Source organism: Budorcas taxicolor, chromosome 3 (genome assembly GCF_023091745.1).
Source record: "Budorcas taxicolor isolate Tak-1 chromosome 3, Takin1.1, whole genome shotgun sequence".
Lineage (NCBI taxonomy): Eukaryota > Metazoa > Chordata > Mammalia > Artiodactyla > Bovidae > Budorcas > Budorcas taxicolor.
This window is the reverse complement of record NC_068912.1, coordinates 773,004-833,951: the sequence shown is the minus strand read 5'-3', so window position 1 is coordinate 833,951 and position 60,948 is coordinate 773,004. Positions and strand designations below refer to the sequence as shown.

At 41.1% G+C, this 60,948-nt stretch overlaps 1 protein-coding gene and 1 non-coding gene across 2 annotated transcripts; one reads left to right on the top strand and one right to left on the bottom strand.

Annotated features, from left to right (window-relative positions):
* The first annotated feature begins 6,745 nt into the window (after positions 1–6,745).
* SFT2D2 (SFT2 domain containing 2) lies at positions 6,746–22,665 on the top strand. Its single transcript, XM_052637116.1, has 8 exons — positions 6,746–6,844; positions 12,805–12,891; positions 13,142–13,227; positions 15,922–16,003; positions 18,169–18,204; positions 18,292–18,350; positions 20,251–20,280; positions 22,086–22,665. Exons 1-8 carry the CDS (start codon positions 6,782–6,784, stop codon positions 22,123–22,125), a joined length of 483 nt encoding a protein of 160 aa, XP_052493076.1. The 5' UTR covers positions 6,746–6,781; the 3' UTR covers positions 22,126–22,665.
* Positions 17,913–17,984, bottom strand: TRNAW-CCA (transfer RNA tryptophan (anticodon CCA)). The gene has a single exon. It is a non-coding gene; the product is annotated as a tRNA-Trp (tRNA).
* Positions 22,666–60,948: the final 38,283 nt, after the last annotated feature.

The following is a 60,948-nucleotide window of genomic DNA, read 5'->3' as shown; positions in this document are numbered from 1 at the left end:
CTCTTCTCTTCTTTTCTCAGTTGTTTGTAAGGCCTCCTCAGACAAGCGTTTTGGCTTTTTGCATTTCTTTTTCTTGGGGATGGTCTTGATCATTGCCTCCTGTACAATGTCATTAACTGCCATCCATAGTTCTTCAGACACTCTGTCTATCAGATCTAATCCTTTGAATCTATTTGTCACTGTCACTGTGTAATCATAAGGGGTTCAGTTTAGGTCATACCTGAATGTTCTAATGGTTTTCCCTACTTTCTTCAATTTAAGTTGATTTTGGCAATAAAGAGTTCATGATCAGAGCCACAGTCAGCTCCCAGTCTTGTTTTTGCAGACTATATTGAGGTTCTCCATCTTTGGCTGCAAAACATATAATCAATCTGATTTCAGTACTGACCATATGGTGATGTCCACGTGTAGAGTCATCTCTTGTGTTGTTGGAAGAAGGTGTTTGCTACGACCAATGGGTTCTGTTTGTAAAGCTCTGTTAGCCTTTGCCTTGCTTCATTTTGTACTCCAAGGCCAAACTTGCCTTTTACTCCAGATATCTCTTGACTTCCTACTTTTTCATTACAGTCCCCCATGATATAAAGGACCTCTTTTTGGTGTTAGTTCTAGAAGGTCTTGTGGGTCATCAAAGAAACGTTCAACCTCAGCTTCTTCAGCATTAGTGGTTGGGGCATAGACTTGGATTGCTATAACATTGAATGGTTTACCTTGGAAATGAACAGAGTTAATTCTGTCTGTCTTGATATTGCACTGAAGTACTACATTTCAGACTCTTTTGTTGACTATGAGGGTTACTCCATTTCTTGTTAAGGGATTCTTGTCCACAGTATTTAGATACAATGGTCATTTGAATTAAATTTGCCCATTCTGGTCCATTTTAGTTCACTGATTCATAACATGTTGATGTTCACTTTTGCCGTCTCCTGTTTGACCACTTCCAATTTAGCTTGATTCATGGACCTAACACTCCAGGTTCCTATATATTGCCCTTTACACATCAGACTTTACTTCCATCGCCAGTCACATCCCCAGTTGGGTGTTGTTTTTGCTTTAGTTCTGTCTTTTCATTATTTTTGGAGTTATTTCTCCACTATTCTTCAGTAGCATATTGGGCACCTACTGATGTGGGGAGTTAATCTTTCAGTGTCCTATCTTTTTGCGTTTTCATACTGCTCATATGGTTCTCAAGGCAAGAGTACTGACGTGATTGGCACACTAGGTTAGTAGCTTCAAATTCCTCAAGCAGTTACGAAATGGTCAGAGAGACCAGGAAAAGCTGATTGGGCAAAAGAACTTCGGTCCATATGCTTTCGAGTTAGCAAAATAGAGCCTTTACAGTAAAAGAGTAAAAGAGTTCCAGCTCTGAGTATTCTTACCTTGCTTTGAAGATCCTGGTTGAGCCCCCAAGGTGATAGCCTAGTGGTGAATGGTGAACAGTGCCATCGGATTTGTGGTCTCCAAAGGAGAAGCTTTAACTCTGGAACCAAAAACAGTCTCGGTCACTCAGAGTTTTGTGTAGATTTTCCTTTAAAGTAAAAGTGAGAGAAAAAGCTTCTGACATAGACATCAGAAGTGGGTAGCAGAGAACCCACCTCATTTTAAGCATGGCCTTATTTACTTCTCAGCTAGCTGCTGAGAACAGATAAAAAGAATACCTTAAGGTATAAGACTTTCACCAGACCATTACCCAAAGCATTCTGAGAAAACTTTGGCACAAGAGTAGCCAGGGAGGAAGGGTTCTTGGAAAGGTCTCTGGGAAAGATATACTGTTGCTCTGTAATCAGGGGTACAAGTCTTGAGAAACACGTTCCCAGGCAAGATTTTTTACAGTTGTAATCATTAACATAGAGCCTAAGAAAAGTATTTCCATGAACAAGACCTTGTGTGTGTGATCATTAGTTCTTTAGTTCCCAATCTAAAGAAAGGCCAGTTCTCAGGCTTAAGGAAATCATGAACCAGAATGTTCACCTCCTCCTTAAAGGGCCCTAAGCTTTAACTCTCTCAGCACAGGGAACTCTACTCAATATTCTGTCACAACCTATACAGGAAAAGAATTTGAAAAAGAATATTATGTATATATATAACTGAACCACTTTGCTGTATACATGAAAGTAATACAGCATTGTAAATAGATTATAATATAAAATAAAATAAAAATGAAACAGAAAGTCTTTGTACTTTTATATCTGAACCCATCTAGCATTTCTCCTCAGACAACTCAAAAGTCCTTTGACTGGACCACTTCCAGGTAGATTTGCAGGGCCTGAGAAACTGTTCAAATGGAAGTACATATGTCTAAATACTATTTTAAAAGCCATTGGAATATATTATCATAACAACATAAATTCAATTTTCAAATAAAATTGTTACTTTTTTATGTTTTCAAGAGTAATTTTTCTAAAATGTTCAAAATCAAAAGTTAAAGGGAAGAAATATAATTTATGATTAATAAACATTAAGAATTGAATATCAAATGTCTAAATAAAGTTGAAACTTTTTACTTGACATTTTGAAAATGTAATGAAATCTTGTTAAATAAAGTTATTTATGATTCTAGTGTTCAATATCAAGTGAGAGTCATGTTTCATGTACATTATGTGTATTCATATTAAAGAGTAATATGAATTGTTTAATTTTGCAAAATACTTGCCAGCCTCCATGTGAACTGCTGCAAATACTGAATTAATTATGGGTACCTCTGGGATCTTAAATTAGAGCATGCAGAAAAACAAGTAAATGGTTATTTGGTAGTGCTGGGAGATGGTATGTTCTTATAGAAGAATCTATTGCATTCAAGGAATCTTAGTGGAGGGATCTGACAAGACGACTTATCTTTCTTCTGTTACATAAGCTCTTCCATTTTTGTATTCACTGGAGAAGCAGTCTTTGTCTGTACAGGTAGTGGCACAACCTAGGAACTTCACAGCATTCAGATGTTGCCTTTTGTTTCAAGGACACTGGCCAGAAAACATGGATAAGCAGCTCCCTGGGACCTGAGCAGTGTTAACCAGGAGAATGGGGTGTCACAGTGTTGAGTGTGAGATCCCAAATAATCAGAGTGTCCTGTGTTCACCTCTAATGTATATGTGCATGTGTTTGTGGTTTTCAGGCTCCCTTGCCAGCCTGGGCTAAGAGCAGTCTATCCCTACCCAGTTGAAAGAGAAATACTAATGTTAGGCATGAGGTGAGATTACAAGTATGGTCTTTCTTATCAAAATCTCTCTGACTCTGATGAATGCAGAGTGGAGGTGGAGGTGGAGGGCAGACAAGTGGGTCTCACTTTGCTAACAAAAATAGGCTTTCTCTGCTGAGTTACATAGCATGGCCATTTACGTGTCACCATATCTGCCAATCTGGCTGTTAAATTCACTGAATTGCAAAAGACAGAGGCAAAGTTTCTCATTCATTCATTCACTCACTCAATGTGAATTTACTGAGCACCTGTTTTGTGGGTCTTCTCTGGATTCAAGGAATAAAGAAATGAATGGCGTTGTGAGAGTCTCACAATGTAGAGGAGACAGGCATGTAATAAAGGTAATACTGTGAGGTAAGTATTTACAGGTGTGCTTAAGGGGCTCCGGGAACACAGAGGAAAGAGCAACTGCCGTGTCAGTATGGCCTAGAGAAGGCTTCGGAGGATGAGGCAGAGTAATACTGGCTCCCATTAGTTGCTGACTGAATGCCCACCATGTTCCAGGCCTTCTACATATACTGTCATGTTTACTGCCCACAGTAACTTGCAGAGGTGGTCATGTGTGTCCATTTTATGCGTGAGAAAGGTTAAGTAAATTGCTCAACGTTACACAGCTAGTAAGTGACGGTAAGATGTTTAACACCCATATCTTCCTAATTCCACTATGGATGGACTTTTCACTCTGTCCTTGTATTTGAAGAGTCTTGAAAGACGTGTGGGAATTTACTTGAGTGAAACAAGAGGATAAAGAGCATCCAGGCAAGAGCAATAGCATTTGTTATTCAAGATCTCAGGTGTAAACTAAAATTATAAAGCATAGCCTATTTATAAAGATGAAATCACATAAATGTGTAATTACAGCCATTTGACTGATTTGCATATGGTCCTGTGCAAATAAATCCCTTTGCTTGGTTGATTTACAATACTTTCTAAAGGTCAAGTTCTTGGTAACATCTAAATTCTCCCCGTTTAGACACAGCATTCCTACTCTTTCATGAATGTTCTCCTGTGTGTGTGTGTTTATGGTGGGGAAACAGGGTATAGGAAGATTCTCTAGTGGGTGCTCCTGGTACTTTCCCGTGGATTTCTTTTTTCCAAGCTTTTTTAAACTTGAAATTAGTTTTCCAGACATTTCCCAGCAAGCAGTTTGAGATGTGAGACCATGTTCTCTCTATGGCACCATCTGAAGGTAACATGGATTCTCCAACATAGAATCATTAGCACTGGAGTCTGGTTTCAGTACAACAAACCAAGGTGAAATGAAATATTTTCTGCCATATGGTGAGCAAGAAATGTCACAGCCATCAGTGATTTCAGGTCTCCAAATGTGAATGAAGGCTTCCAAAATGGAACACAATGCCTGCAATCCAGCAGATGCCATCAACCCCCCACACCCTCTCCCCCACCCCATACAGACTGCTGAGGAGCTGGGGGTGGGGGAATGCAAGAAGAAGCCATCTGCCACATCTGCCACCCCTTATGGTGAACAAGAAATTAAGAAGGTAAACAATCTAGAAACAGGATTTGGCCCCATATAGTTGGCAGCGGCGGCTGAGTGGATTTAGTCATGTCTGACTCTTTGTGACCCTATGGACTGTAGCCTGCCAGGCTCCTCTGTCCATGGGATTCTCCAGGCAAGAATACTGGAGTGGGTTGCCATGCCCACTCCAGGGGATCTTCCCAACCCAGGGATCAAACCGCATCTCTTCTGTCACCAGCATCCGTAGGCAATTTCTTTACCACTAGCGCCACCTGGGAAGCCCCCCAGATAGCTGCTGCTGCTGCTGCTAAGTCGCTTCAGTCGTGTCCGACTCTGTGCGACCCCATAGATGGCAGCCCACCAGGCTCCCCCATCCCTGGGATTCTCCAGGCAAGAACACTGGAGTGGGTTGCCATTTCCTTCTCCAACGCATGAAAGTGAAAATGAAAGTGAAGTTGCTCAGTTGTGTCTGACTCTTAGCGACCCCATGGACTGCGGCCTATCATGCTCCTCCATCCATGGGAGTTTTCAGGCAAGAGTACTGGAGTGGGATGCCATTGCCTTAGGTACATGTAAAAGGAATGAATTCTGTGAGCTCAGAGGCTTGCATCTTCCCATACATAGAAGAACACTAAATTTCTCAGCTTGACATCTGGCTTTCCTTACTACTTAAAAATAATCTTTGATGTTCAGACTGCCTGACCCCTTTGTTATAAACGTGTATTAGCCAGACTCCCTTTCCTGCCTCCTCAGAACAGTTTTCTCAGGGTTACTGAGACACTATTTTCCAGGCTCAGTCTTCCAGGCTCAGAGTTGTTAATATTCCCACGGAATAAAATAACTCTCTACTTTCACGTTGAGACTAATTTTTTCAGTTCAGTTCAGTTCAGTTCAGTCGCTCAGTCGTGTCCGACTCTTTGCAACCCCATGAATCGCAGCACGCTAGGCCTCCCTGTCCATCACCAACTCACGGAGTCCACCCAAACCCATGGCCATTGGGTCAGTGATGCCATCCAGCCATCTCATCCTCTGTTGTCCCCTTCTCCTCCTGCCAAGCCCTCCCAGCATCAGTCTTTTCCAATGAGTCAACTCTTCGCATGAGGTGGCCAAAGTACTGGAGTTTCAGCTTTAGCATCAGTTCTTCCAATGAACACCCAGGACTGATCTTTAGAATGGACTGGTTGGATCTCCTTGCAGTCCAAGGGACTCTCAAGAGTCTTCTCCAACACCACACTTCAAAAGCATCAATTCTTCGGTTTGGCGCTCAGCTTTCTTCACAGACCTACTTTCACATCCATACATGACCACTGGAAAAACCATAGCCTTGACTAGATGGACCTTTGTTGGCAAAGTAACGTCTCTGCTTTTGAATATGCTGTCTAGGTTGGTCACAACTTTCTTTCCAAGGAGTAAGCGTCTTTTAATTTCATGGCTGCAGTCACCATCTAATATAGATTGCACTCCCTCAAGCAAATTCTACTCTTTTCTGCCAAAAGCAGTCTTCTGGATGCATTTCCAGTTGGAATTACAGTAGTGTTTTTGTTAACTTTTCCATAAAGCTTATTAAATTTACTCCAGTTGGCCTCAAGTGATTTTTAAACGTTTGTTTACACTGTAACTAGGACAAGAATGCAGATTCCTCACAGCATTTGTTTAAAAGTTTGCACCCACACCAGAGGAAGTGTGGGACACAGGAAGATGGGTTCCAGGCGTCAGTCTTGTTTCTGCAGTGCCTTTCATGTGCTAGGGACTCCGCGTTTGTCAACTGAACCTATGGAGGGCCCCCGGAACGGAGGGCTGCCTCTTGGAGTGTGTAATGCAGCGCTGGACGCAGAACCGCAACTTCTCCTAGCTCGGCAGAACTTAAATCCAGCTCTTCCTTCCCACCTCTCCTTCCCTGATCAAAATCAGCCGGAGAAAGAGGGCGGGGCGTAGGCGGGCTGTGGGCGGTGGCCTCGCTGGGCGCATGCGTGGGCCGGAGCCAGGTGGGCAGGTACCTGGGCGGGGCGCGCTGTGGTTGGCGGCGGTAGGGGCAGCACCCGGAAGAACCTGAGACTTAGGCAGCGCAACAGGCGGCTGGAGGGGCAGCCGGGTGGACCCGTCTCGCCATGGACAAGCTGAAGAAGGTGCTGAGCGGGCAGGACACTGAGGATCGGGGCGGCCTGTCCGAGGTGAGTGCATCTCACCTTCCTGGTAGCACTCTCCTCCGCCCCGCGGCTGCTGCGCCCCTGCAGCGGTGGAAGTTCCGTCGGGGGCCTCGGAGAGCACCAAGCCCGCCCCCCAGCTCCGCCGGCTCTTGTTGCTGGCTGGCGAGAAAAGCATGCTGGACTTCTAGGGTTTCTTGGAAAGCAACTCTGGCTCTGCCCTTTTCTCCTCCCCCGCAGGCTCAAGACCTTCGCGTTCCCTTCACTTCCCACCCCAAGTGCCAGGGCCCAGGCACTCTGCATAGGGCAGTTGGCACCTGTTTACTTTTTTGTCCTTCACCCTTTCAACCTTCCGCACGCCCTCCCCCGACAGAAGGAGGGCCACGCTGGAGCAAAACTTAGAAACATCTGCGAAAGGAAGGGTGGCCGTCGGCGGCCGCGTTCCTGCTGGCCAGGGAAGAGACTTTAGCGCCGAACTAGGCAGAGGCCTCTGAGAACCTGGCGGAGGGAGTCCTTGTATAGACTGCCTGGGCCAGGCCGTGGTGAGGGTCCCTGCTCGATGCCCACTGCGCGACGGGGCTTGTGGCCGCGCCCTGGTGCCCTCGGCTGCGTTATTGCTCGGTTTAAGTTGTGGGGTGTGACATGCCCACCCGACGTTTGTGTACACGGTTGCTTGTAAATTGTCTCCAGGAAAACCGTGAATTCCTGAAGCTTTGGGACCACATCTTGTTTCTCTGCTTGCACGTAGACGTCTTAGACTTCATAGACGCCCAAAACCTCTTGAGGCCGCCTGCTTGTATGTTTAGTTTGTTAGAAAGGTTTGGTCGAGCTGAAACGTGGATATTACCCGCTATGTTCTAGAGCTACACAGTATGTTTATTGCCTATTTCTAATGCTTTGAGTTTTTGTTATTTTTTTTCCCTTTGTAGATGACAAAATAACATTTCTCTTTATTCTTTTTTGTTTTCCATGGGCCTTGGTTTCCTCATTTGTAAAAAGAAGTACCTAAGTTTTTCCTCTGATTTTCATCAGTGTCTTTAGTTGTTATCTCAGCATGCTGCTTTCACTTGGTTTTGCAGTTGCTGATTTTATGTTGAGTGACCCTGATACCTCCACCCCTCCTTGAAATCTCAGAACCCTGAAATTTGTTGTCTGAATCTTCACCTTGAAGAAGTAACACTATAGATGTTGAGTGTTATAGGAATTGGGGTTTAAGATTTTTTGGACAGTTCAAAGCAGCCTCTGGCTTCTTTTAAATCTATTGCCTTTATTAATTGGTCAGGGCTCAGAAGTAATTTCGTTGGTTCCTGTTCTTGATTTCTGTCTTCTAAAATGAACCCTTACACCCAACCTCAGACTAGGCCTAAGAAAATTTAGATGGTTGACAGTCATGCTTATCTTAAGTTTTATGCTGCACAGACTGTCAATAAGGTTTTAAAGCAGCTGGAGTTCAAAAGGGAGATGTTTTCTTTTCCTGAGAATTCTTGGGGGGAGAGTGGGAATTATGAAGTTATTTTGATTTAGAAAACCATCATGAAGTGGTAGACAGACCCTCAAGAGTGAATGATGGTAGTACAGATTGAAAATATAAATGCTGAGTTTGTTTTTACCTAAAATAGTGAATGCCTATGTTGGATACAATGAAGGGCTTTAAAGAGTTCTAAGCTCAGGCATGTAAAGTCTGTTTTAGGAAGATGAGGTGCTTCTCTCTTGTTCTAAAACACTGCTGTCAGTTTCCTCTCTCTTGAATGTGAGATTTCTTATTACGTGCATCACTGTGTGGCACTTCCTGTGTCCCGAAGAGTCCCGACTCCCAGGAAGCATTTTGCATCTAGCTGAATCACTCTCAGGGTTGTTTTTGGCTTGGTTTTTACTTATTAGGTCCAGACCACCTTGAAAATGTTGGTCCTGACTTGTCTCACATTTCCTATGCTTTTAAGGTTTGAAGATGCTGGTGAAATTTCTGTGTTTGTGTGTGTGTGTGTGTGTGTTTGTGTGTGTGTGTGTGAAGTTAGACTCTGTGACCTTAAAGTCTCTTTCAGTTCAGTTCAGTCACTCGGTCGTGTCCGACTCTTTGCAACCCCATGAATCGCAGCACTCCAGGCCTCCCTGTCCATCACCAACTCACGGAGTCCACCCAAACCCATGGCCATCGAGTCAGTGATGCCATCCAGCCATCTCATCCTCTGTTGTCCCCTTCTCCTCCTGCCCCCAATCCCTCCCAGCATCAGAGTCTTTTCCAATGAGTCAGCTCTTTGCATCAGGTGGCCAAAGTATTGGAGTTTCAGTTTCAGCATCAGTCCTTCCAATGAACACCCAGGACTGATCTCCTTTAGAATGGACTGGTTGGATCTCCTTGCACTCCAAGGGACTCTCAAGAGTCTTCTCCAACACCACAGTTCAAACGCATCAGTTCTTCGGCGCTCAGCTTTCTTTATAGTCCAGCTCTCCCATCCATACATGACTACTGGAAAAACCATAGCCTTGACTAGATGGACCTTTGTTGGCAAAGTAATGTCTCTGCTTTTGAATATGCTATCTAGTTTGGTCATAACTTTCTTTCCAAGGAGCAAGCGTCTTTTAATTTCATGGCTGCAGTCACCATCTGCAGTGATTTTGGAGCCCAGAATAATAAAGTCAGCCACTGTGTCCACTGTCTCCCCATCTATTTCCCATGAAGTGATGGGACCAGATGCCATGATCTTCGTTTTTTGAGTGTTGAGCTTTAAGCCAACTTTTTCACTCTCCTCTTTCACTTTCATCAAGAGGCTCTTCATTTCTTCACTTTCTGCCATAAGGGTGATGTCATCTATGTATCTGAGGTTATTGATATTTCTCCCGGCAATCTTGATTCCATCTTGTGCTTCCTCTAGCCCAGCATTTCTCATGATGTACTCTGCATATAAGTTAAGTAAGCAGGGTGACAATATAAAGCCTTGACGTACTCCTTTTCCTCTTTGGAACTACTCTGTTGTTCAATGTCCAGTTCTAACTGTTGCTTCCTGACCTGCATACAGGTTTCTCAAGAGTTTACATTCAATCATAAAAGCTGTCAGATGTCACCAGAAATGAGTGCTTTAAAAAAATGTCATTCTTTTAGTGCAAACAATAGAAGTATGATTAGTTCTGTTTCTCCTACGCATGAAACTGCAGAATTATAAAACTTGCCTGGTAATGTCTAGTCACAGATTGCTTCTTGATGAGTTTTCTAACTGATAACCTGGTCTTCATAAATCCAACTTCAACCTTTATTTTCTGTGGGCTTTCTGAAAATAGAGGTTTTGTGTTTTCTTTACAGGATTGTAGGGACAAGGAAGGTCTGAATGGTACCTGGTTTGAAAGCACAGGAATGAAGCAGTGTTCCTTTCTCACTTTCTTCTGGTTACCAATCCTGTTTTCCTGAATGATTCTCAGTTTTTCTTATTTTGGCAAGAGCTCCTCTTCTCTCCACATCCTAGAGTCAAAGGGACCTTTGTGCATAACTACGTCAGAAGCCTGGGAGCTGTTGGCCTACAGCTTCTATCCAGGTGCTATTCCAACTACTCTAATTTCCAAAAAGTGCACTAGCAGTTTCTAGAAACCGTGAATTGAGGGAGTTATTTTGTATCCACACGGTTGATCTTCACAAACTGACAAAAAGAAGTGTTTCATTTTCGCTGGGTCTAGTTGGAAGTGGAGCAACAGCAACAGCTTCCTCTGGCCTGTGACCAAGCATGGGTGTGAAAGAACTTGTCATTACATGGATGAAAAATTATGGCCCTCTCCCCTGTTTTGGCAAATAGGGTGACGTTTGAATGGTAGTTAGCTTGAGAGACGTGTAGAACAAACGTATTGCTTTCCTTTCCGAAGGCAGAAACCAGAACTACTTCCTATAACAAATGATTTTAATTTTTACAAGAGCTGGCATCTCATCATCCTTTTGAGACTATTTTGTACTTAAAATGCCAAGGCCATATTAGATTGATATTTTGTGGCTTATCTTCTTTAAAAAACAGATGACTCTTAAAATGTCTCTGTAGATGCCAAGCAATCCTATCCAGTCTCGCTGCTGCTGCTGCTAAGTCGCTTCAGTCGTGTCCGACTCTGTGTGACCCCAGAGACAGCAGCCCACCAGGCTCCCCCGTCCCTGGGATTCTCCAGGCAAGAACACTGGAGTGGGTTGCCATTTCCTTCAATGCATGAAAGTGAAAAGTGAAAGTGAAGTTGCTCAGTCGTGTCCGACTCTTCGTGGCCCTGTGGACTGCAGCCCACCAGGTGCCTCCACCCATGGGATTTTCCAGGCAAGGGTTCTGGAGTGGGGTGCCATCGCCTTCTCCTCCAATCTCGCTACCACACTTTTTTTTTTTTCTCATGTAGCTCTGTTCCTTTTTCCACCTTGACAAGCACCTTCGTTGGTGCTTGCATGAGTAGCAAGAGTGGTAGCTTTTGATTTTCTCCCTCTGTCCTTGGTAGGAGGTTGACAAAGGGTCTAACCCGATTTTCTGGGATGCCAGTAAAGCCTGGTAACAGACCATCACAAGGCTCATTTCGGGGGAGAGTGTGGAATCAGGTGGCTCCGCTGTCAGCTCTGGACTCCCTGCTCCCCTTGCACGTCACCATCTCTGATGGTGCCATTTGTACATTCTGTGGCCATGTGTGTCTGCAGGTGCTCTTTATGTGTTTGTATACACGTGTGTGTGTGTGTGAGGGGTTTTCAGTGTCATGAGCCCACTTTCAATATGTGTGGATAGATGGGACAGGAGAGCCTCTTTTGATAAGCTGCCCTAAATACTTTTCATGTGAGTGGAGAGGAAGCCGTGCTGTAGCAAAGCTAGCCATGCCTGGTGGAGCCTCTGGTCCTGTTCTTCTGGCTTCTGGTTTGACAGGAAGTTTGGAGACAGAGTTGAGAACAGGCTCCTAAGCTGGGAGCAGTCAAGGCGGTGCCCATCTAGTGACTTTCGCAGCCTCTATCACACTACCTTCTTCCATTAGCTGAGGGGATGTGGAGTCTGTAAGCTCTTACCACATGGCCTGTTGGAGACTGTGCTGTCCACTTGAGGTGAGGCCTGAGTGAATGAATATACGTGGGGCCTGGCTGCCCTGCCTCAGCTGGGCTGGAGGAAAGGCCTTTGGTCTCCCTGGCAGCTATCTGTGTAGCTTGGAACAGCTGTGGCCAGTGCATGAGGTGAACAGGCCTCATGTCTCTGGTGCAGACACCTGACTGTCATCTTTGACATGGGGAAAAATAGCCTCAAGAGCTACTCATAGGCTCCCTTGTTTTAGCAGAGTTTTTCTGTAAATCTTGGCCCCTTCTGAACTTTGCTGTTGGGAAGGATCAATCGTGGTGGCAGAGAGGGATGAGTAAGACAGTCATTAATTAACTAGGATTCATCTCACATGAGGGTGGCTTGGCTGATGCCAGCACCTTGAAGAACATTTTTTACTAAGAGTGAATAGACTTGGATAAGAATCCTGATTAGGATGAGAGTCAGACTCCTCCTGGGTCCTGGAAGGGCCAGGAAAGCAGTGAGTGGCAAAACTTGACTGGTTGAATTAGGAGATGGTGCCCCATGGACCCCACTGCCTGAGTGCCCCCCAGTCTCTTCCCCTTTTCTGGGCCTCTGCAGGCAGAGCTCATGCCTTTCCGGGTGTCCTCATCTTGCTTGGGCTGCCGTAAGGGCTCAGGCTACTCTAGGATCTTCTGCAGCCTTGCCTTTCTGTTTGTGAAGGGCACTGTGCTTAAGGCAGAGAGTTTTCACCTCTGCAGATATTCAGCCAGAAGTTGGTAGCCTCTAATTAGCTACAGGAGACGAGTTTCATGGGACGGATAAGGAGCTGGATTCAGTGACTCATGAGGGCTGTTGTAGACATGACCAATTAGGAGTCCGTGTTCCTGCCTTCCTCAGTACAAAGTGTAAATTTAATTATGTGTATCCTTTGTTTTGGTGATTAAATATGCATACACATGTATGTAATTAGTTTTTAAATTTTTTTTTAAACTATTTTAGGTTGTTGAGGCAACTTCATTAAGCTCGGGCACCAGAATAAAAGGCTTCATTGCCTGTTTTGCTGCAGGAATTCTCTGCTCACTTCTGGTAAGACCTCTCTCCCCTCCTCCAGTCTTTCCCCCTGCCTTTCTTCTCTCTTCTTCCTACTTTCATCAACCTCCTTTTCTCTTTTGTTTTTCACTGAAATGCATGGATAAGAGGAGGGGGAGGTAGGTAACAGAGGTGGAGAGGGAGCTGAGGGGTGCGGGGAGGGAACAGGTTCCTCTGTGAACTCCTGGTTCTGTGGCTGTGGAGAAGGGGTTCCTCCTGTGCAAATGCTCTGTGCCTTGTCTTACAGGGAACTCTCTTGCTCTGGGTGCCCAGGAAGGGACTATATCTCTTCGCAGTGTTTTATACCTTTGGTAACATCGCATCTCTTGGGAGGTAACAGTTTTGTTTTTTTTTAAATCTAACCTTAGCCAATTATTAGATGGGGAAATGGATGTCGATTGTGTTTAGAGGGAGGTGAAGGAGGATGCTTCAGTAATTATAAGGATTTGGAGAGTAACGAAGTTGTTAAAACACATCACTTTTATATCCTACCACTTCTATAGATACACACGTGTATTTGTAACTTCAGCGTGTATTTACATCTTAGTTCATCTTTGAAGTACCCCGGGGAGGAGGCAAGAACCACTTGTAAAAATTGCCACTGTAATGTTACATGGCGCGGAGCAGTTGAATGACTTCTTCGAGATTCACACCTCCACCGTCTCCAGCACCACCGTCTCCATTGCTTTAGTCTTACTGCTCTGCCCCTCGCTGAGTGACTTACGTGCTCCCACCTTGCGCTGGGCTCAGAGGATTCACAGACAAACAGGGTTTGGATCCTCACTGGCTGGCCAGGCAGACAGACATACAGGATATGGAGAGAGTGATGCCTGGGAGAGGGGCAGGCGGGCTGAGCTGATCTGACTCGATTTTGGGAGCCAAGAGGACTTTCTGTGGAAAAGGTGCTCTTTGAGCTGCTCGGAGCGCTGGCATCTATCACTGCTCCTCTGAAGACTGTGTGAGTTTCCTGTTGGGCTCCCCTGCCTCTTTTATGGACGCCTCGCCAGGCCATTTTCCACAGAACTGTGGAGTCACTCATTTTGTAGCCCCTTAGTGGGCCCCCATTCCCTTTCAACAGATAAAGTCCAAACCCCTCAGCATGCATGTGGGACAGACCCAGCCCTCCTCCTCAACCAGGCTCAACTTGCATTTCCCCCAAATGTTTTTGTTCTTTGCTGGAACTGTTTCTCTGCCTGGGGTCCTGGCCCATGTGCGCCCCCTATTTGATGGGTACATGCTTATTTGTCAATACCCGACTCAAAAGTCACCTCTTCTATGAAACTTCTCTTAATTCCATTTTCCCCTTCAGAATCACTGACCTCCTCCTTTAAAATGGGCTCTGTCTATCCCATATATATTTATGTGACAATACAGATAGCATTTTATTACGCTGACTTGTTGCAGGTGTGTAAACCACTTGACAAGGGCTGCACTTCTGTCTTATTTGTCTCTGCATGTCCCCCAATTTAGGTCTTTTTCTGGCTGGAAGTGTTAACCAAATGATTAAGTATAATGCACTGGAGACCTTCGTGAAGCTTCATTTATTAATTCTTATGAAAGTATAATGCTGGACCTTGGACATGTCTAATCTTGCTCTAAAGCTCTCTCAAAGACTAGCTTTTGGGAAGTTTTGCTTTGGGTAGGCACTGTAGGTTATAATGTAGAGTCTAGATTGAACAGAAGTATATAGATGTGTTAGTCAAAGAACTGTTTAACAGATCCTAATGGAACTGAGCCTTCATGGCATTGCTTGGGGAGATAATAAAGGGAGTGAATTATTTCAGCGTGTGTCTAGGAGTTTGTGACTTTACCTGTAATCTTTTATATTTTTGTATATGTACTGCATTCAATTTTGAAAGCTACCTTTGGCTCTTGCTTCTTGTTCAGTGTAGGCTAAGAGTGCACTCAGCTCAAACACTCAATCTGGCAGCCTTGAATTCAAGTGGAAGCTTAATGGCACTTCAAAGAGAAGTAGATTTATTTAGCTTTTTTTTTTTTTTTCAATAGAACACTTAGTAGCTCATGTTATCTGCTGGTTGGCTTGTGTTAAACACTGACTATAACCAGCTACTCCTAGAGTGATGCTTCTTGTGGCATTTCTGTCAGAGGAGTCGGGAAGCATGACTTACAGCTGGCCCTGGCTCTTGCTTTGTTAGGCATCTCTGATTCATTTGTGTTTACTCTTTCTTATTAGCCACCTCTCAAATTTCATCCCTGCAGAAGACACGCTGAACCTATCCTTTGGAGCTTGGTAATCCAATAGATCGGAGAAGGCCATGGCACCCCACTCCATGTGGGCTGGGATGCCAGCTTGTTTAAGTGCCTAGCTGTGTGATCTTGGATAAGTAAATTAACCTTTCTGAACTTGATTTTCTCAACTCCAAAATAAGTGTAATAATACCTAACTGCCAGAGTAGTTGAGAGGATGAAATGGAATCATGTATGTGATATCTAGCGTTTAGCAAATAGTCCACACATCATGGATGCTACTACTATCATCATTAGAATTACTCTCTGGAGATTATGAAAGAAAATGGAATTCTCTACTTATAAACTACCTAAGCCTGTAAGATATGTTTTTTCTTTTTTCAGTTACCTGAGTCTTTTTGTCTCCATGGGTAGGTTGTTAAGCAGACCAAGGTAGCACCTGTAGGAGAGGGGTCCTCTAGCCTAGTGGTTTTGGGGGTAGTTCTGGAGTCAGGCCTACTTGCATCTGCAGCCTCCCTCTACCATTTTCCAGTTGGATGGCCTTGGATAAGTAACAAGTACTTCTGGATTTAAGTTTCTTCATCTGCAAAATAAGTATGGTAACTGTTCTGTGATCATTTCATAAATTGTTAATGGACTGAGTAAGAATAAGGCACAAAGGCCCTGAGCACAGTGCCTGGCACAGAGCTTTCCAAGTGTTGGTCACTGTTCCTGCTCGCATTGCCACAGGTGAGCTGGAGCAGGCGATGAGGAGGCACCTTGGTGTCCCCAGTGTGGCTTTGTTCTGGTCTGAATGGCTTGTCTGTGTTTGCTTCTTAGCACTGTCTTCCTCATGGGACCGATGACACAGCTGAAGCGAATGTTTGAGCCTACGCGTTTGATTGCAACTATCATGGTGCTGGTAAGGTCTGCCTGTCAGGTAACGGAAGTTACCTGTTTAAAATAGGAGTTTTTGTTTCTGCTGTTTGGAGGTTTTTTCCTCTTAAATCTATAGACTTCTACCCTTTTCTCTTTCATCTTCACTTACAACTCACTGTCTGCACCCACTGTGGCAGAAGAGGGGATCCCTTTTTTAAAATTTATTTTTATTTATTTATTTGGCTGTGCTGGGTCTTAGTTGTGGCATGCAGGATCTAGTTCCCCCATCAGGGATCGAACCTGGGCCCCTTGCAATGAGGGTGAGGAGTCTTAACCACAGGACTACCAGGGAAGTCCCAGGAGCATTCTTAATCTAATAATTTTTCTCTTCCCTCTGACTTGTGTTTTAGTTGGTATTAAGGTATTGCCAGTTCTATAAAGACCTCCCAGAAGGTGTTGCTTGTCAGTTTAGCCAAACTCATGTGGTAATGGGCTTCCCAGGTGGTGCTTGGAGTAAAGAACCTGCCTGCCAATGCAGGAGACATGAGATGTGAGTTTGATCCCTGGGTTGGGAAAATCCCCTGGAGTAGGGCATGGCAACCCACTCCAGTATTCTTACCTGGAGAATCCCATGGACAGAGGAGCCTGGCAGGCAACAGCCCATAGAGTCACAAAGAGTTGGACGTGACTGAAGCAACATAGCATGCATGCAGGCATGTGGTAATGAGAGTGACATCCTTCTGGTAACAGGTGATGCCACATACAAGCAGAGCTTGGAGGGCATTCTTCAGGCACACAGGGTTCATTCTCTAGAGTGGGTATCCAGTTTAACATGGTCTCTTTTTCTCCTTGTCATTATCTGACTTTGGAATCCTGTTTGTTTTTGTCAGTTTTCCTGCGGTGGGTCTGGTCTCCCTCTGGCTCAGCACCCCTGTTCCCTACTGGTCACCACAGTGCCTTAAGTCTTGTCCTGTCTTTCTGTCCCTAATGGGGAATGCCTCTCTCTTCCTTGGCCATTTCATTCCCTTGGGCCATCCCATCATTCCAGACCATATTCTCTGGACTTCTGTTATAATTATCATATTACAGTATTGTAACTTGGATCCATATACTTCTGTTTTTAGTTTTGTGTACATCTCATTTGTTCAGATAGGTAAAAGTCCATTGCAACTATCTTGTGTTCTTTCAGGGCATCGGGTACAATGCTGGACACCAGTTTATTTCCATCATATTTATTGAGCAATTACTGATACAGCAGGATAGAGAGGACAAGCGTGACTGACAGCTGGATTAATTGTTCTTGGCCAGCCCTGGAAGTAGATGAGCTGAAGAAGTCTCTTGCAGAAAGAACTTTCTAAGAAAGGATGCAGGGGTGTCCAGGGGTTAGGACTTTGTGCTTTCACTCTCATGGCTTGAGTGCAGTCCCTGGTCAGGGAACTAAGATCCCACAAGCTGTGTGGCGCAGCCAGGAAAAAAGAATAGAAAGGACTTGGGGAAAGTGTTCAGTGTAAATAGATACAAACAGATAACTGACTCATGGGCTCTGAGAGTGACATCTCATGTTAACCTTTTCCTTGCATGCCCTTTCTACTCCAGAGACTATAAAGAAGTGTGTGTTAAACCTACTTTGGCACATTTGAATGGAAAGATGGATGGATGGGTAGACCAGAAATGTGCTTGTATTTGCTGGGCAGAGATTTTGAGAAAGTTTGAAAGTAGAAGAGGATCCTCCTTTTCTTTTTAATCTACATGAATCGTTATTGACAGTTTCATTTGAACTCTTCTGCCAAAACATGGGTTCTGAGGTAGCTTGAAGTGAAGTGAAGTGAAGTCGCTTAGTCGTGTCCAGCTCTTTGTGATCCCATGGACTGTAGCCTACCGGGCTTCTCCATCCATGGGATTCTCCAGGCAAGAATACTGGAGTGGGTTACCATTTCCTTCTCCAAGGGATCTTCCCAACCCAGGGATCGAACCTGGGTCTCCCGCATTGGAGGCAGACGCTTTAACCTCTGAGCCACCAGGGAAGTCCTATGAGGTAGCTTAGATGCTTTGAAATAATGGATGCATTTGGTTGCTGTGATAATCACAGAATCTGATTACTGCAGTTTGATGTGCTGTTGTAAGTTTGTCAAGAATGATGTCTTTCCAGCTCTTCCCCCGCTGCTGTCATTGTCACTATATTAATTAACGTTTCCATTCTCTCTTTAGTTATGTTTTGCACTTACCCTGTGTTCTGCCTTTTGGGTAAGTGTTGCTTTTAATTTTCCTTAACCTTTTTGGTGTGTGCCTCTTGTCATGCACATTCTTGTAACCGTATCATTTTTCTTCTAGTGGCACAACAAAGGGCTTGCTCTCATCTTCTGCATTTTGCAGTCTCTGGCCCTGACGTGGTAAGTAACCTTTTCAGCCGTCCCCTCCCACATCAGTCTCTGACTAATGCAGCTGAAGGAGATAAAATCCCACATGATTTGGGTAGGAGGATTAGGAAAACAGAAGCTTTTCAATTTAAAAATCCTTAATGATGCAAGTCAAGTACACTGTAGAGCCAAAACCTGTCAACTCAGCCCACTGCCAATAGGTGGCATTAGTGGTTTTGGGTGGTCATGGAAGGCTATTTGCCCACTGCGGCATTTTTGCTGGGCTCAGGGTTGGTTTTGAGATGTTGCTAACATTATTCAACCATTCATGTCCAGTAAGGACAAGGACAATGAAGTATTGTAGGGGCTGGTCAAAAGAGGCTGTGAGTCAAATAGACATTAAAGAGAAGGGAAACTGGCAAAAAAAATCATGAGTGGTATATTTATGGTTGGATGAATCATTTAACAGAAGGACAGAAAGTGTCACTGTCCAGGAACAGTGACTGATGAAATGGAAAACCTTGTGGCTGTGGGCTGTAGCACGACCAGAGAATGGTGGCCCAGAGCCCAAGCATAGAGAAAGGACCACGGGAGACACTATCACTCAAAACCAAGGATGGTTCTGTAGGTTCATGGCCATTTCACACCTGCCCAGGGACGAATGGAGACAACAGCTCCTGAGACATTTCCGTAATATGTCCACAGTTTATCAAAGGAGGATAGCGGCGAGGACAGTTTCATAAAAACATGACTAGATCTACTGTGGGAAAAAAATGTTGGCTCTAATGCAAAGAATGGAGGACTGAAAGTTTTAAAACTTCCAGGGATCAAGTGTCATCTTATTTGATAGAACTCAGTCTTGAGACTGCATGCTTAACATCCATTCTTCCTTTTAGTAATTTGGACTTTTGAATAAATGTACTTTCAAAAGTCCCTTTGGAATTTATTCTTTTCCAAGTAAGTGAGCTTCTGTACATAGTGAGTGTCAGAATCAGAGAAGGATGGCCTGATTTTAATATGACACTTACAGTGTGTTATGTATTGAAAGGGCCTGGTATAATGGCTTATGTTTATATTTTGGTTTTCTTCTGGAGGCAGAAATCAGTCCTCACATGCACATGCCTTTCTTTGCTTATCGACTGATTATGAAGCCAGTTTTGAAAAGTTTGGCATTCATATGGGCAGAAGCAAATGGCCCTGTTACAACGCTGATGTATTCCAACTATATATGCCTTCTTAGGGCTGATTGACTTCCAGCCTGCCTGACACCTAGGCCTGGTCTTTTAGGGTGTGGCCAGCTTCTTCCCTGTGTGGTTCCCTCCTGAGGAAGGGGCTGAGTTAACTGAGACCACCAGGAAATCTGTGGGCTTGGGTTCTTAAGGAATCATAGTTTAAAAAAAAAAAAAGAATCATAGCTGCTTATACTTTCATCCATAGGGCAGTTGGTAGTGTGTTTCCCCACCTTTACCTCTTCTCTTTTCACTTCTTTTGCAATTAATAGGCACAGAGCAGAAAATTTATCCCAGTTGGGTAGAAGGTACATTCTGTTGAGGATTTATAAAATATTAGGGGACAGCTGATCTGGATCTTATTTAGTGTTCTTTAAGAATAGGGCTTCTAGGATATCTGGAATCTGTGTGTTGTAGGAGATGTTGCTGGCTCATTTGGTTAAAGATTAACCCTGTGAGGCTGAGGTGACAGTTATCACCACATGGGCCTTTTGCCCTCCAACTTTGATTACAGATGATACTTGCTTCTCTGTTATACACATGACACAGTGTGTGTGTGTGTGCTTGTGTGTGTGTATGTGTGTATATAGGTGTGTGTGTGTTCATGTACCCTTCACATAATGCAGATGCTCAGAAGCCCAGTTCACTGTGTAACCTTCCACTCACTTCATCTGACCAGATCTTTTGTTTGTTTTTCATTGTAGGTACAGTCTTTCCTACATACCATTTGCAAGGTAAGACTGACTCTCCTTAGGACTGTAACATCAATTATTTGGGGATGAGGATATGTTTGCATAGGTCCTTTTAGTTTAGGGTGGTTTTATAGAGCTCATGCTATTATATGTTTACCAAAAATCCTTGAGGCAAATAGGCAGATGTTATACATCTGTTTTATGATTTTATACATTTGTAAGCTCATCCCCAGCCCCACCTATAATACAGCCAGTGATGGTCATTGACCCAGGTCTACCAATTCCTGATGCTGGGAACATTCTGCTGAGATAGATAGAGAGATAGATTCCTTATCACTTTTTTAACCTGTAGCTTTGTGGATATTTTCTTAAAGGTGATTATCACCTTAATGATCACTGAGCAAAGCATGGAAGGTTCATGCTTGTTTTCTTGCTCTATCCCACTGATGGAACATTTCAGAAAAGAATTCATAAAGGGAAGTAAGCAGGGCCAGAACTTTGGAGGACTGCAGTTTCCTAATTGGCAGTGTGACCTTGGGCAACTCACTTGACCCCACCTTGGCCTGAAAGGACTCATGATAACTAAGAATAGTTTCACCCCTTCTCACTCTGAGCTTCTGACCTCGAGACCTCCTTAAATTAGCACTTTCAGTGATCTCTATCTCTGACCCTGTTCTCATGTCACTCTTTAATGTCCATTCTTTTATAACCTGTTAACTAAAAAGGGGCTTTTCCTTAACTGTGTTATGAGATGAGAAGTGTGGGAGAGCTGGGAATGAGGAAGAACAGGCTGAAGCTTCATCGCCTTCCAAGCCTCTGTCTGACAGTGACCAGAAGATGCTGGGGAGTGACTGATTAGACAGGAAGGTAACCAGCTCACTGTGTTAAAGGCTGTGTGAATAGACTTCCCAGGGCCTTTAATATGTTGTGTATATTGTGAGCTGCCATGAGGGATCTTACTTGGTCATAAAACAGTTTTTCGTGCATCTGCTGGGACTTCAGTGTGGAGCATATCTTAAGAAATGCAGTCCTAGAATTATCTTGATGGTAAAGTACAGTGTCTGTCCATGTGAATGCATTCTCTCATGCTCCCTCCCTCAGGTGACTCTAGCGTCCTTAGCACAAGTGCAGCTGAGAACCCAGAGAACAGAGCTTGGGTCGGAAGTTTTAGATGTGGAGGTGGGGTGGACACGCCTGCTTGGAGATCATAGTGATTTGCTGAGCCCCCACTCTTTTCTGGCATGCTCTGCACTGAATTCCAAGGAGTCAGTGCCCGAGTTAGGGCTCATACAGCGGGGTCACAAGCGCTCAGTCCTCATGGAGAGCTCCATGTGCTAGGGAACTGCACGCTGTCTCTTAACAAGTTTCTGCCATCTACTTAGAAGGAAGAAAGGCCCTAGTGCCTATTTCATTTAATGGTTTTAGTGCATTCTGTGCTTCTGGTTGATATTAAAGTACACAGTCCTGACTAATTTTTTGGTTTCAGAAAATTTCTGCTTTCTTCCTATTTTTTCCTCCGATTGTCAAGATAGCTATTGTTTATTAAATACCTCCTCTGTTCAGTGCATTAATCCCCAAACTGGTCAGTAGGATTGGTGGGAACATGCCCTATTACACATGAGGAATTTGAAATTCAAATAAGGCAAGTAACTTGCCCAGTAACATTGCTAATAGATGTTGAAGCTGAAGTTGATGCCAGGTAGGTCTGACCTCATAGTCTAGCTGCTTCCTGCTCCGCAGCATGCTACTCTGAGTGTCCAGGAAATCTCAAGGAGGGCCTTTACCATTTCCAGGAAGCTTTGGGGTGATGATCTCCTGTTTTTCTTTGTGTTTTTTTTTTCTCCCAGGGACGCTGTAAAGAAGTGTTTTACTGTGTGTCTTGCATAACACACAGCCACGTTTGCAAAGCTCTGGAAAGCACCATGGATGGATATGGGTGGACCGTGTTGTAAATATCTTCTAAACCTCTATCTCACAGACATGTGCCTTTGATCTTGCAAGCAACACGTCGCTTGCATTTTGAACCTTTGAGGATTGCTTTTGGAGGCAACTGTGTGTTCCCAAACCCAAATGTCTGCCACATGATACAAGAAATGGGTTCTATATATGACAGAGTGGAATCTTCCTCATATATCTTTGGATGGTGTTCCACTAAGTTTTTATGGGTAAAAACCTTGTTAACAGCAGCAGATAAGCCTTGGGAGCCAGTGATTCCCAGTTGGTGACAGATGGCATTATTGGATACTCAGGTGCAACAGGAAGGGATAGAGTTTGGGAATCAACGGGACTTTGTAGATTTGTCCCTCAGCGTGTCACGCCTGCCCCATACAACATGGATATATTTCTGCTCTGGTGTCCAGGAACAAGCTGCCATCCTGACATTTGAACATGAGCCTGTGAAGAACCTGGCTGTGGAATGAAGTAGAAAAGCACTTTCTGATGATGTGTGTTGTTTTTAAACCTGAACAGCTCTCTTCTGATTCCACACCTGACTATGGAATGTATTTTCTTTCCTTTTTTTTTAAAATTGGAGTATAGTTGCTTTACAGTGTTGGGTGGGAATGTATTTTCTAATGCTCATAACTCTTCTTGGGTTTTCATTTCTTTCTTTCTCCCACCCCAATGTATCTTTACTCTTGACCTCCTGGAACCAGATTGAAAGAGAACAAAGCTGCAGCAGTAAATACTAGTGTTTCCTTTTGGACAGGAGCCAGCAGGAGGTGGAAAACCATGCTGCTCTCTGCTGTGTTCCGCCCCCACCACCATTATTTGTAAATGTTTGCTTTTAAACCGATTTTATTTTCCATTCTGCCCTGGAATGGGGCCAGGGGAGAGTAGGTGGGAAGAAAAGCCCAACCATGGAGCCAGCAGAAAGTAGGCATGCCTACCCAGTGACCTTTAAACAGTCCCAGTGTTTTGCACTGGAGCCTGTGCTGGAAACAGTGGGAGAAGACACCGGGGGCTGCAAAATGGCCACATCACAGCCTGAAGCCTGATCACAGACAGACTGCTTTCGTGTCCCTGATCTTGTCTAGTCCTGGTAAGAGCCTTGTGATGAAGCAGAGATTGTTAACCTACTTGGCAGTCTGAACAAATCAAGGCTCAGAGAAGTTACTAGATCTACCCAAAATCAGAGTTGATGGCAGAACTGAGCCCTGAGCCTGGGTGCCCCCGCTTCAGTCCCCTTGGTAACCCGCATTTCTGGATGTGGCTCTGGTGATATCTCCTGTAACTATTTTTCCCGTTGTCATCAGCAAGCTTGTTCTTTTTCCGGCCCCAGTCCTCTACATCACTGTATCTTCTCCTGCTTCGTCTCCCTGTGGGAAGCTTCCTCCTGGATCTGTGGCCTCTTCATCAGTTCTTTTGTGTCTGTTTGCCCCTCCTTGCTGCATGACCATCAGAATGTCCTGTATTGATCATCAGAGCTCTTGGCATTGCAGGGCCTCCAAAGTCTCCTTCAAAGCCAGTCAATTTGGGTTTGCCTTTCTTTTCTTCTTTCAGGTCTGGCCTGTCCACTCAGGCTCTTGCTCTGGGAGCCTCCAAACCAAACGCAGTGTTCCACCTTTTGTCTCCTTGCTTGCTAATTGCTGAATTCTTTTTTTCTGAAGTAGCTGAGACCTCAGACTGGCAAGGCTTTTCTTCTGATCTGGGGAAGGTATGAACAGGCCTGATGGTGCCAGAGTGAGGAACCAATGTTACTGGGTCCTTTCTAGGCTGTTAAGGGCATCCTGTCTTTTGCTGAGACCCCTAATACACCTTCAGTTAGAAGTGGAAAGTATATACTACCATCTGGTTACCTTCACATGCCAGGTGCTTCCAGGAGACTGCTCAGGTCTCAGAAGGGCCCTGAATGGGGCCAGAAGGAAGTCAGGAGTCTTCATTGTTTCTTCTCTTTAAAGCTAATGTGAAGCTAACCTGGTCTCACTGTAAGCTTCAACTAGCCTGAAGGCCACAAACAGCCACAGGATCTCTGTGGCTGACCCCTCTGTACCTTTTTCAGAGGCTAGACTTGGACTTTGTGAGACATGAGGTTACGAGGTCACCTGGCCTGTATGATGTAGTGGTGGTTAATGTGGGTTATGAAGTTACACAGGTCTGGGTGTGTTGTGGCTCAATCACATGCTAGTGTCAAGTTGAACAAGCTCCTTAACCTCTGGTCCTCACGTTGCTCATCTGTTTAAAAATAATGGGGATAGTTGCTGCTGGATCATTGCAGGATGTCAATGAGAAATATGTCAAGTGCTTAGCAGGGCGCCCAGCATAGGTAAACATCTCAGTAAAAGGTGGGTATTATTATTTAAGCCTGACAATAATGGATGACCATTGAAGGTGACAGGGTGAATGTCTCTGGTCATTAACTTATCTAAAAAAATTTATTTTGTAGATTGTGTCTGGCACTATAGACATCGCCATGCAACATCTCACTGAATATTCACAGTAACTTTGCTAGACTAGCAGTGTATGCTAGTCGCTGGGTCGTGTCTGGCTCTTTGCGACCCTACGTACTGTAGCTCACCAGGCTTCTCTGTCCATAGGATATTCCAGGCAAGGATACTAGAGTGAGTTACCGTAGACTAGTAGTCTTGTCTCTATTGTTAGACAAGAAACAGCCTCAGAAAGGATAAAGGGTCTGTACCAGATCTCACCGGCAGAGGACGCCAGTTCTTAGCTACAAGCTCCTACTTTGTCTACTCTTGAGTCCTGTGGCCAGTTTGCTCAGACAGGTCCATTCCAACACCTTATCAGCTCATGGGTGATCTTGCCTTCCAGGATCTTCCCAGACTCCTACATTTTTCTTTCTGCTGCCTTACCTTTTGGTTGCTTCCCTACTTGTCTTTGTCTGCCAGATTGTAGGTGCCCATTTCAAATGTACTGAGATCTGTTACCAAGCCACAGTGCCGGTTAAAAGCAACCCATGGATGAGACAAGGAGTGGAGAGTTAGGGTTTTAGATCCTGTGGCTGTTCATGGTCTGTTTCCCTGCCCCTCTGCCTTCCACCTTACCTGTTCATTGCTGGGTTAGATCTTTGCATTTTGGAATGAAGGGAGCCATTGAGGTGGCTCTTTTGTAGACAAGAAATGTGTTTGTTCAAGGTGGTGCTTCCAGCAGCTGGGTGGGAGGCTGGCCTGAACCCTCTTCCTTGGCTGTGTTGGCATGTGACCCCTGTGCTGGGAGCAGCACTGCTCTCCAGTCCTGGAGGCCTGGCTTCTTAGGTTTCCCTGCCCCTTAGAAACTGCTTGTCTGATGCTGGGCTAGCTTGTTTACTAACTCATTGCCCCCCATCTCCTGTCTCAGAGTTCTTTACTTTTGCCTGATGTGTTCAGGGTGGCCTCTGGCTCTCCAACTTCTCTGCGTGCCTGTGCCCATGGCTATAGGCTGCTGAGACCTGGCCTAAGGTTTCCTCTTTCCCTTTCACAGACTGTCTTGTCTCTGGGAAGGAGCAAAACACTCTGTCTGGCTGAGCATTCTCATTGGCCTCATTATCAGTGCTTGGAGCTTCTGTGAATCACTCCTGTGTGGTGATTGTGGATTATCCACCTGAGTGCTACCCTAATCAGTATATGCTCAGAAGCAAGAAATATAATCATGAAATGGATCTAAAATTACTTTTGGATACTTCTATTAGGAAAGATAATTAAGTAGAGGGTCATACCTTAAAAAAAAAATGGTGTGGGGGCACTGGTTTGGCTGCTTCTGCTTTTGGTATCTCCATGAGAGTGACGTGTTACAACACACGTGATGAGACTTGGTGGAATGAATTAGAAAATGAAACTGCAGCCCTGTGACTTCGGTATTCTTTTTGTATGGGGTTGCCTATACAAGGCTTGTTTTCTCATCTCTTTCCTCAGATAACTTCTGACTAGAGTCAGCTGCAGAATTACAGATACTTCAGAGTTCACAACCCATCCTTAAACTTCATTTTAAGCAAATAAAAACAACAAAATCAGTGTTTAAGGTTTATAAAGTCATTTTCCTAGATAGTAGGCATCATTCTTTTGATTTTAAAATCCAAGACTTAAGTTTTTAGATATGCAGTAGTTTCCTTGCAGTTAGCATTTTTAAAAAAGTGAATAGACTTTCACCTGATGTTAAATACAGATTTATATGTGTGTAGCTCTTGAAAAGATTAACAAAAGAATTTACATTTAAAAGTCTACATTTTTTTTTTTTGCCAATTTTTATTTAAGAAGTTGGAAAGTTAAATCATGTGACTTTAATGTACCTTCTCTTTATAATTTTATGAAACTCTGAGATGTTGAGGGTTTTTGGTCAAGTGAAGAGTGCTATGCGGTGTAGTTGCCCAGTTTACTTGGGGTATTTAGTCCCACTTTTCAGTTATCTAGTTCTACCCTAAATGCCTTGATAACACTCCTAAGGCCCTGGTACGCTTATGCTTTGTGGTTGATGGCTCAGATTTCTGCCCCTTGGCTTCACAAAGCACTTCACAAAGCAGAGATTTTGCTACAGAGCTTGTGAGCAGAGCCCAGGAACCATCAGTGCCTTTGTTGATGTAAACTGACTGAATAAAATTATGTTCTTTTTTAGCTGGAGCTGATAAACTGATGATGAGCTTGAAAATATACAGCATTTTCTATAGATGGAATGAACTGAAAGCAGGGAAGAGTATGTTCACTAGGCAGAAGGAGCATGGCTATTTGAAGTGAAAGGTCAATCCATAGCATTGTAATAAACAACCCACAGCATTGTAATAAATAACTACTACTGATGTGTATTTTCAGAACAATGTCACTACATTTTTTTATTGGAGTATAATTGCTACGGTGGTCATTACACTTAATAAATACCACCAAAAAATAGACATAGCATAGGCAAAAATTCCCTGATATAAATGGCTGCCTAGATATAATATCATTGTGGATCCGTGGGAGCCATCCTTTGAGACCAAATGGAGACTCAAACTGGGCAGAATGTTGCTTTCTGCCTGTTGAACTTCCAAACTGTAAGAAGAGGTTAATGTACCTTAAGTACAGATGAACCTTATACTTCTGTAGTGTCTTAAAGGAGAACCATAGTTTACATGCAATTTTGTGGTCTTAATGCTATGAAAAGTGCTTTCTTTGCCTTTTTCAATATATTTGCTTGACTTAGCCACTTTGAACAAGGAAAAACAATTAAAACCTCTGAACTATGATCTTTTGCTGCTTTGTACATTCTGATTGTGCGGTTGAGATGACAGATTTTTAAAAGCTCGTGGGGAGTTTATATGCCTACAGAACATTGTGCCTGTTCTAATATGATAAGCTTTTAAGACACTTCGTTAAAAATTCAATTTTTATAATTGTATAGATACTCAGCTAATTTTGAATGCTGCTGATGGCATACCTAAATTTTTATATCAAAAATATATATTGTGTTGTTTTTCCTACCTTGAGATCCTATTTCATACAATGCATATTGTTTTCTTTTTACTAACTCCTTTCAAAGAGAAAGAATTTTACTGTTAAGCAAGCTGTTTTCCCCCCAAATACCACAAAACTTTTTTTTTTTTGCTAATAAATGAGAGCATTATGATCTTTAATAAATCTTGTGCTGTCTCTTATTCATGTTTGTTTTTCCAGGAGTCACTAAGCCAAATGAAGACTGCATGACTATGAGAAAAGACCATGTCTTTGAGATGAACCTTTAATGGTAGCACATATCATAGGTACTTAAAGATGTGTTTTGAGATAAACTGATATGTTTATCCTTTTTTCAAATGACTTAGGATACATACAGATCTTTGGACAGTTCTAAAGGTTTTGAAATGTAAGAAATTTCAAGTGGTTATTCTGGATTAGTTGCTTTGTGTAAACCAGGTTGTCAAATTAATTACTGTAAGGTTTTTAATAATATTTCCTTTTTCTTTTAATGTCTGTAGCACTTGTAGTTATGTCAGTTCTTTCATTGCTGATACTGATTATTTGTGTCTATATTGATCAGTCTAGCTTGAAGTTTATCAGTTGTATTGATTGTTTCAAAAGACAGCTCAGTTAAAAAGATTTGAACAGACATTTAACTTAAGAAAATATGTGACTAGCAAGCAAACACATCTAATAGTAATATATCATCATTATATGAAGTTAATAAAAACAGGTAAAACTCAATCCTAGATTTTGAAGATGTATTCTTAAGTGGTAAAATTATAATGAAAGCAAGGAAGTTATTTGCATAAAAGTTTGGATAGTGATTGCTTTGAGAAGGATGGAGAGGTTAATGATTGAGAAGAAACAGAATGTGTAGGGAGACCCTGGGTGCTGATTGTATTCTATTTCTTGACCAAGTGGTCCTTACAGGGTGTTCATGGGTAATCATTGCACTTCGTATTTTTTGTGTATGTGCTCTTTTAGAAGAATATTCATATTTTTTGGCCTCACTGGGTCTTAGTTGTGGCACACAGGTTCATCATTGCAGCCTGCGGGTGGGATCTTCCATGGAAGTGCACAGGCTTCTCTCTAGGTACACTGTGCTGGCTTAGTAGTTGAGGCACATGGGCTTCATGGCATGTGGAATCTTAGTTTCCCAGGCAGGGACTGAACCTGTGTCCCCTGCATTGGAAAGTGGATTCTTAACCACTGGACCACCAGGGAAGTCCCTGCATGTGTACTTTTGTGATGTGTTGTATTTTATAATAAAAGAACCAGCTTCAGTTTCATTGGTTGTCTGTTTTCTATTTAATTGATTTCTTACATTTCTTCTTTGCTTTCTTATACTTCCTTTGGATTTATATTACTTTTCTAGCTTTTTAAAAGTTAGACATTTAAATAGTTGACTTTAGATCTTTCTCTTGTAATATAATTTAATACTGTAAATTTCTCTCTAAAGACTATTTTAGCTACGTCTCGCAAATTTTGATATATTGTGTTTTCATTTTCAGGCCAATATATTTTTTATTTTTCTGATTTTTTTCTTTGGTTCATTGATTATATACAAGTCTGTTTAATATTCAGATATTTGGGGATTTTCTGGAGGTCTGCTCATGATTTATAGTTTAATTCTGTTGTAGTCAGAGAACATAGTCTATATTATCTTAATGTGTTTAAGTATATTGGGACTTGTTTTATGGCCCAGCATATAGTCTGTCTTGATGGATGTTCCATGTATATTTGAAAAGAATTGCATTTAGCACTGGTTGTGTGGAGTACTCTATAGATAACCTGATCAAATTGGTTAATAGTATTATTTAAATATTATTAAACAAACAAACAAAATAGTATTATTTAAATTCTAACCTTACTAATTTTGTTTACTTCTATAAATTGAGTGAGATGGTGTAAATTATAATTGAATTTAATTATCCATTCAATTAGCTTTTTAAAAATAGCTTATTTAAAGCATTAAAAAATAAAATATACGTGGAAAAACAACATATGAGACAAAAATGTATAGCTCAATGAATTATTATAGAATGATTGTCTAACCACCACCCAGGTCAAGAAATAGAACATTGCCATCACCCCAAAGTTCCCAAATGCTCCTTTCCAGGTATTATTTCCTATATCTCTTCTTCAAAAAGGGGACCAGTATTCTGATTTTATAGTGTCACTTCTTTGGTTTGCTTCAGAGTTTCTTCTTTCAATTTTATTGAGATATAATTGACATAACAGCACTATATAAGTTTAAGGCATATAGCATAATGACTTATATACATCTTGAATTGATTGCCACAATAAGTTAACATCTATAGTCTCATACATATACAAAACAAGAAAAAAATATATTTTTTTCCTTTGTGATGAGAACTTTTAGGATTTACTTTCTTAACTTTCAGATATACAGAGTTTTAACAATAGTTATCATGTTGTACATTATATCCCCAACACTTACTGATCTTCTAGTTGGAAGTTTGTAATTTTTACCCATTTAGTTTTCCCATTTCCCAATCCCTGTCTATAAATCTATAAATAGTAACTATAAATCTGAATCTTTTTCTGTCAGTTTTATTTTTAAGATTCCACATATAAGTGAGATCACATGGTATTTGTCTTTTTCTATCTGCCTTCATTTATCCATAAATGGCAGGATTTCCTTTTTTATGGCTGCACAGTATTCCTGTGTTTGTGTTTCAATATGATGCTGAATTTGGTTTCCTGGGGCTTTTTTTGTTTGCTTGTTTTGAGCAGTTCTGCATCAATGTTCATAAGGAATATTGGTCTCTAGTTTTTTAAATAGTATGTTTGGCATCGTAGAGTGATTTAGGAAGTCTTCCTTCCTCTTCACATTCTGGGAAAAGTCTGTGAAGGATTAGTTTTTCTTTAAATGTTTGGCAGAATTATAGTGAATCTATCATGTCCAGGGTTTTTCTTGGTGGGAATATTTTTGATTACTGATTCAACATCCTTACTAGTTATAGGTCTATTCAGACTTTATATTGGTTTGTGACTCAGTCTTGGTAGAGGAATACCAAGTGTTACGTTTCCAGAAATGTGTTCATTTAAACTAGATCATCCAATAATTGTTCATAGTACTCTCTTAATCCTTTTTATTTCTGTAGAATTGGTCGTAATGCTCCTACTTTCATATCTCATTTTAATATTTTGAGTTGTCTCTTTTTTTCACAGTTCATCTAACTAAAGATTTGTTGATCTTATTGAGCTTTATTTGTTGTTGATCTTTTTGTCAGTCTTTTGACCTGTTGTTTTTGTTTCATTGATTTTTTTCTATTGTTTCTCTATTCTCTATCTCTGCTCTAACCTTTATTATATTAGTTTACTTTATTACTTTACTACTAGCTAGCTTTGAGTTTAGTTCTTTTTTTCCTAGTTCCTTAAGTTGTAAAGTTAGGCTGTTGGTTTTAGATCTTTTTCGTTTTTTAATGTAAGCGTTTTTATAGCTGTATATTTCCTCCAGGATTGCATTTGCTGCATCCCATAAGTTTTGGTATGTTTTGTTTTCATTTTTGTTCAACTATTTTTCGTTCTTTTTTAAAATATGTTTTTAATTAGAGAATAATTGCTTTACAATACTGTGTTGGTTTCTGCCATATAACAACATGAGTCAGCCATAGGTATACATATGTCCCCTCCCTCCTGAACCTTCCTCCTACCTCCCTCCCCACCCCCCCCCACCCCCCCTTTAGGTTGTCACAGAGTACCAGATTTGAGCTCCCTGCATCATACAGCAAATTCCCGCTGACTATTTTACATATAGTAATGTATTTGTTTCAGTGCTACTCTCTGAATTCGTCTCACCCTCTCTTTCCACTGTATCCACAAGCCTCTTTCCTAGTGATTTTTTTGGTTTAATTTCCATAATCTGTGAATTTTCCAGTTTTCTTTATGCTATTGATTTCTAACTTAATCCTGTTCTGGTCAGAGAAGATCTTCTGTATGATATCTGTCTTTTAAAATCTATCGAGACTTAATTCATGGCCTAATATATGGACTATGTTGGAAAATGTCTTGTGCATATGAGAAGAATGTTTATGCTGTTGTTGGTTGGTGTTCTGTATATATCTGTTAGATCTCATTAGTTTATTGTGTTAAGTCCTCTATTTCCTTATCTTCTGGCTGGTGGTTCTGTTTATTACTGAGTGAGATACTAAAATCCCCAACTATTATAGTAGAACTGTTTATTCTTTTTTTCAGTTTGGTCAGTTTTTACTTCATAGATATTCATTCTGTCATTATGTGCATAAATGTTTATGGTGGTTACATCTCTTGCTGTATTAAGTCTTTCATTAATACATAATGTAATTCTTTGTCTTTCTGCTTTAAAGTCTGTTTTGGCTGCTATGAGTATAACCATTCCTGCTTTCTTATTACCATTTGCATGAAATATCATTTTTCATCTTTTTACTTTTGACTTGTGTGTGACTTTGGCTTTCAGGTGAGTCTCTTGTAGATAGCATGTAGCTGAATCACACTTTTTTTTAAGATCCATTCTACCAGATTTTGTCTTTTGATTGGAAAGTTTAGTAGATTTACATGTAGAGTATTCATAATTGTTTATCAGGGAAGAATTAGATCTGTCATTGTACCATTTCTTTTCTATATGCTCTATAGCTTTATTGTCCCTCATTTTCTGCATGTTCATCATCTTTTGTGCTTAACTGGTATTTTTTGGAGTGAAATATTAAATATCTTCTTAATTTCCTTTGGTACTTATTCTGGACAGTTTTATTTGTGGTTACCCATAGAAATTATGTTTAACATCCTAAAGGTATAAATTTGAATATATTCTAATTTGATTGTGTAGCAGTTTACCTTCAATAACAAATAAAAACTGTATTTCTTTATAGTTCTTATCCACACTTCTTTTGGTTGTCAGTGTCATAAAATTACACCTTTATTATTGTGTGCCTGAAAACATAAACTAATAATTTTAAAAAATGTATTACTGCCCTAAATTTTGTAGAAAACAAAATTTGGAGTTACAAACCAAAGTCATAATAATATAGTCTTTTATACTTTCTTGATAATTGCTTTTCTACTTTAAATGAATTAGTCTCTAAAGTCATGTAGAAAATAAGTACAATTACAAACAGTTGTTACAATAAAACTATCTTTTATGGTTGCCTAGGTCTTTGCATTTATTGAGGTCTTTATTTTGCCGTATGGCTTTGAGGTGTTGTCTGGTATCTTTTCAGGCCTCCTTCCAGGACATCTTTGAGAACTTTTTGTAGGCAGGTCTAATAGTTATGAACTCTCTCGGGTTTTGTTTATCTGTGGGTGTTTAGATTTCTTCCTCACTTTTGAAGGTTAATTTTGCTGAACATGATTCTTAGATGGCAGTTTTTTTAGTACTTTAACTATCTTGGCCTACTGTCTTCTGGCCTTCCAAGTTTCAGATGAGAAATCTCATTGAGGATCTTATTGAGAATCCTTTATGATGATTAGCTTCTCTCTTGCTGCTGTCAATATTTGCTCTTTGTTGGCTTTTAAAAGTTTGATTATCCTGTGTCTTGGTGTGGGTTTCTTTGAATTCACTTTACTTGGAGTTTTTGGGCTTGGATGTTTCATGTATTTCATGAAATTTGGGAAGTGTTCAGTCATTATTTTTTCAAATATTTTCTCTTTCCTTTTCTCTGTCTTTTTTCCTTCTGAGAAACCTACAATGCATACTTTGGCCCGCTTGCTGGTATCCCAAATGTTCCTTAGACTCTGGTCACTTTTCTTCAATCTTTTTTCTTCCTGTCCCAGCCTTGATAATTTCCACTGTCCTACATTCAATTCACTGATTCTTCTGTCTGCTCGAATCCACATGTAAGTCCCTTTTACTACCCTAGCTCCCATAAGCTGTGTGCAAACTGTTTCAGGAACACTGCACGGCTGCCTTCCAGTTGGGTGGGGATGGGTCATGGGTAGGTGCTACTGTGCTTAGAGCTGAAATTGACCACAATTTATTGTTCAAGCCTTCTCCTCAAAGTTGCAAGCCTTCAACAGACCCCAGAATTCCGAAATAGTTATATCAGACACATTCTGCCAATGTAGTTGTCTAGGTGGGGAGGCAGATTCCTGGTGCTTTCTACTCTGCCAGCCTTCTTAGAATTTTCATTGTCTGTTACTTTCATTGTGTCCGTTAAGAAGTCAGTTTTATGATAATCAGTACATCTTTGAAGGCAATCTATTTTTTCCACCTGCCCTCTGTACTCAGTATTTTACTGTGACATTCTTAGATGTTCATTTCTTTTTATGTTTTTAGAATTTTTAGGGCTTCATGAACTGTTAGCTCAATGTCTTTCATTAGTTTTGGAAAAATATTAGCTTTTATCTCTTCCATTATTTTTCTCCTTTCCTTCTGGGACTGTAATCAGTGTGATAGTTTCACTTTATGTCTCTTACCCTGTTTTCTGTGTGCTTTTAGTTCTTTTGTTTCTTCATATTTAATTCTAGATATTATCTTATGACTTCTTCCAGTTCATTTGCTCTTTAGCTGTCTCTTCTATGTTGAACTTATCCACACTGAATTCTTAATTTCAGTTGTATTTTTAGTTTTAAAATTTCTCTTTAGTATTTAAATAGTTCCCAGTTTTCTGCTGAAAAATCCCCACACTATCTTTTATCTCCCTGAAAATGGTCAGCATGTATCTGTTGAATCTATGCATCTATTATCTGAAGGCCCCGATAGTTCCCTTTCTAGTGTCTTGGGATTTATGGGTTTTGTTTGTGTTGTCACGTTTCCCTTATTTGCCTGACTATTGCATGCTAGGAAGAGCTTTACAGAAAGCTCTGTGGACATAATTTGAAGCCTATATTTTCCAGAGATAATTTATATTAGCTTCTGTTGAGTAGCTGGGAATACTGTCACTCAGGGTAATTTCAAGGTGATTGATAGATAAGTTACTCTTGGTTTAACTCTGTTTCCCAGTGCACAGATCTTCAAGGCCAAACCCAAGAAAAGGAGAATCTCCTCCCTGTGTCCTAGTCTCCCTGCCCTGAACTAGATTCAGGAAGCCTTCAGAAGTGTTTGCTAGACCCTTTTGGAATCAGCAAAACCTTCCTAGAAAAAGCACTCCAAACAGTTATATCACTTTTCCAGTCTCTGTCTTCTTTCCTGTCTCGACTTTATAAATCCTTACTGTTTTGTTGGCTCTCTAATGCTTTCAAAGTAGATAATTACATTTTGTTCAGATTTTCTGTTTGTCCTCAGGATGAAGGCTAGTTCAGATTATTTGGTTTGCTATGAATGGAAGCAAAAATCCCTTCCTGTCAACTATGTGATTCTATCATAGTCACAAATGACCTTTTTATGCTTTTTATGGTGCTTAAGCTTTTGACTAATAAGAATAATGACCTTATTTAGCCTCCTTCCCTGTGTTTTTTTGTTGTTGTTGACTTTTTTGCTCACCTTCAACGTTTACTTTTTATTTCACATCTTTTCTCCAGTTATATCAAAGCTGCATGCAACAGAAAAAAAACTTGTGTGTTGTGAATATATCTATAAATACAAGGTAAAATTTGTTTTCATTCTTCCTCATAAAAAGAGTAGTTGTTGGGCCTTAGAATTCTTTTGCTTGGGAATTTAGTATTAGAAGATACCATAATATTTAGTAACTTAGATAAAATGCTTGAGCTGTACATTTTAAAAACATCTTTTAGTTATATATATATATAATTTTAAAATTCTCATTCAGTTCAGTTCAGTCGCTTAGTCGCGTCCGACTGTTTGCGACCCCATGAATCGCAGCACGCCAGGCCCCCCTGTCCATCACCAACTCACGGAGTTCACGCAGAGTCGTATCCATCGAGTCAGTGATGCCATCCAGCCATCTCATCCTGGGTCGTCCCCTTCTCCTCCTGCCCCCAATCCCTCCCAGCATCAAAGTCTTTTCCAATGAGTCAACTCTTCGCATGAGGTGGCCGAAGTACTGGAGTTTCAGCTTCAGCATCATTCCTTCCAAAGAAATCCCAGGGCTGATCTCCTTCAGAATGGACTGGTTGGATCTCCTTGCAGTCCAAGGCACTCTCAAGAGTCTTCTCCAACACCACAGTTCAAAAGCATCAATTCTTCGGCGCTCAGCCTTCTTCACAGTCCAACTCTCACATCCATACATGACCATAGGAAAAGCCATAGCCTTGACTAGATGGACCTTTTTTGGCAAAGTAATGTCTCTGCTTTTGAATATGCTATCTAGGTTGGTCATAACTTTTCTTCCAAGGAGTAAGCGTCTTTTAATTTCATGGCTGCAATCACCATCTGCAGTGATTTTGGAGCCCCCCAAAAATAAAGTCTGACACTGTTTCCACTGTTTCTCCATCTATTTCCCATGGAGTGATGGGACTGGATGCCATGATCTTCGTTTTCTGAAAGTTGAGCTTTAAGCCAACTTTTTTACTCTCTTCTTTTACTTTCATCAAGAGGCTTTTTAGTTCCTCTTCACTTTCTGCCATAAAGGTGGTGTCATGTGCATATCTGAGGTTATTGATATTTCTCATTAGACATATATATATACACATAAGTGAGTTATTAATAAAAACCTACTTTTATTTTCTTCTGGACTATTTCATGGAAGTCATACTTCTGTTTTCTGGACTTACACTTATCCTAAACCTAATTTAGGAAAAAGGGAGAGAATGTTGGCCTCTAGATAGAACATCAAAGAACTTGATTTAGGGGGTAGATAAGCTAACCAACTGATGGGGGATACTTCCAAAAACCACTTGTAAGTTTCTATATAGAAATGTTTTATTTTCCAAACAAGCAAGTAAAACTCTTCTGTTATAAATTATCATTGTATTTTGGGAATTAAAGTAAGAAATAAGGGAATATGCCAGATAATGAGGTCCATTGAGGATCAAAGTTGAGGTTGCTTCTATTTTAGTATTCTCTTAAATATTCCTCGAGTGATTACATATAAAATTAAGGAACTTATAGATGAGGTAAAGTTCACCTAAAAAGTAAAAATTCTGAGCTGATGTAAAAGTGCAGGGAAATTCAACCAGATCTTAAAAATGGTCAGAAAAGTGGTAGAAAACCAAGCACAGAGTGTAAAGCAACCCAAATTGTGTTTATGATCATGGGCTTCAGCTTGCCTATTGCAACCTTGAGAGGAAATTTGGAGTCCTTATAGGTATTGGTGGGAAGGTATTATAAACGAAACAGAAAATCTTCCCATGGATTTTTTTTTTTTTTGTACCAAAACACTGGATACAGTTCTGTCAGCACACACGTCACAAAAGCTCTGATACAGCTGGAAATGGTTCACAAAATCCTGGGTTTCTGAATAAGGTGAGAATAAAAACATGTGAGGTCCTTAGGATAGAAAAATGAAGCAGCTAACTAGCTATAAATGGAGATTCTATAATTATAGAAAGAATGGTAGTCATTGAAAAAAACACAGGTTGGTGTCAAAATTCCTTGAGTCCCAGAACTGTAGGTACTCCGTGAAAATTAAAGGAGACCATTTTAGATTCAAATCATCACTATATAGCAGGGGAGTGAGAGCTGGATGATAAAAATGGCTGAGCACTGAAGAAGTGATGTCTTTTAACTGTAGTGCTGGAGAAGACTCTTCAGAGTCCCTTGGACAGCAAGGAGATAAAACCAGTCAATCCTAAAAGAAATCAACCCTGAATATTCATTGGAAAGACTGATGCTGAAGCTGAAGCTCCAATATTTTGGCCACCTGATGCAAAGAGCTGACTCATTGGAAAAGACTGTGACTCTGGGAAAGTTTGAAGGCAGGAGGAGAAGGGGACAACAGGGCATGAGATGGTTGAATGGCATCACCAACTCAATGGACATGAATTTGAGCAAAGTCTGCGAGATGGTGAAGGACTGGGAGGCCTGGCATGTTGCAGTCCATGGGGTCACAGTCAGAAACGACTGTGGCAGGGTAGTAAATGTGATGTTTGTGATTCTGAGAAATAATACACATAGTCCAAGTTAGTGGTGGTTTAGTTGCTAAGTTGTATCCAACTCTTGTGACCAACTCATGGACTGTAGCCTGCTAGGCTTCTCTGTCCATGGGATTCTCCAGGCAAGACTACCAGAGTGGGTTGCCACGCTCTCCTCCAGGGGATCTTCCCAACCCAGGAATTGAACCCGAGTCTCCTGCATTGCAGGCAGATTCTTTACTGACTGAGCTGTTCACTAATGCAGACTAATGAAGCTGTCTACTAATTTGTCTATTCACATCTATTCTAGCATTCTTCTAATAGTCTCTTTATTGTAACCAGGGTGATTAAAAAAATTTTTTGTTGGGATACAGTTGTTTTACAATGTTGTGTTAGTTTCTACTGTACAACAGAGTAAATCAGCTATACATATATTCCCTCTGATTTAGACTTCCTTCTCATTCAGGTCACCATGGTGCCTTAAAGAATTTCCTGTGCTATACAGTATGTTATTAGTTATCTATTTTATACATAGTTTCAGTAGTGCAGAATGATTTTTCAAAAGGGCGTTTTCCAATTATTTTTAGGATTATTGAATACTTCATATTTTGACCTATAAGACTATATTGTCCTGTATGGTCTGGCTTCTACCTACCATTTCATCTTCATTTTGCCTCCATTTATTTCTCTTTTTGTCATGTTCTCTCTTGTCATGTGGTCTTTGCACATGCTGTTTCATCTGCCTGTGTTCCTCCTGTTAGCCAAGTTATTTCTTCCTTACCTTCTGTATTTCAGAGCAAGCTTTGCTTTCCAAGGGTGCTCTGCCCTGGCCTCCTTGACTCAGTGCCATTGTCTTTAGCAGACTGTAACAGTTCCGCAAGAGCATGGGCTGTGCTTCTTTTAGCTGCCCTTTCTGTAGCACGTAGCATACCACCTAACAGAGAATAGACACTTAAGAAACATTTGCTGAAGGAATGAAAGTATCAGTAGGCATACAAGGTCACAAGTGGGTCACTTTGGCTTACAGACATATTTTGTTTATTCCCACACAATGTTTAAAATGTCTTTTGACGCCTCTGGATTGACATGTGCATTTCCATTTCCCTAGCCTCTGATGTGCCTGTCCTTCACTCATGTTAGGGTGTTTATGTTCCTTGGTTTGGCTGCATGAGGGCATGGCAGATGCACAGTGGGTATCTATGGGGAAGTCAAGGGTCTTTTTACTTTGTCCACACGGAGAACAGTCACATTCCTATCCCAGTGCTGTTCCTTCTCATTATTGTTAGAAACTCAATTGAGAATTTAGAATGACATTCTCATGGACACCTAAAAACTCAGGACCCAATTAATTTTTGAGTGAAGTTTTCAGTGAAAAATCACATTTAGGGGTCTGACAAATAGATTGTTAGTGACTTTATAAAATCTAACCTTTCACACATGGAAAAGGATGAGCTGTTGTTATGGAAAGGTATTGTAAAAGGCTCTTATGATTGATTTGGAAATGACTCCAGACACTAATGAAAGAGTAATCTTCCTTAAATCACCCAAAAGCTAGTAATCCCTAGGGCTGCATGTTGGTGATTAAAAAAGAAAAGTAGGAGCAGCTGTCTTTTTGTTCAGTTTAATTATGACCCAGTACCTGGGGGAGTGTTAATTTCCTGGTGGCACTGGAGGTGGGTGGAGAAAGGTGTTAGGTTTCTGCATGCTGTAGGGACTGAATGTGCAGACATGGATGCTACCTGGTTTGTGCCCAGGGATGCGGACGATGTTCAGAGGAGCTCATGCTCATGTGCTCAGATTGCATGGCATTCAGTCTCTGCCCTTTATGTCCGAGATGTGAACTTCTGTGTGCCAGAGGACACAGGAGTGCTATCAGATGGCAGTTAGACTACACACCTTAATTAATAGCCCCTCACCTCCAGCAAGCCATCTGCTGGGCCTGTGAGATAGAACTCCATTATGTCATCAGGAAGAAGAGGAACATTTAGCCCTCTTAATTCCTTCGGCAGCATTTAAGGCCGGAAGTCACTGAACTGGGCATCTGCTTTCCCAAGTTCCGAGTTTTGAATATTCACGTTGGTGTCTGAGTGTGTATTCACAGACAGTCTGTAAACTGCTGGCTGTTCTCGAAAATTAACACCCTGCCGGTGGTAAACATGGAACACCATTCCTCCCAACTTTTCTCCTTTTGTATTTGGTATATTGAGAATGGCCCTGTCATCTGCCCAGTCATCCAGCCAGATGCTTGGTATCATGTGCCTTCTAAATAGCTATGACATCTCTCCTCCACGGCACCTACCCTGTTCTCCTTCACCACCCCACTTGAGATTTCTGCAGCGTTCTCCCTGCCTGCCTGAAATCCCATCACTTTCCTGTCCAGCTTCCACATGACTACTAAAGCACTCTTCCTGAAGTGTCAATCTCAGGTTGTGTACCTGCTTAAAGTTACAGAGTGGCTCCTAGTCACATGTAGCAGCTTTTGCTAATCTTCAGTCTTCTGACCACTTCTGTAATGTTCAAGTTTTACCTTCACTATTTCTTTATTAGTATTTTAGTTTAAACCACACCATTCCTTTTAGTTTTACTTGTCCTGGGAATGGCCTGGGTTTCACATGCTAGTTAAAGTTCTTTGCTGTAACTAATATAATAATTGATGTTAGTCCATTTGCCACCTAAAATTGTTTCCTTGTGGGAAATACTTAACATCCAAAGCTCTTTATCATTTCCTCTCTAGTCTAATGTTCCACAGGCTTGACTCCTTGATATTACTTGAGTATACAACCTGCCAAGACGGAGCCAAGAAGAAACAATTTGAACAGACTGATCACTATTAGTAGAATTGAATTTGTAATAGAAACTCTAAGGAAACAAAAGTCCAGGGCAGGATGGTTTCATTGGGGAATAATACCAAACATATAAAGAACTAACACCTATTCTTCTCAAACTATTCCAAAAATTTGAAGAGAAGGGAACACTCCCAAATTCATTCTATGAGAACACCATTACTATAATATCAAAACCAGACACCCTACAAAAAAAATTATAGGTCATTATCTTTGATAAATATAGATGCAAAAATACTCAAGAAGATATTAGTAGGGACTTCCCTGGTGGCTCAGGGGTAGGAATCCAGCTGCCAATGAAGGGGACAACGGGTTTGATCCCTGGTGCAGGAAGATTCCACATGCTGTGGAGTGACTAAGCCCCTGTAGCACAACTACTGAGCCCGTGCTCTAGAGCCTGCAAGCCACAACTACTGAAGCACCCACACTACAACTACCGGAATAAGAAGCCACCGCAGTGAGAAGCAGATGTACCACAATGAAGAGTAACCCCTGCTAGTCACAGCTGATGTAAGCCTCTGCAAAATGAAGACCCAGCACAGCTCTCCCCTATGCCCCCCCACCAAAAAAAAGATATTAACGAACCAAATTCAACAATATATAAAAAGAGTCATACATAATGATCAAATTGGATCTATTTCAGGGACACAAGGATGATTCAACATTCACAAATCAATGTTGTGCACTAATTGGGCTTCCCAGGTGGCTCAGTGATAAAGAATCTGCCTGCCAGTGCAGGAGACACAGGAGATGTGGATTCGATCCCTGGGTTGGGAGAATTCCATAGAGGAGGAAATGGCAACCCACTCCAGTATTCTCACCTAGAAATTTTCATGAACAGAGGAACCTGGTGGGCTATAGTCCATGGGGCTGCAAGGAGTTGAATACAACTGAACTACTAAGTACACACACGTGTACCACACTAACAAAAGGAAGAATAAAAATCACATGATCATTTCAATAGACACAGTAAGCATTTGACAAGATTCAACATCCATGTTAAAAACTCTCCAGAAAGTGAATATAAAAGGAAAGTTGTTGTTGTTTAGTCACTGAGTTGTGTCTGACTTTTTGTATTCCCATGGACTGTAAACCTCCAGGCTCATCTGTCCAGGCAGAAATATTGGAGTGGGTTGCCATATCTCAACATAATAAAGGCCATTTTTGACAAACCCACAGCTAATCATGTTCAATGGTGAAAGTTCAGGAACAAGGCAAGGATGCCTACTCTCACCAATTCTATTTAATATAGTATTGGAAGTCCTAGTTATGGTACTAAAGATAAGAAAAAGAAAGAAAAGACATCCAAATTGAAAAGGAAGAAGTAAAACTGTTGCTTTTGCAGTAGACTTGATACTTTATATAGAAAACCCCAAAATCTACACCCCAAAACTATTAGAACTAATATAGTAATTCAGCAAAATTGCAGAATACTGGATTTATATACAGAAATCTACTGCTTTTCTATACACTGATGATGAACCATCAGAGAATAGATTTTTAAATCTCATTTAAAATCACATCAAACAGACTAAAATACCCAGGAATAAACTTAACCAGAGACTTCCTTAGCTCAGATGGTAAAGAATCTGACTGCAATGCAGGAGACCTGGGTTTGATCCCTGGGTCAGGAAGATCCCCTGGAGAAGGAAATGGCAATTCACTCCAGTATTCTTGCCTGGAGAATCCCATGGACAGAGGAGCCTGGTGGGCTATAGTCCATGGGATCACAAAAAGTCAAACATGACTAAGCGACTAACACACAAACTTAACCAAAGAAGTAAAGACCTATATTCTAAAACCCATAAACAATTGATGAAAGAAATTGAAGATGATAAAAATTAATGAAAAAATACCTCGTGCTCTTGGATTGGAAGAATTAATATTGTTAAATACCTGTGGTGGATTCATGTTGATGTATGGCAAAACCAATACAATATTGTAAAGTAATTAACCTCCAATTAAAATAAATAAATTTATGTTAAAAAAGATGGCCATACTTACCCAAAGCAATCAATCCCTATCAAAATACCCCATGACATTTTTCACAGAAGTAGAACAAATAATCCTAAAATTCTGTGGAAACCTAAACTGAAAAAGATTCTAAATTGTCCAAGGAATCTTGAGAAAAAAAGAATAAAGCTGGAGGTATAAGACTCCCAGACTTCAGATTATACCACAAAGTTATGGTAATCAAAACACTATGGTACTGGAGCAAAAACAGACACATATATCAATGGAACAGAATAGAGAACCCAGGAACAAACCCATGTACCTAAGGGAGCAAGAATATACAATGGAAAAAAGACAGTCTCTTCAGTAAGTGGTGCTGGAAAAATTAGGGAGCAACATCTAAAACAATGAGTTTATAATGTTTCTTCATGTGCTGTGACCCCATGGACTGTTTGTGACCCCATGGACTGTAGCCCACCAGTCTCCTTTCTCCATGGGGATTCTCCAGGCAAGAATACTGGAGTGGGTTGCCATGCCCTCCTCCAGGGGGTCTTCCCAACCCAGGGATTGAACTGGGGTCTCCTGCATTGCAGGTGGATTCTTTACCAGCTGAGGTACCAGGGAAGCCCAGTATTTCCTTATATAATATACAAAAATAAACTCAAAGTGGATTAAAGACCTAAATGTAAGATCTTAAACCATAAAACTCGTAGAAAAGAACAAAGAACACTCTTCAACATAAATTGTAGCAATATTTTTGGGGAACTGTCTTCAAGGCAAAGTAAACAAATGTGACTTAATTAAACGTAAAAGCTTCTGCACAGCAAAGGAAGCCATCAACAAAGTTAAAAGACAACCTACAGAATGGGAAAAAATATTTGCAAAATATATAAACAGCTCGTATAACTCCACATCAAAAAGATTACCGCCCCCCTCCCCCCAAATGGCAGAAGACCTGAGCAGACATTTTTCTAAAGAAGACATGGCCAATAGGCGCATGAAAAGATCATCAACATTCTGAATCATCAGCGAAAAGCAAATCAAAACAAGATACCACCTCACACCTGTCAGAATGTCTGTTATAAAAAGTCTATAAATAAATGTTGACAAGGATGTGGACCAAAGGGGACAATTGTATACTATTAGTGAGACTATAAACTGGTGCAGCATTATGGAAAAAAGTATGAGAGTTTCTAAAAAACTGAAAATTGAATTACCATATGATCCAGCAATTCCATACTGGTTATATATACATAAAAAAGGAAACACTAATTTGAAAGGATAAATGCACCTCAATATTCATAGCATCTCTGTTTACTATAGCCAAGATATAGAAGCAAACCAACTGTCCATCAACAGATGAATGGATAGAGATATTAATGTATAAAGATAACACATGCACACACACACATATATACATACATATGTACACATAATGGAATATTACTCATCCATAAAAAGAATGAAATCCTGTCATTTGCAGTACTGTGGATGGAGCCAGAGAATATTGTGTTGCTATTATTGTTTAGTCGCTAAGTTGTGTCTAACTGTTTGCAACCCCATGGGCTCTAGCCTGCCTGGCTCCTCTTCCCTTGGGATTTCCCAGACAAGAGTACTGGAGTGGGTTGTCATTCCTTCTCTAGGGGATTTTCCTGACTCAGGGATCAAAGCTGTGTCTGTTGCATTGCAGGTGGATTCTTTACTGCTGAGCGACCAGAGAAGCCCAGAGAATATTATACTAGTGAAATAAATCAGAGAAAGACACATATTGCAGGATATCATTTATATATGGAACCTAAAAAATAATAGAAATGAATGTATAGAAAAACAAATAGAAAAAAAAAGCAAACTAGTGATGAGAATAAGATGGTGGAGGTGTAGGTGGACGTGGAGTACATGTCCATGGATAATCAGGAATACACCTTCAGAAACAAAAGAGTTTGCAAAATACCTGCTGAGAGCAGGCAGGAGTACCTGATCACCAGAAAAGAATATATGGAACCACACAAAACTTGATAGCATGAAGGAAGTAGCGGGAAAAAGAGGAGAGTTAGTAGGACTGGACCTGCCCTTGGCAGATAGGGGAACTGATGCAGAGGTCTGATCCTCCCATCGGGGCAATTGTTTGGGACAGAGGAGAAACATTTGAGGCTGAGGGTGAAGCAGGTGAGCTGCAACAATCCTAATGGAATGAGAATCACACAGACAATCCTTGCCACCACCAGACATACCATGGACAGGGACATGGGTCCCCTAGAAGGCGCAGTGGCTGGGAGCTGGAGTGTAGGGATTGTGGAACAATCCCAGGATGAGGTCTGCTATTGACTGTGAGGGGATGGCCCAAGGGACTATGAGAGAGAGGACTGTGGTGGGCAATGCCTGTGGAGGAAAACCAGGCAGCCACGGAAGCAAGGCAATACTGCTGAGTCATGTGTAGGGGATGGAGTCATCACTGTAGCCTCTCTCTCCCCACATGCCAGCACTGACAGCTGAACAATAGAGAGGCTGGCCCTTTCAGCACCTGACCTCCAAGCAACAGAGTAGGACCCCAGCCAGGGGCCTCTTTAAGTGCCTGATGTACTGAGCAACAGAGAAGGACCAGCCAAAGAGGGCTTCTGATCTCCAGCTGCCAGAGGCTAGAAATATTCTGTTAGGGCTATGGCTCCTGCAGCTGAGGTAGTTGGTGTCCCTGCACATTTGGCACTGCCATGGTCCCCACGACCCAAGCAGCTGCACCGCCTTCATGTTTAATCCTCACTGGGGCAGAGCTGCCACAGGCTAGAAAAGGCCCTAATAGCACCATATATCCTGTGACAATAGTCGCTGGCACTCCTGTGTAGCCGGTGTTGCCAGAGTCTGATCCAAGCAACCACGCCACCTCTATGCATGATCCCTAGTGGGACAGAGCTGCCAGAGGCTAGAAAAAATCCTGCACTTGTGCATGTGGTGTTGCTTCAGACATTTCTGACCCTTTGTGACCCTGTGGACTGTGGCCTGCCAGACTTCTCTGTCCATGGGATTCTTGAGGCAAGAATAGTGGAGTGGGTTGCTGTGCCCTTCTAGAGCACCATATTTCCTGCTGCCCTTGCCACCAGCTCCCCTGAATACCTGGTGCTGCCAGGGCTCCTGCAACCCAAGCAGCTGTGACACCTCCACACCTGGCCCTCACTGGGGCACACCCAAGGCCTCCAGGGCATCCTCAGGAGCAAATCCCTGTGGATGACTCACAGAAGAGGAGATAAAACCACAGTTGAAACCTAGGGGCAGTGTGCTTAAGGAAGAGGACCCAAAACATTCCCAACCAACTGTACAAGCTACAGATTAAATCCACGTGATCAATTAGGCAGACTCTGTGTCTATGGAATATATTAAAGGACAATGAGAGTTCCCACAAAAGAAAATGCACTAGTTCTGACAGTGTGGACCTTGGAGGCAAGAACACACAAGAGTAGGACCAGAGTAGAGTCTGAACTGCCCCCACAGCAGGTCCAGAGACCAGCCCAGTGTTGGAGGGTATCCTAGGGAAGTGAGGTAGACTGTAACTCCCAGCGAGAGGAAGGATGCTGACAGCAGAGATTCAAGAAAAACATTTATTATTCTTATATTTTGACAAGTTCTATAGTTGCCTCTAGATTTTGTCTTTTTCTTTCCCTCCTCCCTCTTTTTCCTTTATGTTGTTGCAGTTGTTGATTTTATTAGCACTGTTAAATCTATTTAAGTTTTTGAGATTTTTTTAAAAAAATCACACTTTCTGTTTCTTTTATATACTTCTGTCTCTATGTTGGGCCTTCTGTGGTTCTGTGGGGTTTTCCTTTTTCTTTCTTTTTTTTAATTTTAATTTTTGCATTAAAAAAATCTATTACTTTTTCTACATTTATTTTTTGTTTGCTTTTCCTACTGCTCCTTTTCCATTGTAATTAATCTTTAATATATGTAAATCTTCTTTATATACCTCTATTTAACTTTGTGTTTCTAGTCTTTCTTTTTTCTCTTTTCCTCACCACGTTTGTTAGTTTGTTTTATTTTCATTGCTTTATCCCCCAGGTTGCATCTTGCTTTAGTTTTGTTTTCCAGTTTGTGCTCTAGTTAGTTTTGTTTTTAAGTAGTGGACATAATTTTTGGTTTCCTTTGTTCACCAGGTCAATCTATTGTATGTTATTATGATTTTTTTTGGTCTGTTTTGGTTTGGTTTATGGGTGTATATGTGTATAGTCCATTATTTTAGTTATTATTTGCCTGATTCTGTAATTGCCATTTGTCTGGGGTGCATCATTTGTTTCTCATATTTGTGTATTTGTTTTAATCCCATAAAAAACCACCTGTGGAATCTCCATTCCCTGGCCAGAGAGCAATCTTTGAGGCTTTGGTGTGGGAGCCCTGACTCCAAGACCCTAGGCTACCAGAGAACTCCTAACCCTAGGGAGAATCAATTAGTGAGAATTCCCATAAAGGCAACCACTTGTACACAAGACCTGGAATCACCAGCAGCACCATGTGCAGGACGCCTCATCCAAACAACAAACAAGACAAAATAACAAACCCAATTATCAGAAGACAGGATTACCACCCCACAGAGCCCTGCCCATCAGAGGAAAAAAGAAAAAAACAAAAACCAAAAACAACCTCACCTTTTCCCATCAGATCTCAAGCACAAGTCACACCTATACAGCTTACACAATACACTGGACCAAACTTATGAGGGCAGAAGCCAAAAGGAAGAAATCATTCAACCTCAAAGCCTTAGAATGAAGTGAAAAGTGAAGTGAAAGTTGCTCAGTCATGTCCGACTCTTTGTGACCCAATGGACTATACAGTCCATGGAATTCTCTAGGCCAGAATACTGGAGTTGTTAGCCATTCCCTTCTCCAGGGGATCTCCCCAACCAGACCAGGGATTCAACCTAGGTCTCTCACATTGCAGATGGATTCTTTACCAACTGAGCTATCAGGGAAGATCTGGAATAGAAGACCTCAAACACAATAAGTTAAAAAAAGAAAATGAAAAGTCAGGGAAATACTGCAAAAGTGAAGGAACAATCTAGAAACAGACAAGTCCAAATAAATGAACATGACATAAGCAAACTACCTGAAAAAGAATTCAGAATAATGATAATAAAGGTGATCTAAAACTTCAAAACTAGAATGGAGAAAATGCAAAAGTCAATTAACAAAGACCTACAAGACATAAAGAATAAACAAACAGAGACCAGGCAATTACTGAAATTAAAAATACTCTAGAAGGAATCAATGGCAGAATCTGAGGCAGAAGAATGGATAAGTGAGCTGGAAGCTAGAATGGTGGAAATAACTTCTAAAGAGCAGAATAAAAGAAAAAGAATGAAAAGAACTGAGGATAGTCTCAAGGACCTCTGGGACAGTATTAAACACAACAACATCCAAGTTATAGGGATCCCAGAAGAAGAAAAAAAAAGGTGTGAGAAATTTTTTGAAGAGATTACTGTTGAAAATTTCCCCTACTTGGGAAAAGAAATAGTCAATCAACCCTAAAAGCACAGAGAGTCCTATAAAGGATCAACCCAATGAGAAATATCCCAAGACACATGCTAAGCAAACTAACAAAGATTCAGTTCAGTTCAGTTGCTCAGTCGTGTCTGATCTTTGCGACCCCATGAACTGCAGCACCCCAGGCCTCCCTGTCCATCACCAGCGCCCGGAGTTCACTCAAACTTACGTCCATCGAGTCAGTGATGCCATCCAGCCATCTCATCCTCTGTCGTCCCCTTCTCTTCCCAATCCCTCCCAGCATCAGAGTCTTTTCCAATGAGTCAACTCTTCGCATGAGGTGGCCAAAGTACTGGAGTTTCTGCTTCAGCATCATTCCTTCCAAAGAACACCCAGGACTGATCTCCTTTAGAATGGACTGGTTGGATCTCCTTGCAGTCCAAGGGACTCTCAAGAGTCTTCTCCAACACCATACTTCAAAAGCATCAATTCTTCAGTTCGGCACTCAGCTTTCTTCACAGTCCAACTCTCCCATCCATACATGACCACTGGAAAAATCATAGCCTTAACTAGATGGACCTTTGTTGGCAAAGTAATGTCTCTGCTTTTGAATATTCCATCTAGGTTGGTCATAACTTTCCCTCCAAGGAGTAAGCTTATTTTAATTTCATGGCTGCAATCACCATCTGCAGTGATTTTGGACCCCCCCCCCCCCCAAAATAAAATCTGACACTGTTTCCACCATTTCCCCATCTATTTCCCATGAAGATGGGACCAGATGCCATGATCTTCGTTTTCTGAATGTTGAGCTTTAAGCCAACTGTTTCACTCTCCTCTTTCACTTTCATCAAGAGGCTCTTTAGTTCCTCTTCACTTTCTGCCATAAGGGTGGTGTCATCTGCATATCTGAGGTTATTGATATTTCTCCCGGCAATCTTGATTCCAGCTTGGGCTTCTTCCAGCCCAGCATTTCTCATGATGTACTCTGGATAGAAGTTAAATAAGCAGGGTGACAATATACAGCCTTGACGTACTCCTTTTCTTATTTGGAACCAGTCTGTTGTTCCATGTCCCGTTCTAACTATTGCCTCCTGACCTGCGTATAGGTTTCTCAAGAGGCGGTCAGGTGGTCTGGTATTCCCATCTCTTTCAGAATTTTCCACAGTTTATTGTGATCCACACAGTCAAAGCCTTTGGCATAGTCAATAAAGCAGAAATAGATGTTTTTCTGAAACTCTCTTGCTTTTTCCATGATCCAGCTGATGTTGGCAATTTGATCTCCAGTTTCTCTGCCTTTTCTAAAACCAGCTTGAACAAAGATTAAACACAAAGAAAGAATATTAAAAGCAGGAAAGGAAAAGCAACAAGTAATATACAAGGAAAACCCCATATGTTTAACAGCTGATCTTTCATCAGAAACTCTGCAGGCCAGAAGCAAATGACAGGATATATTTAAAGTACTGAAAGGGAACAATCTACAATCAAGATTACTATACCCAGAAAAGATCTCATTCAAAATTGATGGAGAAATAAAAAGCTTTACAGACAAGTAAAAGTTAAGAGAATTTAGTATCACCAAACCAGCTTTACAACAAATGTTAAAGAGACTTATATAGTCAGGAAGTGCAAGAGGAGAAAAAGCCTACAGAAACAAACCCCAAACAATTAAGAAAATGGCAATAGGAACATTTATATCAATCATTACTTTAAATGTAAATGGATTAAATGCTCCAATAGACTGGCTAAATGGATTAAAAAAAAAGACCCATATATATGCTGTCTATATACTGAAGAAACCCACTTCAGGAGGAAGGGAAGATGGCAGAGAATTAGCACAGGGAGACCACTTTCTCCCCCACAAATTCATTGAAAGAACATTTGAACGCTGAGCAAACTCCACCAAACAACTTCTGAACGCTGGCAGAGGACATCAGGCACTGAGAAAAGCAGCCCACTGTCTTCGAAAGGAGGTCACCTCTATCTCCTCTCTCCCTCTTCTATTCTCAACCCAACTCTGTGAATCTCTGTGGGTGTTCTGGGCTGCAGAGAGCACTTGGGAAACAGAGCGTTGCCTAGATCTATCTCTCCCCTTTTGATTCCCCCACTTCTCCTCCTGGTCACCTCTATCTCCCTCCTCCCTCTTCTCTTCTCCATGTAGAACCTTTTCTCTGTGAACCTCTCAGGTGTCCCTCACTGTGGAGAATCTTTTCACCATTAACCTAGAAGTTTTATTATTGGTGCTGTATGGATGGAGAAGTCTTGAGCCTACTGTAAGAATGAGACTGAAAACCAGAGGCAGGAGGCTTAAGCACAAAACCTGAGAACACCAGAGAACTCCTGACTGCAGGGAACATTAATTGATAAGAGATCATCCAAAAGCCTCCATACCTACACTGAAACCAAGCACCACCCAAGAGCCAATAAGTTCCAGAACAAGACATACCACTCAAATTCTCCAGCAACACAGGTACATAGCCCTGAGCTTCAATATACAGGCTGCCCTTCAATATACAGGCTGTCTATATATACACATCTCAAAATTCACTACTGGACACTTGATTGCACTCCAGAGAGAAGAAAGCCAGCTCCACCCACCAGAACACCAACGCAAGTTTCCCTAACCAGGAAACCTTGACAAGCCACTCATCCCACCCCACCCACAGGGAGGAACCTCCACAATAAATAGGAACCACAAACTGCCAGAATACAGAAAGGCCACCCCAAACACAGCAATTTAAACAAGATGAAAAGGGAGAGAAATACTCAGCAGGTAAAGGAACAAGATAAATGCCCACCAAATCAAACAAAAGAGGAGGAGATAGGGAATCTACCTGAAAAATAATTTAGAATAATGATAATAAAAATGATCCAAAATCTTGAAAACAAATGGAGTTACAGACAAATAGCCTGGAGACAAGGATTGAAAAGATGCAAGAAATGCTTAACAAGGACCTAGAAGAAATGAAAAAGAGTCAATATATAATGAATAATGCAATAAATGAGATAAAAAACACTCTGGAGGGAACCAACAGTAGAATAACGGAGGCAGAAGATAGGATAAGTGAGGTAGAAGATAGAATGGTAGACATGAATGAAGCAGACAGCAAAAAAAGAAAAAAGAATTAAAAGAAATGAGGACAACCTCAGGAACCTCTAGGACAATGTGAAATGCCCCAACGTTCAAATCATAGGAGTCCCAGAAGAAGAAGACAAAAAGAAAGGCCATGAGAAAATACTCGATGAGATAATGGTTGAAAACGTCCCTAAAATGGGGAAGGAAATAGTCACACAAGTCCAAGAAACCCAGAGTCCCAAACAGGATAAACCCAAGGTGAAACACCCCAAGGCACATATTAATCAAGTTAACAAAGATCAAACACAAAGAACAAATATTAAAAGCAGCAAGGAAAAAACAAATAACCCACAAGATGATCCCCATAAGGATAACAGGTGATCTTTCAATAGAAACTCTTCAGGCCAGAAGGGAATGGCAGGACATACTTAAAGTGATGAAAGAGAAAAACCTACAACCCAGATTACTGTACCTAGCAAGGGTCTCATTCAGATATGAAGGAGAAATCAAAAGCTTTACAGACAAGCAAAAGCTGAGAGAATTCAGGACCACTAAACCAGCTCTTCAACAAATACTGAAGGATCTTCTCTAGACAGGAAACAGAAAGGGTGTATAAACTCGAACTCAAAACAACAAAGTGGATGGCAACGGGACCATACTTATCAATACTTACTTTAAATGTAAATAGGTTGAATGCCCCAACCAAAAGGCAAAGACTAGCTGAATGGATACAAAAACAAGACCCCTATATGCTGTCTACAAGAGACTCACCTCAAATCAAGGGACACATACAGACTGAAAATTAAGGGCTGGAAAAAGATATTTCATGCAAATGGAGACCAAAAAAAAGCAGGAGTAGCAGTACTCATATCAGATAAAATAAACTTTAAAATAAAGTCTGTGAAAAGAGACAAAGAAGGATACTACACAATGATCAAAGGATCAGTCCAAGAAGAAGATATAACAATTATAAATATATATGCACCCAACATAGGAGCACCACAATATGTAAGGCAAATGCTAACAAGTATGAAAGGGGAAATTAACAATAACACAACAATAGTGGGAGACTTTAATACCCCACTCACACCTATGGATAGATCAACTAAACAGAAAATTAACAAGGAAACACAAACTTTAAATGACACAATGGACCAGCTAGACCTAATTGATACCTATAGGACATTTCACCCCAAAACAATGAATTTCACCTTTTTCTCAAGCACACACGGAACCTTCTCCAGGATAAATCACATCCTGGGCCATAAATCTAGCCTTGGTAAACTCAAAAATATTGAAATTATTCCAATAATCTTTTCTGACCACAATACAGTAAGATTACATCTCAGTTACAGGAAAAAAACTATTTAAAATTCCAACATATAGAGGCTAAAAAACATGCTTCTGAATAACCAACAAATCACAGAAGAAATCAAAAAAGAAATCAAAATATGCATAAAAATGAATGAAAATGAAAACAAAACAACCCAAAACCTATGGAACACTGTAAAAGCAGTGCTAAGGGGAAGGTTCATAGCAATACAGGCTTACCCCAAGAAACAAGAAAAAAGTCAAATAAATAACCTAACTCTACACTTAAAGCAACTGGAAAAGGAAGAAATGAAGAACCCCAGGGTTAGTAGAAGGAAAGAAATCTTAAAAACTAGGGCAGAAATAAATACAAAGGAAACAAAAAAGACCATAGCAAAAATCAACAAAGCCAAAAGCTGGTTCTTTGAGAAAATAAATAAAATTGACAAACCATTGGCCAGACTCATCAAAAAACAAAAGGAGAAGAATCAAATCAACAAAATTAGAAATGAAAATGGAGAAATCACAACAGATAACACAGAAATGCAAAGGATCATAAGAGACTACTATCAGCAACTATATGCCAATAAAATGGACAACTTGGAAGAAACAGACAAATTCTCAGAACAGTATAACTTTCCAAAACTGAACCAGGAAGAAACAGAAAATCTTAATAGACCCATCACAAGCACAGAAATTGAAACTATAATCAGAAATCTTCCAGCAAACGAAAGTCAAGGACCAGATGGCTTCACAGCTGAATTCTACCAAAAATTTAGAGAAGAGCTAACACCTATCCTACTCAAACTCTTCCAGAAAATTGCAGAGGAAGGTAAACTTCCAAACTCATTCTATGAGGCCACCCTCACCCTCATACCAAAACTAGACAAAGATGCCATAAAAAAATAAAACTACAGGCCATTGTCACTGATGAACAGAGATGCAAAAATCCTTAACAAAATTCTAGCAAACAGAACCCAACAACATATTAAAAAGATCATACATCATGACCAAGTGTGCTTTATCCCAAGGATGCAAGGATTCTTCAATATCCACATATCAATCAATGTAATACACCATATTAACAAATTGAAAGATAAAAAACATATGATTATCTCAATAGATGCAGAGAAAGCCTTTGACAAAATTCAACATCCATTTATGATAAAAACCCTCCAGAAAGCAGGAATAGAAGGAACATACCTCAACACAATAAAAGCTATATATGACAAACCCACAGCAAACATTATCCTCAATGGTGAAAAACTGAAAGCATTTTCCCTAAAGTCAGGAACAAGACAAGGGTGCCCACTCTCACCACTACTATTCAACATAGTTTTGGAAGTTTGGCCACAGCAATAAGAGCAGAAAAAGAAATAAAAGGAATCCAGATTGCAAGAGAAGAAGTAAAACTCTCACTCTGCAGATGACATGATCTTCTACATAGAAAACCCTAAAGACTCCACCAGACAATTACTAGGGCTAATCAATGAATATAGTAAAGTTGCAGGACATAAAATTAACACACAGAAATCCCTTGCATTCCTATACACTAACAATGAGAAAACAGAAAGAGAAATTAAGGAAACAATTCCATTCACCATTGCAACAAAAAGAAGAAAATACTTAGGAATATATCTACCTAAAGAAACAAAAGACCTATATATAGAAAACTATAAAACACTGATGAAAGAAATCGAAGAGGACACTAATAGATGGAGAAATATACTATGTTCATGGATTGGAAGAATAAATATAGTGAAAATGAGTATACTACCCAAAGCAATCTATAGAGTCAATGTAGTCCCTATCAAGTTACCAACGGTATTTTTCACAGAGCTAGAACAAATAATTTCACAATTTGTATGGAAATACAAAAAACCTCAAATAGCCAAGGCAATCTTGAGAAAGAAGAATGGAACTGGAGAAATCAACCTGCCTGACTTCAGGCTCTACTACAAAGCCACAGTCATCAAGACAGTATGGTACTGGCACAAAGACAGAAATATAGATCAATGGAACAAAATAGAATGCCCGGATATAAATCCACACGCCTATGGACACCTTATCTTTGACAATGAGGCAAGAATATACAATGGAGAAAAGACAATCTCTTTAACAAGTGGTGCTGGGAAAACTGGTCAGTTCAGTTCAGTTCAGTCGCTCAGTCGTGTCTGACTCTTTGTGACCCCATGAATCACAGAGCACCAGGCCTCCCTGTCCATCACCAACTCCTGGAGTTCACTCAAACTCATGCCCATCGAGTTGGTGATGCCATCCAGCCATCTCATTCTCTGTCGTCCCCTTCTTCTCCTGCCACCAATCCCTCCAAGCATCAGGGTCTTTTCCAATGAGTCAACTCTTCGCATGAGGTGGCCAAAGTATTGGGAGTTTCAGCTTCAGCATCAGTCCTTCCAATGAACACCCAGGACTGATCTCCTTTAGGATGGACTGGTTGGATCTCCTTGCAGTCCAAGGGACTCTCAAGAGTCTTCTCCAACACCACAGTTCAAAAGCATCAATTCTTCGGTGCTCAGCTTTCTTCACAGTTCAATTCTCCCATTCATATATGACCACTGGAAAAACCATAGCCTTGACTAGATGGACCTTTGTTGGCAAAGTAATATCTCTGCTTTTCAATATGCTATCTAGGTTGGTCATAACTTTTCTTCCAAGGAGTTAGCGTCTTTTAATTTCATGGCTGCAATCACCATCTGCAGTGATTTTGGAGCCCTCCCCCAAATCTGTTTCCACTATTTCCCCATCGATTTGCCATGAAGTGATGGGACCAGATGCCATGATCTTCATTTTCTGAATGTTGAGCTTTAAGCCAACTTTTTCACTCTCCTCTTTCACTTTCATCAAGAAGATTTTTAGTTCCTCTTCACTTTCTGCCATGAAAGTGGTGTCATCTGCATATCTGAGGTTATTGATATTTCTCCCAGTGATCTTGATTCCCACTTGTGCTTCTTCCAGCCCAGCGTTTCTCATGATGTACTCTGCATATAAGTTAAATAAGCAGGGTGACAATATACAGCCTTGGTGTACTCCTTTTCTTATTTGGAATCAGTCTGTTGTTCCATGTCCAGTTCTAGCTGTTGCCTCCTGACCTGCACATAGGTTTCTCAAGAGGCAGGTCAGGTGGTCTGGTATTCCTATCTCTTTCAGAATTTTCCACAGTTTGTCGTGATCCACACAGTCAAAGGCTTTGGCATAGTCAATAAAGCAGAAATAGATGTTTTTCTGGAACTCTCTTGCTTTTTCCATGATCCAGCTGATGTTGGCAATTTGATCTCTGGTTCCTCTACCTTTTCTAAAACTAGCTTGAACATCTGGAAGTTCATGGTTCATGTACTGCTGAAGACTGGCTTGGAGAATTTTGAGCATTACTTTACTAGCATGTGAGGGTGGCTGCTGAGAGGAGTTACCCCACGTCCAAGGAGAGGCAGCTGTGTGGGTGCAGAAGGGCCGAGAGGAACTACTCCACCTTCAAGGTCAGGAGGGGCGGCTGTGAGGAGATACCCATAGTTCAAGGTAAGTAGCAGCAGCTGTGCTTTGCTGGAGCAGCCATGAAGAGATACCCCACGTCCAAGGTAAGAGAAACCCAAATAAGATGGTAGGTGTTGCAAGAGGGCATCAGAGGGCAGACACACTGAAACCATAATCACAGGAAACTAACCAATCTGATCATAAGACCACAGCCTTGTCTAACTCAGTGAAACTAAGCCATGCTGTGTGGGGCCACCCAAGATGGGAGGGTCATGGTGGAGAGGTCTGACAGAATGTGGTCCACTGGAGAGGGAATGGCAAACCACTTCAGTATTCTTGCCTTGAGAACCCCATGAACAGTATGAAAAGGCAAAATGATAGGATACTGAAAGGGGAACTCCCCAGGTCAGTAGGTGCCCAATATGCTACTGGAGATCAGTGGAGAAATTACTCCAGAAAGAATGAAGGGATGGAGCCAAAGCAGAAACAATACCCAGCTGTGGATGTGACTGGTGACAGAAGCAAGGTTCGATGCTGTAAAGAGCAATATTGCATAGGAACATGGAATGTCAGGTCCATGAATCAAGGGAAATTGGAAGTGGTCAAACAGGAGATGGCAAGAGTGAACGTCGGCATTCTAGGAATCAGCGAACTAAAATGGACTGGAATGGGTGAATTTAACTCAGATGACCATTATATTTACTACTGTGGGCAGGAATCCCTTAGAAGAAATGGAGTAGCCATCATGATCAACAACAGAGTCCAAAATGCAGTACTTGGGAAAACTGGTCAACCACTTGTAAAAGAATGAAACTAGAACACTCTCTAACACCATACACAAAAATAAACTCAAAATGGATTAAAGATCTAAACGTAAGACCAGAAACTATAAAACTCCTAGAGGAAAACATAGGCAAAACACTCTCCAACATAAATCAAAGCAGGATCCTCTATGACCCACCTCTCAGTATATTGGAAACAAAAGCAAAAATAAACAAATGGGACCTAAAGTTAAAAGTTTTTGCACAACAAGTGAGACTATAAGAAAGGTGAAAAGACAGCCTTTAGAAATGGAGAAAATAATAGCAAATGAAGCAATGGACAAAGAATTAATCTCAAAAATATACAAGCAACCCCTGCAGCTCAATTCCAGAGAAACAAATGACCCAGTCAAAAAATGGGCCAAAGAACTAAACAGACAGTTCTCCAAAGAAGACATACAGATGGCTAACAAACATGAAAGTTGCTCAACATCACTCATTATCAGAGAAATGCAAATCAAAACCACAACAAGGTTCCATCTCACACAGTAAAAATGGCTGCTATCCAAATATCTACAAAAAATAAATGCTAGAGAGGGTGTGGAGAAAAGAGAACCCTCTTATACTGTTGGTGGCAATGTAAACTAGTACAGCCACTATGGAGAACAGTGTGGAGATTCCTTAAAAAACTGGAAATAGAACTGCCATCAGTTCAGTTCAGTTCAGTCACTCAGTCGTGTCTGACTCTTTGTGACCCCATGAATCGCAGCATGCCATGCCTCCCTGTCCATCACCAACTCCCGGAGTTCACTCAGACTCATGTCCATCGAGTCAGTGATGCCATCCAGCCATCTCATCCTCTGTCGTCCCCTTCTCCTCCTGCCCCCAATCCCTCCAAGCATCAGGGTCTTTTCCAATGAGTCAACTCCTCACATGAGGTGGCCAAAGTACTGGAGTTTCATATGACCCAGCAATCCCACTGCTGGGCATGCACACCAAGGAAAGCAGAATTGAAAGAGACGTATGTACCCCAATGTTCATCACAGAACTGTTTATAATAGCCAGGAAATGGAAGCAACCTAGATGTCCATTGGCAGATGAATGGATAAGAATGCTATGGTACATATACACAATGGAATATTACTCAGTCATTAAAAAGAACACATTTTAATCAGTTCTAATGAGGTGGATGAAACTGGAGCCTATTATACAGAGTGAAGTAAGCCAGAAAGAAAAATACCAATACCATATACTAACGGATATATATGGAAAGATGGTAATGATAACCCTATATGTGAGACAGCAAAAGTGACACAGATGTATAGAACAGTCTTTTGGACTCTGTGGGAGAAGGCGAGGGTGGGATGATCTGAGAGAATAGCATTGAATCATGTATATTATCATATATGAAACAGATCACCAGTCCAGGTTTGATCATGGGACAGGGTGCTCAGGGCTGGTGCACTGGGATGACCCAGAGGGATGAGATGGGGAGGGAGGTGGGAGCAGTTTCAGGATGGAGACACATGTACACCCATGGCTGATTCATGTCAATGTATGGCAAAACCACTACAATATTGTAAAGTAATTAGCCTCCAACAAAAATTAAAAAAAAAAAAAAAAGGAATCCACTTCAGACCTAAAGACATGTATAAGTTGAAAGTGAGAGGATGGAAAAATATATTCCATGTAAATTGAAAGCAAAAGAAAGCTGGATTATCAATTCTCAAATCAGACAATGTAGGCCTTAAAGAATATTACAAGAGATAATGAAGGACACTACATAATGATCAAGGGGATCAATCCAAGCGGGAAGACATAGCAATTGTAAATATTTATGCATCCAACATAGAAGCACCTGAGCACATAAGACAAACACTAACAGACATTAAAGGAGAAACTGACAATAACACAATAATAGTAGAGGACTTTTAACACCCCACTTACACCAACGGACAGATCATTAAAACAGAAAGTTAATAAGGAAACACAAGCCTTAAATGACACAGACCAGATGAATCTCATTGATATTTTCAGGACATTCCACCCAAGTGCAGAAGAATACACATTTTTCTCAATTGCGTATGGAACATTCTCCAGGATAGACCACATCTTGGGTCACAAATCAAATTTCAGTAAATTTAAGAAAATTGAAATTGTATCAAGCATCTTTTCTGACTGAAACACTAAGAGACTAGATATCAATCACAAGGAAAAGAAAACTGTAAAAACACAAACACATGGATATTAAACAATTCATTTCTAAATAATGAACAGGTTACTGAAGAAATCAAAAGGGAAAAAAAAATCCTAGAAACGAATGACCATGAAAACATGATAACTCAAAATCTATGGAATGCAGCAAAAGCTGTTCTAAGAGGGAATTATATATCAACACAATCCTACCTCAAGAAACAAGAAAAACATTGAATAAATAGTCTAACTTTACACCTACTATGACTGGAAAAAGAAGAACAAAACCCCCCCAAAGTTAGCAGAAGGAAAGAATCATAAAAATAAGAGCAGAAATAAATGAAAAAGAAATGAAAGAAACAGTAATAAAGGTTAATAAAATGAAAAGCAAGTTCTTTGAAAAGATAAAATTGGCAAACTTTTAGCCAGACTCATCTAGAAAAAAAGAGAGAAGAGTCAAATCATCAAAAATTAGAAATGAAAAAAGGAGAGGTTACAACAGACAATGCAGAAATACAAGGGATTGTGTATGTGTGTGTGTGTGCATGCTTAATTGCTCAGTCGTGTGTGACTCTTGTGACCCCATAGACTGTAGCCTGCCAGGCTTCTCTGTCCATGAGATTCTCCAGGCAAGAATACTGGAGTGGGTTGCCATTGCCTTCTCTAGGGGATCTTCCCAAAGCCAAGAGTCAAACCGAGGTCTCCTGCATTGCAGACAGATTCTTTACTGAGTGAGCTATGAGGGAAGCCACAAGGGTTATAAGAGACTATTTTGAGCAACTATATGGGAATAATCTGGAAAACCTGGAAGAAATTAACAGATTCTTAGAAAAGTTCAACCTCCCAAGACTGAACCATGAAGAAATAGAAATTATGAACAACCCAATTACAAGCAATGAAATTGAAGCTGTGATAAAAAAAAAAAATCTCCCCTAAAAACAAAAGTCCAAGGCCAGATGGGTTCACAGAGGAATTCTGTTAAACAGTTAGTGAAGAGCTAATGCCTATCCTTCTAAAACTCTTTCAAAAAATTGCAGAAGAAGGAATGCTTCCAAACTCATTCTATGAGGCCACCATCATCCTGATATTAAACCGGGCAAAGACAAAACACACAAAAAGGAAAATTACAGACCAATATCACTGATGAAGGCAGTTGCAAAAATCCTCAACAAAATTTTAACAAACAGAATTCAACAACACATTAAAAAAAGCTCATACACCACGATTAAGTTGGGTTTATCCCAGAGAAGCAAGGATTCTTCAGTATATGCAAATCAATCAGTGTGATACACCATATTAACAAATTGAAAACTAAAAACCATATGGTAATCTTTACACATGCGGAAAAAGCCTTTGACAAAATTCAGCATCCATTTATGAGAAAAACTCTTCAAAAAATGGACATAAGAGGAACCTACCTTAACATAGTAAAGGCCATGTAAGATAAACCCACAGCAAACCTTAGTCTCAATGGTGGAAAACTGAAAGCATTACCTCTAAGATTGGGAACAAGACAAGAGTGGCTACTCTTATCACTATTATTCAGCACAGTTTTGGAATCCCTAGCTATAGTAGTCAGAGAAGAAAAAGAAATAAGAGGAATCCAGTTTGGAAAAGAAGTAAAGCTCTCACTCTTTGCAGATGACATGATACCATATATCAGTTCAGTTCAGTTCCGTCGCTCAGTCGTGTCCGACTCTTTGCAACCCCATGAATTGCAGCACGCCAGGCCTTCCTGTCCATCACCAATGCCTGGAGTTCACTCAGACTCACGTCCATTGAGTCCGTGATGCCATCCAGCCATCTCATCCTGGGTCGTCCCCTTCTCCCCCTGCCCCCAATCCCTCCCAGCATCAGAGTCTTTTCCAATGAGTCAACTCTTCACAGGAGGTGGCCAAAGTACTGGAGTTTCAGCTTTAGCATTATTCCTTCCAAAGAAATCCCAGGGTTGATCTCCTTTAGAATGGACTGGTTGGATCTCCTTGCAGTGCAAGGGACTCTCAAGAGTCTCTCCAACACCACAGTTTAAAAGCATCAATTCTTCGGTGCTCAGCTTTCTTCACAGTCCAACTCTCACATCTATACATGATCACTGGAAAAACCATAGCCTTGACTAGATGGACCTTTGTTGGCAAAGTAATGTCTCTGCTTTTGAATATGCTATCTAGGTTGGTCATAACTTTTCTTCCAAAGAGTAAGCCTCTTCCAATTTCATGGCTGCAGTCACTATCCACAGTGATTTTGGAGCACCCCCCCCCCCCAAAAAAAAAGTCTGACACTTTCCACTGTTTCCCCATCCACTTCCCATGAAGTGATGGGACCAGATGCCATGTTTGTTTTATGAATGTT

Coding starts and splice junctions, on each gene's coding strand:
- SFT2D2 (XM_052637116.1), top strand. CDS start 6,782: ATGGACAAGCTGAAGAAGGTGCTGAGCGGGCAGGACACTGAGGATCGG. Junction 13,228..15,921: donor AACATCGCATCTCTTGGGAG/GTAACAGTTTTG, acceptor TTTGCTTCTTAG/CACTGTCTTCCTCATGGGAC. Junction 18,351..20,250: donor CAGTCTCTGGCCCTGACGTG/GTAAGTAACCTT, acceptor TTTTCATTGTAG/GTACAGTCTTTCCTACATAC.